This window comes from Arachis hypogaea, chromosome 5 (assembly GCF_003086295.3).
Source record: "Arachis hypogaea cultivar Tifrunner chromosome 5, arahy.Tifrunner.gnm2.J5K5, whole genome shotgun sequence".
Lineage (NCBI taxonomy): Eukaryota > Viridiplantae > Streptophyta > Magnoliopsida > Fabales > Fabaceae > Arachis > Arachis hypogaea.
The window spans coordinates 88,185,454-88,256,562 of NC_092040.1; the positions used below are offsets into that span (position 1 = coordinate 88,185,454).

At 37.3% G+C, this 71,109-nt stretch overlaps 6 protein-coding genes, 3 non-coding genes and 2 pseudogenes across 9 annotated transcripts; 8 read left to right on the forward strand and 3 right to left on the reverse strand.

Annotated features, from left to right (window-relative positions):
* The first annotated feature begins 9,617 nt into the window (after window positions 1-9,617).
* Window positions 9,618-14,182, forward strand: LOC112801765 (uncharacterized). Its single transcript, XM_025844674.2, has 8 exons — window positions 9,618-9,839; window positions 10,476-10,568; window positions 11,184-11,297; window positions 12,206-12,404; window positions 12,524-12,569; window positions 12,810-12,885; window positions 13,123-13,354; window positions 13,700-14,182. The coding sequence occupies exons 3-7, from the start codon at window positions 11,189-11,191 to the stop codon at window positions 13,350-13,352; spliced, it is 660 nt and encodes a 219-aa protein (XP_025700459.1). The 5' UTR covers window positions 9,618-9,839; window positions 10,476-10,568; window positions 11,184-11,188; the 3' UTR covers window positions 13,353-13,354; window positions 13,700-14,182.
* LOC112805070 (U1 spliceosomal RNA) lies at window positions 13,906-14,072 on the forward strand. The gene has a single exon (XR_003203681.1). It is a non-coding gene; the product is annotated as a U1 spliceosomal RNA (small nuclear RNA).
* Window positions 14,183-15,274: 1,092 nt separating the features above from the next.
* On the forward strand, window positions 15,275-18,284 carry LOC112803664 (peroxidase 47-like; annotated as a pseudogene).
* Window positions 15,454-15,614, forward strand: LOC112804720 (U1 spliceosomal RNA). The gene has a single exon (XR_003203337.1). It is a non-coding gene; the product is annotated as a U1 spliceosomal RNA (small nuclear RNA).
* A 1,951-nt stretch (window positions 18,285-20,235) lies between the features above and the next one.
* Window positions 20,236-23,997, forward strand: LOC112801769 (uncharacterized). Its single transcript, XM_025844679.3, has 6 exons — window positions 20,236-20,670; window positions 21,950-22,003; window positions 22,278-22,351; window positions 22,822-22,939; window positions 23,059-23,117; window positions 23,469-23,997. Exons 1-6 carry the CDS (start codon window positions 20,518-20,520, stop codon window positions 23,545-23,547), a joined length of 537 nt encoding a protein of 178 aa, XP_025700464.1. The 5' UTR covers window positions 20,236-20,517; the 3' UTR covers window positions 23,548-23,997.
* Window positions 23,998-24,190: 193 nt separating this feature from the next.
* Window positions 24,191-27,284, reverse strand: LOC112801766 (4,5-DOPA dioxygenase extradiol-like; annotated as a pseudogene).
* A 620-nt stretch (window positions 27,285-27,904) lies between these two features.
* LOC112801768 (extradiol ring-cleavage dioxygenase) lies at window positions 27,905-30,821 on the reverse strand. The gene is made up of 3 exons (XM_025844678.3): window positions 29,137-30,821; window positions 28,409-28,782; window positions 27,905-28,234 (listed from the first exon to the last, which is right to left on the reverse strand). Exons 1-3 carry the CDS (start codon window positions 29,371-29,373, stop codon window positions 28,027-28,029), a joined length of 819 nt encoding a protein of 272 aa, XP_025700463.1. The 5' UTR covers window positions 29,374-30,821; the 3' UTR covers window positions 27,905-28,026.
* Window positions 30,822-30,823: 2 nt separating this feature from the next.
* LOC112801767 (extradiol ring-cleavage dioxygenase) lies at window positions 30,824-32,822 on the reverse strand. Its single transcript, XM_025844677.3, has 3 exons — window positions 32,418-32,822; window positions 31,402-31,775; window positions 30,824-31,131 (listed from the first exon to the last, which is right to left on the reverse strand). The coding sequence occupies exons 1-3, from the start codon at window positions 32,655-32,657 to the stop codon at window positions 30,924-30,926; spliced, it is 822 nt and encodes a 273-aa protein (XP_025700462.1). The 5' UTR covers window positions 32,658-32,822; the 3' UTR covers window positions 30,824-30,923.
* A 5,661-nt stretch (window positions 32,823-38,483) lies between these two features.
* Window positions 38,484-39,248, forward strand: LOC112803665 (uncharacterized). The gene has a single exon (XM_025847147.1). It carries the CDS (start codon window positions 38,484-38,486, stop codon window positions 39,246-39,248), a length of 765 nt encoding a protein of 254 aa, XP_025702932.1.
* A 734-nt stretch (window positions 39,249-39,982) lies between these two features.
* LOC112803666 (putative F-box protein At1g67623) lies at window positions 39,983-40,594 on the forward strand. Its single transcript, XM_025847148.1, has one exon. The coding sequence runs from the start codon at window positions 39,983-39,985 to the stop codon at window positions 40,592-40,594; it is 612 nt and encodes a 203-aa protein (XP_025702933.1).
* A 14,147-nt stretch (window positions 40,595-54,741) lies between these two features.
* On the forward strand, window positions 54,742-54,849 carry LOC112804583 (small nucleolar RNA R71). Its single transcript, XR_003203193.1, has one exon. It is a non-coding gene; the product is annotated as a small nucleolar RNA R71 (small nucleolar RNA).
* Window positions 54,850-71,109: the final 16,260 nt, after the last annotated feature.

Genomic DNA, 71,109 nt, shown 5'->3' on the forward strand with positions numbered 1-71,109 from the left:
TGATGGGATGGTTAACCGGATAACTGAGGAGGAGGCAGTAGAGTTGAAATGGATGCCGTCTAATAAGAAAATTAAGGATGCAGTTTGGGATTGTGAGTCAACTAAGACACCAGGCAGTGATAGGTATAATATGAATTTCAGTCAGCTGTTTTACCTAGGAATGCGAATGTTACTTAGGTGGTTTTGGCGCCAAAGTTTGTCGACACTAAAGAAATCAAGGACCTTAGGCTGATTAGTATGGTGGGTTGTGTTTATAAGGTTATATCAAAGATCCTGGTTCAGAAGATACGGAAAATAATGCCAGGGTTGGTAGGAGAAACACGGAGTGCTTTTGTGCAGGGTAGAAAGATACATGATGGGGTTTTGATTGCATGTGAAATTGTGCAATGGTTGAAGTTAAAGAAAAAAAGCTCGGCAAGTATTAAACTAGACATCCAAAAGGCTTATGATCGAGTCAAGTGGAGTTTTGTAGATATTGTTTTGCAGAAGATGGGGTTTGGCCGTAGATGGAGGGCGTGGATAAAAGAGTGTGTGTGTTATGCATCTATGTCGGTCCTAATAAATAGCTCTCCTTCTAAGCCCTTCAAAATGGAAAGGGGTTTACAACAAGGGGATCCTCCTTCTTTCTTTCTATTTATGCTTGTTGTGGATGTTCTACATAGGATGATTAGAGAGGCAGTGCGAAATGAACGCATTACTCTGTTGTTGGTTGGAAGGGATAACATTGTGTTGTCACATTTGCAGTTTGTGGATGATACTATACTTGTTTGTCCTTCTGAAGAAGAGACGATCAGAAACTATAAGTGGTTGCTGTGCTGCTTTGAGATGATGTCAGGAATGAGTATTAATTTTGACAAGTCCAGCTTGATCCCCGTTAATTGTGAGCAGAGTTGGGCATGACAGATATGTCGAATGTTGGGGATGTAAAGAGACGTATTTACCTTTCAGATATCTTGGTATTTCTCTGGGAGCAAATCCAAGGCTGGTCAAGACATGAAAATCAGTGATTGACAAGGTAGAAGAAAACCTAAGTCTGTGGAAAACAAAGTCTCTGAATAAAGCGGTTAAGTTGGTTCTCATTAAATCTGTTCTTAATAGCCTGCCTATTTACTATCTCAGCTTGTATAAAATGGCGAAGGTAGTAGCAAAAAAAATAATATCCTTACAGAAAAAATTTTGTAGAGTAAGGAGGACGGGAGGGAGGGGATGCCTCTAGTGAAATGAAAAGTTGTACAGGACCCCAAAAGGCAGGAGGTTTGGGAGTTGGTAACGTAGTAATTTGGAATACAGCGCTCCTATTCAAGTGGTGGTGGAGATTTTTGAAAAAGGATTGTCCAATTTGAAAGAAAATTGTATGTTCCTGTAATAACATAAAATTTTCTAAGATGATTTGTGATCAGCCTATGCCTAAAAGAGGGGGTTCTTGGAAGGATATTTGTCAACTACAAATCAGGGAGCCACAAGTGAGAGAGAAGATGATGAGAGGCTTGGCTATAGAACTAGGGGATGTCAGGATAATCTGCTTTTGGGAGGATAGCTGGTTACCTTGTGGTGCTCTGAAAGTTATTTTTCCAAAACTTTTCTCGCTCTCAAATCTTCAAGGATCTATCATAGGGGATTGTGGGTTTTAGGATGGATTAGAATGGATTTGAAATTTTCAGTGGCGACGAGAGTTATTTCAATGGGAGTTGGAATTAATAAACCAGCTTCATGCGGTTCTACAATTAGTGAAACTGACAACTCAGAGAGAGGATAGAGTGGTCTAAAAATTTGATAAAAAGAATGTTTATTCTACTAACTCCTTTGTGCAGGTATTGCAGGTAGAGGTACTTCCGGCAGATATCACAAGTTATAGTTTCACTAGTACTATTTGGAGAGGATTCGTCCCACCAAGGGTTGAGTTGTTTACTTGGTTTGCACTGGTTGGTAGGGTAAATATAAGGAAAATACTGTGTAGATTAGGTGTTATTGGCCAGAATGATAACATGTGTATTTTATGTCACAAGTTTATTGAAACTGCTTTTCACTTGTTCATTAGTTGTGAGCTCACTTGGTAGGTGTGGTGGTTGTTCGCTCTTGGAAGGATATAGACTATTCCAAGTACGCTCAAGCAACACTATGAAAGTTGGACGGATATATCAGTGAGAAAGATGGAACGGAAGCGTGGTTGGTTGACTTTTTTGCGGTCACCTGAACAATTTGGCTAGAAAGAAATGATAGAATCTTCGAAAATTAAGGTTCAATTGTCGTGGACATTATTAAAAGATCCTTTACAAGTTACGATGAGTGGATTGGTGGTAAATTCTGTGGTTATTGATGACAATATTAAAGATGGCTAAGGATTATTATTTTTAGCGTTATGAATTTTTGTTTCTTTTATTTTGTTCCACTTTATTGTGTTAAACTCTTTTACTTCTAAAAAAAATAATTTTATTACAATATTAATTATTCACCAATAGAATTAGCTAGAAATATTCATTATAATACATTATTAAAATAAACCATTTTATACCAACAACAAAGTAAGACTAAATAGTTTTAATACTGTACGTAGTTATATATAATTTAAACTACGATAAATTATTTTAGGATTTTAAAATAATAATTATTTGAAAAATCAATAGTATATAACCATGCAGCTTTAATTTACCAAAAGCATAAAAATCTTAATTTTACATAAAAAAAACTTTTCACCTTGGTTTCTTTACTCTGAAAAGCCAAGATTTTTTACAAAAAAGCTTATCACAATACAATGTAATCTTATACATGTAATATTGAATTAATATTCAATTTGATTCTTAAAATTTGATATTAGACTTAAATTAATTTCTAAAATTATGATTGATTTAATTTAACTTTTAAAATTTATAATAACAATTTACATTAGTTTTTAAATTGATTTTTGTAAATGGTATATTAAATTTTACATATTAATTTACTAATTTTGATCACGTAAAATTTAGACGACTAATCTAAATTGTAATAAATTAATGTACTAAATTAATACGTTGTTAATAAAAATTAGCTCAAAAATAAATGTGAATTACCATTATAAGTTTTAAAATTCACTACAATAATATAGACTATTTTTTAGGATTATATGTGTAAAAAATATTAAAATTTGTCAAAAAATAAATTTTGACATTATTTTAACTATAGAAATATGTTAATAAAAGTTTTGTTAAAAATAGTATTTTTAACATATAAGTAATTGTAAAAAAATTGAGAATATATTTTTTGTGATATTTATTAACCGTCAAAAATATTATTTATTTTGATACTTATTGATCATAAAAAATTCTCAACAAAAATTTTCAACAACACGAGATAAGATCTTGAAATTGAAGAATAAACTGAAATTTTATGAAAAATGAGTAGTATAATCTCAAACTGAGAACAGTGCGATGCTAAAATTGACAGAGCTCAACAAAAAAGAGAAATAATGGAATAAGTTAAAAACAAATAACTAAAATGAGTATCAAAATTGAGAAATAATTTTTTACAGTTAAATTATTTATTAAAAAACATAAAAATATGATATTTATAAAAAATATATATTAATTTTTATATTTAATTATGACTATTAAAAAAAACATATTAAAATAGTTCTTTTTTTAGTAATTCAATTTAAATTCATTAAAATTTTAATAATTAAATTAGATCCGACTTTAATTTTTAAAAATTAAATTGAGTATTAACTCACGTAATATTAGTACTTAAATTAATTTGAAGAACAACCATAATCCCATTATCTATCTAATTTAACTACTAATTTTGAGGGCACAACTTTCAATCAAATGGGTCCCATCCTGATCCCTTTTCCAGTTACACCCATGGCATTTAATTTAATTTCTTAATGATCATATCATATTCACCTTGCATTATTATTATATATTCAATGCAACATTGACACGTATCTCACCATTGTTGCTTAATTGCTTTATATATAGCCCAAAGTTGCACCTCAAATTTGGTCATGTAATGTATCGTACACTTGGTTAATAAAAAAGACACAACCATGAAAGCATCACCGTCATCCATCCTAAGGTACCTCCCCTTTCGCCGGATTCAGCCGAAGGCGCCCGCTGCAGCAACTGTTGCACCATCACCGGTGCCAACACAATTCGACCAAGTACTCTCGACGGAGTTAGACACACTCGAGTTATCACTAGGCAATAGTACTACTAGTAGTGGTGAAATTGGTTTGGCACATTTTCTTGATGCAGCCATCACCACACAAAAAATTGCATTGGGTTCACTTTTGAAGAACACTTCTAATTTCGAAGATGACAAGGATCGTGTAGCTGCCGAAGATTATCTAGATAGCAACATTGAGATTCTTGATGCATTCAATCATCATGTTAAAAAATTAGGCCACATGAAGAACTATGTGGACTCATTGAAAATTGTTGCACATTTGATTGAAGTTGGGAGCGGAAGGCCGAATTGTGCGGCGACGGCGCGCGCATCGGAGCATTTAGATTCATGCCATGGCATGGAGAAGAGGTTCAAAGCAATGGAGAAGCATGGATCTAGCTTGAGTAGGAGAGTGTTGAAGAAAAGACTAATACGTAACCATGAAAGAATGTTGAATGATGTTTTGTTTAGTTCTAAGGCTATGGCCTTAATGGGGTGCAAGTTTCTTGAACTTGGACTTTCATTTGATTCATCAAAAATTAGGTCAATACCCTTGAATTTGATGAAGAAGTCTCACCCTAGAACAAGTTCTTTGTCATGGTTGAGATTTGTTCAAGAGTTTGATAAGATGGGGAAATATGCATATGGGTGTTTGTTGATGAATGAGTTGTTGGATGCATCAAAAGAATTGAAGGAGTTGATGAAGGGTAAAAAGGGAAATAAGATGTTAGTGGAATCTTGTGTTGAGAGAGTAAAGAGAAGGTGCAATGAATTGGAGGATTTCATTGAGATTATAGAGGGAAGAGTAAATGTTCTGCATAAAAGTTTGATTGATGTTAGAATGGCCTTGATGGGAATTCTATCTCATTAGGCCTATTGGAGTAGATGTAAAAAACTCACTAATAAAAGATGTACATGGAATTGTTCTAAGATATATTGAAAATATGAATTTCATAAGTAACCAACCCCCTTTCTAGTTTTAAGAAATAGAAGAAAGACATTATGTTCTATATTTAAGGATCACAATAACGAAATCGAATTAATGTTGGTTGCTCAGTAGTAGAGAATCAACTATGACGATATTCCTGTGACATTGCGCATAAAGAATTCGGATTCAAATGTTTTTAGAATTTGTTCTTGAAATCGTCTTTAGTTTCCTTAAAGAAAGAAACTAGTTTTTTTTAAAGAAAAAGTTTAACATAAGAAGTGGAACAAAGACAGTATTAAAAATACAAAACAATAAATAATAATCGAACCAACCGATCTAATCATAAAATTTTTCTGTCATTTTTGGTATTGCCATCAATAGTTAAAGAGGTCAGCACTTAACTACTCAGTGTAGTTTTGAACAAATAAGTTTATAATCTCCTTTGCTCCTTTTTTTTTATTCTGAAAAATTCTCTGGTTTCGTTCCAACCAAATGTTCCACATAATGGCACAAAAGCACATCATCTATATCTTGCGCTCTTTCTTGTTAATTGATACCTCAGTCCAACTCTAAAAATGCTCATTGATTGTACCCGAACATATCCATTGTAAACTAACATGAGATATCCAAGCACACTAAACCTGTTAAAAAAAATTACAGTAAAAAAACAAGTGGTAATCATTTTCATCGCCTATTTTACATAAGACACATAGAGAATCTTCTTGGTTAATAACCCTGAACCGACGCAATCTCTCCTTCGTATTAAGTAACCCAGCCACTCAATCCAAACCAAACAAATAACTCCACCCTAGGAGGGACAAGTCCTTTCCAAATTGACCTAGTAAAGGTATAACTTGATATATCCTCCGGAGCCATTTTTACCTGCAACACTGCATAAATGAGTTAGTAGAAAAAACACCTTGTTTATCATATTTTCACACAATTCTATCCTCTCTCCCAAGTGCAAGTTTGACTATTCTCAAAAGTATTGTGAAACTGGTTCACTAGATCCAACTCCCATTGGAACAATTTCCGCCTCCATTGGTAGTTCCATATCCAAGCTAACCCATCCCAAAATCCACAATCTCCTATCACTGATCCTCTTTAGTTTGAAATAGAGAAGAGCCTTGGAAATCGATCATTCAGAGACCCTCCAATAATCCAGACATCCTCCCAAAACCAAGTACGTCTCGCATCACCCATCTCCATAGCCAATCCAGTAATCATCTTCTGCCTAACTTCTTGATTCTTGAACTGTAGTTGACAAATGTCCTTCCACGGATCCCCCTACTCAGGTAATCTCCAAGAGGATAGAAGCTCATTTAGATTCAAGTTATTACAAGAGCAAACCACCTTCTTCCACAACGGACACTCTTCCTTAGAAAACCGCCACCACCACTTAAACAAAATGGCTGTATTGGATACCATAGCATTTCCAACTCCTAACCCGCCTAACCTTTTAAGAGCCTGCACGACTTCCCACTTCACCAAGGCCATAAAAGACCTCCCATCCTCCTTACTCCATAAAAATCTTCTTTATAAAAAAATCAGTTTCTCTGCAACAGCCTTTGACATCTTATATAGGTTCAAATAATAAACCGGAAGGCTATTCAACACATATTTAATAAGCACCAACTTACCAGCATTATTAAGCGCCTTGGCTTTCCAAAGACTAAGCTTCTCCTCTACTTTGTCTATTATTAGCTTCCATGTCTTAACCAACCTTGGGTTCGCACCTAATGAGATGGCCAGATATTTAACTGGAAGGGAGTCTTGCTTGTAGTCTAACACACTACACATACGTCGTACCCATTGCTCATCACAGTTAATAGGAATTAACCTCGACTTCTCAAAATTAATACTTAAACCTGACATCAACTCAAAGCACCGAAGCAACCTCTTGTAGTTCTTGATTGTCTCATCTTCAGGAGGGCAGAACAAAATAGTATCATCAGCGAACTGTAGATGCGACAACTCAATATAATCTCTTCTAACCAACAATGGTGATAAGCGTCCGTTCCTAACTGCTTCTTCAAGCATTCTACGTAAGACATCCACAACAAGTACAAAAAGGAACGGAGACAAAGGATCACCTTGTCGCAAGCCCCTTTCCATCTTGAACGGGTTAGAAGGCGAGCCGTTTATCAATACTGACATTGAGCACGAACTCACACACTCCAAAACCCACGCCCTCCATCTTTATCCAAATCCCATCTTCTGCAACACGAGGTCAACGAATTTTCACTTTACTCTGTCATATGCTTTCTGGAAGTCTAACTTTATCATTGCCGCTTCCGACTTCCTCATTTTGATCCAATGAACCGTTTCACATGCGATAAGCGCCCCATTATGAATCTTCCGACCCTTGATAAATGCGCTCTGCGTCTCACCCACTAATCCAGGCATAACAGCTCTCATCTTCCTCACTAGCATCTTCGAGATAACCTTATACACACACCCCACCATGCTAATCAGGCGTAAATCTTTGATTTCCTTAGCACCAGTAAACTTAAGGGCCAGTGCCACCCAAGTTACATTACCATCTATTGGCAACCTTGAAGATTGGAAGAAACTCAATACAGCTGTCGTGAATTCAAAGCCAATTTCGCCCCAACATTCTTTATAAAATTCATGTTGTAACCGTTATTTGCTGGAGTCTTGGACGATTCACAATCCTACATTACCTCTCTAATCTCCTCAAGTGTTGGCAATATCTCTAGAGCCATAGCATCCTCCTCGTCGATCCTTTCCACCAGTCCGTCTCTGAACCCCACCATCGGGGACTCCTCTTGATGATATAACTCCTTGTAAAAATCTCTTATGGCAATCTTAATCCTAACTTGATTCCTTATCAACCTCTCATTAATGACTAGAGCATCAATTCTATTATTCCTCATTCTCACTGAAACTAAGTTATGGAAATACCTCGTATTTTTATCCATGTGTCATTGCATGCCTAGACCTCGACTTCTGCTTCCAGTGTATTTCTTTCCGCACATATCACTTCTCGCAGCAAGTAACTAAGGCTCTCGTTCTAGCTTCTACTGTTCCATCATATGTCCCATTGTCAACCATGTCATCAATTTTTTTTAATTTCTTCTTCAAACTTCTTGATTTTCTTGTTCATGTCACCAAAGTTGTCTCTGCGCCATCTTCCCAAAGGACCTGTCAAAGCCTTTAATTTATCGATGAATTGTAGAACTCTCAACCCTCTCCATTTTTCTTTGACCATCCTTAGAAATCCTTCATGAGTAAACCATAAATCAAACTAGTTGCCAATGAACTATAGTTCAAATGATATAGTCTCTCTCTACTCATTTAATTGTGGTTCGAGTCTCTCTATTTTAAAAAAAAGACTAGTCACTTTTTTTTAACATAATTATATTTTAAAAATATTACATGTACAAATAAAAATTGACTACTAAATTAATTATCCCTACTATTAATTTATTATTCAAAATTTAGCATAAATTTTATTGTTATATTATACGGTGTACAAGATTCTATCCGGTTGGAATCTGATCAAATCGAACCAAATTTACGGATCTAACCATTAAGGGTGTGTGGCAACCACGTTGGAGAGGATAAAAGTGCGTTGAAATTTTTTGAATGCTGCTTCTTGATGTTTGGCAACCTTTTTCCTCTAAACGCAGAAGTGATTTTGCAATCTAAAAGCGTGTTTACTGGAAGCAAAAAAATTGTTGCTTCTACATTTACTTTAACCTGCATTAGCCTTTGATGATCGTTAATTCGTTATTGGTATTTTTGCAAAAGAATTTTTAGATTTGTTTCAAGTCATTTCAAACATTTTAAATTTTTTTTCAATTTTTAGTACTTTCTTTTATATTTTGATTTTTTTATTAAATTTGTTATTGTAATTTTATTATAATATAAATTATTGATCTTATTAAAAATGACAAAGTAAATAAAAAACTAACTATACATAATAATAGAATCATAAGTAATAAAATTTTACAGTCTAAAATAATACTAAATAAAAAAATACTGAGAATACTAAAAAAATTATAGAATATTTTTTTGTTTGACATTGTAAAATTTGTTATTATAATTCTTGTTTATTGTTTATTATTCTAATTTGTTATAATATGTATTATTGTTTCTGTTGAAAATGATAAATTAAATAAAAAATTAATCATAAATAATAATAAAAATATAATAAAAAATTAGAACCCAATACAATAAATAAAATAAAATTATTGAGAATACTCATAAAAATACTAAAATATATTATTTTATATATTATTTTTAATTTAATAAATAAATATTAATTTTTATTATAATAGTAAAAAATTATAATAAATTAAAATAAAATTTTATAAAAAATACTATATAAAAATATACTAAAAAAATATAAAAAGATTCAATATATTAAAAAATAATATTATAATTTAATATTATATTTTTTTAATAATTAACTAATTATTTATCTAAAAATAATTTTAATTAATATTATTTAAATAATTTTATTTTATCAAAATCAATTTTAGTATAGAATTACTAAATTGTATCTAAAATCAATTATACAAAATCGTTTTAATTCAAATTCAAGTTTGAGTAATTCTGATCCAAACAGACACTAAACTGAACTGGCCTGGTTCAGATAGTACTAACCCGGTCGCCTGAAGCCGTGAACTCTCTCACCTTCTTCTCGCTGTGAAGCTCTTACGCCATCTCGCCGAGCTCCGTTGCTGTCTCTGTTCGGTTGAGGGGTCACCGTTGGAACTTGGAAGCCGTCTTCTGCCACTTCCTGCAGGTGATAAAATCCTTCACTATTACCGTTGATTATATATTGATTTTGAATGGTTCGTGTGCAATTGATTCGGTTTTACTAATTTAAACACACTGAATTTTCGAGTGCAATTGAATGGTGTGTAATTGATTTGGTTTTACTCTTGTGATTACTGTAAAAACTATAAGCTAGTTCGTAAAGAAAAGGGGGAAAAAGATGAGTAGTCTTGGAGCAACAGTCAAGTTGTATAGGTGTAAGTGTGACCTCAAGGTCAATGGTTACTGATGCTTGTTAGTCTACCTACATTGCACCTTTTAAGTGCGACACTTTACCACAAGCTGAAAAAACGGTTTGTTCAGTTTCACTGATCTTCTGAGAGTATCTATTACCTTGCTTTGTGAATTGTGATTGTGATGGATGGAAACCTCATCAAATTGGACGATGCACTATCATATCATGCACACAACGATTTCTTTGACAAGTTAATGATGTTGCCACAAAAATCTTTCATGTTCTTGTTACTTTCCAGACTTATATTAAGAATCTTGAATTTTCCCGTTTAATCTGCATTCATGTTCTTATTGCTTTTGGTGTCTTCGTTACAATGTTTATCACTTTTATGATTCTGTATGACATCTTATCTTCTTTTAATGGCTTCAGGTGCAAGTTTCAGGCCCAGATTGAATACCTATAACTATGAATATTGATTCTTTCAAGCGGGATGTTGATGAATTAATTGCTGAATTCACTCAGGTATTATTAAGATCTTACCTGTGTGTTTACTAGTTGTGTAGGTTTGTTTGTAAAGTCAAGGTGCTTCCCATCCTTTTTTTCAATTAGATATTTTAGCCATAAATTTTTACTCTGCAATTCCCTGAGAGATTTTGAAGATTCGCAGAATGAATCAACTACTTTGGCTGACATGAGAGTATGGCTTTCTAAGAAGTTCTCCTACATTTATGAATCTAGTCTTTCTACCAACCTCACCTTCTTTATGCAATCACTCTATGCCCAATGTATAGGTGTGTGTTTAGATTCTAAGGTGACCGTTTTCAACAGATATACAAGCTTGTTACTTAAATTTAGAATTTTCAATCAATTGTGTTGGTAATTTTTATTTTCAATGGTTTTATTTTGTGCCAAAACTTTTATTAAAAAAAAAAAATTGTGCCAAAACCTGAAAGAAATTCCACAAGTGGAGGTCACAAATGTAAAAAGGCAGAGATGCAAACTTAAAGTAAAATTTATATATTTATAAAACTCCCACTATTGTGTGATGATTATGATATTTTCAAGCATAGAAACTTGCAGTTTATTAGCTTTATATCTTTATTTCAGTATACAACCTTTCTTCATGTTCCTGTGCAGGTTACATGTGTGGTACTGCTTCTTTATCACACAGATTGGGTGGCCTTTATTGCCTCTATTGTCTGTATGAGACTCAACCATTTAAACCTACTTTTAAGGTCTATCTATCCCTTGGTATGTTAATTTCTAAGCTTAAATGATTATGATTAATATACTTTTATGTGATTTGATGCAATTTGATTGGTCAAAGACTCAGTATTTTTTACATTTCAATGATCTATTTGTAATTTGTACAATTCAAATTCCAGTCTTGTAGCTTCTTCTATACTTATCAAGTTCCTTTTTTTTTTATTGATGTAGTGATTGAGAAAATTTGATTTATCCAAAACACTTTGATTGTCATTTTGTATTTACGTTTATGTGTGTGTGATTTCATAGGATTACAGTTTGTCATTTAGTACTCATAATCATAATGTGTCATATAACTCAGAATATTACAAATGCTCTTGCTCCAGCATCTTGTCTACTTCCTCAAAAGGGGAAAAAATTGCATAATGAAGAACTTAGCTATTCAATATAGGGCATTTATGCTTTCATGGTGTTATAGACCTAAACCTTTTTTCCTTTTTTTATCCTCATCAACTTTTATCATGGCCAATGACATGTTTGATTTGTGTTGATGAATATTAATGACGGTATTATGTGAAGTTGTCAACCTCTTCATTGTCTTTTATTGTTTGGAACCATACATGCCTCATGTAATCCATGTAAAACCCCCCTCTAGCAGGAAAAAAGCTTCTACCATTGTTATATGTTGTTAGCAGCATAGGCACATGCATATTTTAAGGCTGACGCTGGCTATTTAGATGATTGCTGCAATGATGTTGATGAGTGTTTCTTTAATAAAGCATGAGTGTTATCAGATTGGTCTATTACTGAATACTGAAACAGCCGTTTTTAATTTTTTATGTGTTGTGCGTTGTCCAACTTGATGCTTTGTACTTTTTGTTTTTCCTCTTTATTTTTTCTATTAATAATGGTTGACATTTAAAGAACATGCTTAAGCGTGTCCATTTACACAGGAGAGATAAAGAAACTCAGAACCCTTATGGTAGATGCAAAAACAAATGATATTAAAGTGGTACCTTCTTTGGTAAAAAGAATGCTGGATAGAAACATTCTCCTTTTTGGTGCTGTTGACTTAATGGCTGATTCTGTCACGGAGACAGTTAACCAACTCCAACAATTGCAGGATGCTCGTGTCAAACACGCATATGAAAAGTAAATAACCATATTGGACTGATGCTATATTTTCTCCTTTCCTTTTCATGTTATTATTCATGATAATGTGATTATAATAACAACCCTCACTGCTTTCATGTTTTCCCGGTTCATGACAGATTATTTCACAGCACACCAATTGACAGATATGTTCACATGGACCTTGTAAGTATCTGCATGCTTTGTGACTTGCAAAAATTATCCAATCTCGTTATTGTTTTACTATTAGATGCTCATTCAACATGAAATGGTGCTCTGTAAATTGTATAACATGCCTTTTTGTGCCAACTAACTCCTCCAACTTGAGTTGAGGTTTCGAGCGGAAGTAAAAGCACTCAAAAGAATTTAAAAGCTATTTGACTGCAGTGTATCCTTTTAACTTCCTTTCTTCTTTCAACTTGCCAGGGAATGGAAGTTGACCTTGGAAAGCTGCAGAAAATGTCATCGGAATATGCTGTGGCCAAGAATGTAGCCATTGCAGGTATTTTTCCCTTTTCTATAGGTTGAAGTTAATTGCTTATTCAAAAGCCAAGTGCTTGTTTATTTATAATATGACATTATGACTCTATTTGGTTTAAGAAGGTAACATGGCTACCTCATTCTTAGCCATTTTTCTTTCTGCGTCGATGTTCTCTATGACATTGTAATTTTGGTAACTTGTGATATGTTTATCTGATTTTGATTCTTTGCCTTTTGTTTTTTCCCCTCCCTGATAAAGAAGCAAGCAATATTTTAGATGTTACAGACATAAAGCACCTATCAGAAGATAAGGAACTGATAGGAGATGTTGTGAAAAAGATCGCTGATGACTGGAATGACCAGAAAGAAACATTTTATAAGCAAACCGGGTGCGGAGAGGATGAAATGTATGAGCAAGAGCTGCTACAACAACTTCTGAAAGACAACGATGACGACGAGGATAATGAAAAAGAGGGTAGTCAAGATTGAAGGTATACATTTGAGCTGGGGAATTCATAATGCTAATATGTTAGCCATTATTTTGGTATAGGGAGTTCAGGCTTTCCCAGGGGAAATATGGTCTTATAGGTCCATTTTTTTTTCTTTACCTCTATCCACTTTGTTATCAACAATGTGTTATCAACTACTTTCACACTTTCGGTTCTTGTTGTGTGTATTATGGTCTCTTCAACTTTCTTTCTTTTGCTGGATCGGCTTGTTTGTGGAACTAAATTAAGCAATCATAATTCTTATCCTTCTCGCTATCCTTGAAATAGCTTTGGTAAAGATAACATAGTCTTCCAACATCTGAATGTCTACATTTTTGGAATATGAAGTTTTCCTTTCCACGTTCTATTGCCGAGAATCACTACATCTGGAGACCAATAACCAGCTGTTCAATGGCTTCATTGAATGAAATATTCAAGTCTTACATTGAAAGCAAGAGGCAAGATGTCTGGAATTGAAGTCTTACATAGCGTGAAGATGAGTCTGAGAAGTCTGCAACACGACATGAAAGGGAAGACACTACAACAATTACAAGATACTTACCTGGACGGGTCAATGGGCAGTCAAAAAGACCTATGGCCTACGGCCTAGGCTGGTGACTTCCATTGCACTTTGGAAGGATATCCGTCTAAGGTCTACTTAAGTGGTGGAGCCTAGGTCATAATTTGTAGTAATAGGGATTTGCGTTTGCGCAGTCTCTGTGAAGTTTAATGTTTGTTTATGTAATTTAAATATTTTTTTAAACATTAAATTAGTGTAACTAAAGATTTTTTCGAATATTAAATTTATTAGGATTTTGTGCCTCATTAGTATAATTATCTACAGTGATTACAATTTATTTTTCCATTGAACTCACCTAAAGTCTTTTAATTTTTTGCATATAATAAATTTGTTTCTCAAGAAGCACCATTTTTTCTGATCCTATACGAATGAGTTAACAGTTCAGAGCTGTTTATTTTAGGGGTGTCAATGGATCGGATCCGATCCACATGTTCGCGGTGTTTATCCGAATCCGATTCGAAAATTGCGGATATGGATCCGATCCGCAAGACTTTCGGATCGGATCGTATCGGATCCGCACACTAATCGGATCGGATTGCGGATTTTGTGTTGGTATCCGCATATCCGATCCGCATATCCGCGTATCCGCAAAATTAAAGAAATAAATAAGTAAATATTCTTTTTATGTTTTATTTCAATTAATAATTATCATATATGTTATATTATTTTAATTTATTATTTAAAAAAAATATGTTAAATATTATTTTAAGAGTAAACATATTTTAAAGAATAGAAAAAATGAATTTTATTGATATTTTTTTAATAAAAATATGTTTTTAAAAATATTTTTATGTTTTGCGGATATATCCGATATCCGATTCGATCCGATCCGCAAATGTGCGGATCGGATCGGATCGGATCCAACCTTAAAAGCTGCGGATATTGGATCCGATCCGATGATTTTAATGCGGATCGGATCGAATTTTTGGCCATATCCAATTCGATCCGATCCGCAGACATCCCTAGTTTATTTTATCTCAAGAAATTGTTACCATCAGCAATGCCAAGTTTAAACTCAACGATAATTTAGTAATAGTTGTTTATTATTTCTTTATGTTCCAGAGGCTTCAAGAGTTAATACAACATCTTTTTTTCATCCATATCAACATAGATGCATTCTAATTGACAATAGTTATTGGACCTCTAATTTGATAATACCTGATGCTAGAAAGTTGAGAAAACGTAGAAAGAAAATTAAAACGACTCTCTCCTAATTAAATTTTTTGGAGAGTACACGAACTATTTTTGTACGGAGAGCAACACAAATGTTGATATTTTAATCATAAAAAAGGTTCGAAATCTGCCTAGAGTTTATGGTTTCACTTTCTTGGTTACAGTAAACTATGCTGATTATTGGTATTTGATTGTTTGGGAGACTCTAAATCTGTTATTCAACAGTGGAGGATTTGAGTAAAAGACTTGATGGAAGGAAGACAATTTACATTGAAGTACCAGATCGAAGGAATATCTCTGAGAAAGCTGCCATGCAGTATAAAATGAAAGGTACGACGACAATTGCAATATACTTACCTGGACGGGGTCAATGGGCGATCAATAAGGCCCATGGCCTAAGGCAGTGACCTCCATTGCACTTGGGAGGGGTGCTGCTCTAAGGTCTACCCAAGTGGTGGAGCCTACGTCATAATTTGTGGTAGCGGGAGCCTGCGTTCGCGCGGTTCCGGCCATTTTAGTTAAACCATTCATGCCAATTTTGTTAAACCATTCATGCTATCTATAGTTATGTGGATTTGGAAGTTGTGTTTAGCACGATTCATTTCAACATAAACATTTTTCTTGATTTATGTTGGATAAGTAACTATTGTCAAGGATGATTGATAACCAGTTGTTTGTTTGCAATCTTTACAGGTCTATTTAATTATTCTCCAATAATAAACATAACCTGAAAAATAAACACAACAAAACTTTATGGACCATAAAAGTTTATCATTACATTTCAAATTAGGTAGATGATATAGGAGGAAGAAAAAAAAAGCCAACGATTACATCCAATGTTCTTCATTTAACTAAGATCACAAAATTAAATATAACACAACAATACTCATTCTTATGGGAGTGGATTTTCCCACACTCTAACTGATAATATCAATCTTCTATTATATTATTTTTAAATTTCTCTCAATTTTTATGGACCATTTTCTGTCAACAAAAAAAATTGATGAGGATAGAAGGTAATTTGAAAAAATAATGACAAAATGGTATTATCATTATATTTAGTTATTTACACTAAAGCTTAGTTGAAATTTTGCTAGCATGTAACTTGTACGCCTAACACCAACAAAATCAAACTAATAATGGGACCAATTCTGAAGTGTTGTTGTAAATTGTAGAAGACAACTTTGGTTCTTACTTTTGGAGGATACAATCTCCCTAACATTCATCGATGTTGACAGGAGACTGCATCTAATAATTACATATGGTTTTCAGCTAATGGTTTCTTTGTTGCATATTTGCAGAGAGATTGGAAGAAAACTTGTGCTAATCAATCCCAAAAATACGGCCCTCAAGTACATTGCAATATACTAATTAAAAAATTCTATAATGATCAGTAGTGTCAAAGTTCAATTTTCCCTGATCAGTAGAGGCAGAGAATAGCAGCCGCCATAGTTGCTACATGAAATCCACAATGCAACACGATTCTCATTGTTTTAGGGAAGCTGCACTATAGCTCTGTAGTGCTGAATATAGCGCTACAGCATATAGGTAGAAATGTGCTACCTAACTTTCGATACTCTAAATTCCTTCTCATTCTTATTCCTTCTTATCCTCATTTCATTCGATCATACTAAAAGTATAGCCTGAACAACAATCAGGTCTTATCCTATACGCAAAGTTGGCTACATGGGTCATAATGCCGTAGTATCCTACTATGTTAAACCTTGTGTATTTCTTGAATTGCATTTGTTATGTACTACATGTGTATCAAATAGTAAGATATGCCTGGTTGACTAATGTTAACTCTCTTTATTCAATTTTTTAAAGGTATATCAGAATGGAGGTTTGCAAATTGGTAAGCATGTGTCTTTCTTACTCTTTCTTACTCTCTTTTTAGTTATGCTTTTTGGAATGCCTCAAGCCATGGTTTTGTGGTTCCAGAAAACTAAACCAAACATGTTAAAATACTATTTGATTTATGCTTAAAATTACCTGTCATATCCATTTAGTTTTCCTTTTGAGAGGCTATGAAATCATAGATGACATCAAAGAAGAACTTGAAAGACAATGCCTTGGAGTAGTTTCATGTGCTGATATTCTTGCTTTAGCAGATAGAGATGCAGTTTTCTTTGTAAGATCAACCTACTTATATATTTTTCTACTTACCATTAATTTTATACTAATATATATTATGAATGGCACAATGAGCAGGCAGGGGGGCCAGTTTATGACATACCAAAGGGAAGAAAAGATGGAACAAGGTCCAAAATTGAGGATACCATTAATCTGCCATCTCCCAACTTCAATGCTTCTGATCTCATCAAGATGTTTGCCCAACATGGCTTTTCAGCACAAGAGATGGTGGCTCTCTTTGGTAATTAATATACATATATGTCCCTATGCTTCTATTTCTATCTATACATGCTTCTTCATGAATAATGAATATCATAATTAAGTGAAACTTCACTTTTTGACAAAGGCTTCTAAATTCATAATTTACTAGCTTTCACCATGTCATTCCTTCTGTTACAGAATATCTATATATTAAACTATAAATGCATATAATTTTCAAATACAATAGTTGATAGAGATTACGCAACAAGGAAGCATTTTTAATAATGTTTTGCGGTTTTGAATCTTCAGGGGCTCACACAATAGGAGTAGCTAGGTGTTCTTCTTTCAAGAACAGGCTAACAAAAGTGGATCCAAATTTGAACTCAGAATTTGCAAAGACACTGTCCAGAACATGCAGTGCTGGTGACAATGCTGAGCAGCCCTTTGATGAAACAAGGAATGATTTCGACAACTTGTACTTCAACGCTTTGGTCTCCGGCAATGGGGTTCTCACATCCAATCAAACATTGTTCACTAGTCCAAGAACTAGGAATTTTGTCAACTCTTATGCACCAAAACCAAGCCTTATTCTTCTTGGATTTCCAACAAGCCATGGTCAAAATGAACTTGCTTGATATCAAAGAAGGTTCCAAGGGTCAAGTTAGAGATAACTGCCGCAAAATAAATTGAATTGGAGGATCTAGCTATGCCTTATTTAAAACAAATATATGATCTATGTATTTATATATCTATGGTTTGATAAATATTACATTAGCACTAATGAACATAATTGACAATTATTAACAGTTAATATAGAATTCAATAATTTCTCCAGAAATTTTGTAATTTCATTGAAATTGAATATGTTACATAGTTCTGAATAGTACATTGTTCCACCAAGATTGGTATCGACTATTTGGATACTTGGCTTATGTAGGTTATGCCTCCTTAAAAAACCCCTATGGACAAAACCCCTGGAGCTTGGGAAAAAATCCAATAGAGGAAAAAGAGTACATCAACCATGCATAATTCAAGGAATAATGAAGAAAGAGCTCAACAATTTTTATAACCTCATACAACTAAGCTCTAGAATAAAGAACACCCTTGGAGTCGGCAAGAAGAAGGTGATTGAGTTCCGGCGGAGGCCTATTCAAAAGAGAAAACGCAGAACTCGAAAAAGAACCTACTTTTGCCAGAAAATCAGCACACGAATTTGCTTCTCTCATGACATGGTAGATAGTGACATCCCACTCAAGAAGCATGAACTGATGAATTTCTTCCACAATGTCTGTGAATTCTGGGAAATCTCCGGCATTGTCGTGAATAATCTCGAGAGCCACCATGCAATCACTTTCACATTCCACCCTTCTGTACCCAAACTGCCACGCCAACCACAAACCATGGCGGATAGCTACTAGTTCCGCTGCAACGCTGCCGGCGAAACCAAGATAACTGACGAATCCAGCAATGCAGTTGCCATATTGATCTCTAAGCAAGCCACCACATCCGGCTCTTCCTGGATTTCCTCTTGAACTTCCATCGACGTTGAGTTTGATAGCCCCTTCAGACGGTGGAACCCAGCGAACTAGCATCCTTTGCATACAAACACAGTAAATTGTAAAACCAAACACAACTATATCTGATCTTCATTGCAATATTCAAAGATGCTATCAACAGATATTTACTTCGTTAATGTGATGATGCGATATGATGAACAAAGCTTGAACTAGACTTCAGTCGGTTGATAGTGTATGTAACGTATGCGAATGAAAGCTCTGTTCAGTTTTTGTATATAAAAATAGAATGTGACTAAATTTTTTTCAAGAAAAGGTTTCTAATAATTTATTGAACTATTGATTTTTAATTTACGAATCCTAACAACCTGCAAGTAATAATGATTTTCATATTTTGAAAGCAAGATTCGGATAAAATATTTTTTATTTTTAAATTTCTGGTATTTTCAAAATTTGACCTACATATAATATCTATCTAAATCCAAATATACTAAAACATTAATATATCAATATTTTTAACTAACATATATTTTGAATTTGCTACAAAAATAAAATTAACAATAATTTAAGTCTATAATATAAATGTCATGAAACATTAAAATAACTTCTTTAGTATACATAAATTCATTAAAAATATTATAATATATTGTTTTAAGTGAATAAAATAGGCTAAAATCTAATAATTATTTAAAATATTGTTACTTATCATCGTCTACATACATACATAAAATGTCACCTCTTATAAAAACTAAATCTAATTAAAGAAAAATTTAATAATGATTCCGTTAGAGACTCCAAAAATATTTTCAGAAAGAATTTCGTCAAAAAAATTTTATTTTATGCTCACTTTAGATTTAATCTATTTTTATTAAAAGTAAGATTTAATTTACTCAGGTAATTCAAACTAACTTTAACCAATTTTTTTATTGAGATAATTTAGTTTTAATTAAGAGTGGATTTAATTGAATTTTTATTGTTTCAGTTATGGATTAGATTACATTTTAACATTAAAAAAAACAACCCATTCTTAATTTTTTTTAATTCAAAACAATCCATTCTTAATTTTTTTTTAATTTAAAGATAAATAAGTCATTGACTAATTGAAAATATGTTCATATTGTAAAATACGATATACCTAAATCTTTTTGTCCAATAAATAAATTCTTCGAAAAAATTTAAATGTCATAATTTAAAAGGCAAAAGATGTTTTTATATTTTTAATTTATCAAAAATTTATTTGTCAAGAATTAAAAAACTTTTTTTTTTAATCATACTTCTTCTCGAAACAAATGTTTTGGGCTTAGTTATAGGCTTCGAACTCGGGTATCTCAGATTACTCCACACTCCAAAGTTTTCTCAAAGGGAAAAAAATACGATGAGGAGAGAAAGGTCTTCGTCCACATGAGCTTAGTTTCAGTGAAGTGGTGTGGTTGCGATGTCTCCATCGAACGAACCTCCGAAACGAATTTCTGAAAATTGAAGCAATTTAAAGTGCCTCAGCAACCGTGTGGTGTATTTTCCTTTTGTTTCTCGAGAAAGTGTGTTAGATAGAGGAAGAGAACACGATGGAAACGATGAACAGAGCCTTCGAGAAAGTGAAGATCATGGTAGGAATGGAAGTCGAAGACGAAGAGCAGCGAGCTACTGCATTGGACGACAGCAGCTCTTACGCATTCATGGACGAATTCAACCGCAACTGCACCTTGTCCACCAAACAGGTATTAATTTCGAGTTTCGATTCAACCGTTTTCTGTTGCTTGTTTTTTGTGTCTGAGATAAAACAACGTATTATGAGCTGAGAAAGGAAAATAGAAGGGAAAAAATCGAGTGAAATTTGATTATTCGATTTTCGAAATGTAAGTGTTAGCTAGATCTGTGCTTCAGTTGTGGCATTTTTGACATTGCGATCTCGTAGCGTGTGATTATGCATTTGTGTCATTTTCAACGTTCAAAGGATTTGATATTTTAGCTTAATTTTACTGTTGTTATATTTGGATGTGTGTGTAGTGTTGATTTAGTAGATAGATGCATGGAAATTGTGGATCTGAGTGTTGTTGGACGAGAAAGGTTGCTCTACTTAGGGGGTTAATCTCAGTGAGATTTCGGTTGGTCTTCAATGCTTTAATTATGAATGAGCTGGATGCAATATAGAGGTAGAGAATTGCATGGTCAGTGATGATTTAAGGAAGAAGATGTTGCTGTGTTTTTGTCCTTGGACGATATCATATTGGGAAATTAACCAAGTGACATGGCGACTGGGTACTTGAGATATCCTTTTTGTTCTAGAAATGTTATGTGTTGAATTTTGTGTTGTTAGAAGATAATTTATGCTGGAGTTTAGGTGATGCGTGAAAATTGTTGGCGGGTCGTTTGTAGAGAAATTATGAATATCTTCACCAAAATGCTTTGGGAAATATTTCTTAGGAAATCTATGAACTGGATGAGTCATGAATGCAGTACTTTTGTTATTGGTATGAATACTTATGAGTTATACAGGTTATATAAGAGTGGTATAGTATAACTTTGAGGCTTGTTTGTGTTGTAAGATGTGACTTTGTTACTAAGCAGAGATAATTTTGACGGATTGTGTTTCTAAGGTGATGAATATTATTGTTTGGGTCAAGAATTACATATACGGGACTTTTGAATAATGAACTTGTTTCCCATTCAGATTACTTTTATTGCGGGAGATTGGTTTGTTAGGACTTTATGCAATGTAGCACCAATTTTGTTGATTTTTCCCATTAGAACCACCGGAGTAGTGGATCTATTAACTCTATGGTTTAAGCTGATGTTTGACTTATCCTAATCCGTTGCTATTGTTTCTGTATTGTTTTAATTTTGTATTGAAACATGTCATTATGTGTCAACGAGTCAACCTCCTCTAGTTTTCCTCCTTACTGGAAATCCTTGTCATCTTAAAACCTTTGTTGTTTTCACTCGGTAAGCTTTCTATCTGTGAACTGTTGGACTAATAAGCTCTCTGTTTATGAGCAGAGGTTATATGGTTTTGCAATATGCTTTTCGGCTGGATTAACTTTTACACTATTGGTAAGTCTAGAAGCATGATTTTTCTTTCTAATTAGAATTTCTGCTATATATTAGCTTTTGGTTTAGTGCAAATTATTCTTCATAATGAAACCTTTTGTTGTATCCTTTTCTTTTTGAACTATAAAAGAATCTTATTATTAAAAAAAAAAAAAGAGAAGAATACAACTATGATTCTTTCGGTACTTTCTGTATAATCTTAGGTTTTTATCTCCAACTTATATTTGACTACATGGCTAGAAACTAATGTAGTGTCATTTATTTTACCATTGTACAGTCAATGCTTGTTTTTCTCAAACCAATCAAGTTTGCGGTAGCATTCACTCTTGGCAATTTGCTTTCACTTGGAAGGTATCGACTGTTTTGGAGCTGGATAATGACTGATTCAGTGATTCTTGACACCCCCCCCCTTTTTTTTTTCCCTCTCTTAGTGGTTTGACATTCATTATAATGTGCATCTAATCTGGTGTTGTTCTTGTATAGTTGCTGTAAGTAGCTAGATTGATCAGTGTTGAGGGATTGCTGGTCTTTTAGTGATAGTTTCCCCATACGTGCCTTGAATGTATACTCTGCCTTCTCTGATCATTTGAGGAATTGATGCCCATGTCCCTCTTTGTATTTATTACTAAATTAATTGTTTTCTTGTTACACCTTATTCTTTCATCTTAATCCATAAGTGTTTAACATTTTAAATTAACATTGACAATAATTTACAGCCAAAAAAGTCTGGATGGCTTTTGTTTATTTATGTTCTGTTAAATTTGGTGTAATAGTTGTTTTGATTTCTTCAAATGATAAGTTGGAGTCTTTTATGATGGCAGCACAGCCTTCCTCATTGGTCCTAAACGGCAATTCACAATGATGCTTGATCCTGTTCGTATCTATGCCACAGCCATATACATTGCAAGTATGATCATTGCTTTGTTCTGTGCTCTATATGTAAGTAAAAGTGCATCTCTTTAGATTCTTCTAATTTCAGCGCGGAAAAAACCAAAAGGAAAGGAAAAACGTTCTTTTTATTAAATGGCATTTCATCTTATTGGCTTTGCACTGAGCAGGTTCATAACAAGTTGCTAACACTTCTGGCAATTATTTTGGAGTTTGGAGCACTGATTTGGTATGTCATATTTTATAGTTTCCAAATGCCTTCCATGTAACTTATTTTTATATTTTCTTCTGTTTAAGCCCATTAAATACATGTGCTGTATGTGCGAGTCAATTGTGGGGAGAATTCTAGATAAGTTCAATTGGCACATATTCCATTAACTGAAGAAAAATTTTGTATGGACTAATGACAAACTTTCTGGTTTCTGGCACAAGCAAAAAAGAGATTCTGAAAATCTATGGAGTTAACAAAAGACCTGTTTGGCCATTTCAATTTATTGGATGCAATATGATTCAATTTATGGCCTCATCTTTGTTACACTCTTGTAAAACTGACTATATTTTCTGATATTTTGATTGACAGGTATAGCTTGAGCTACATCCCTTTTGCTAGATCCATGGTTTCTAAAATCATGGTTTCATGCTTCGATACTGAGTTTTAGATCTTACACTGAAGACACAATAGCCTTGTCAAATGAATCGCATTGAACCCCTTTCAATATATTTGTTATCCAAAGGAAAGGGATTTTGGCTGCTGAACTGAGAGTCTGAAATACAATGAATGGATTGGTGATTCTGAATTGCTTGCACCTCCATGGAGGATTAGGTTCCACTTGAAAGTAACAAGCAAAATCATGTGCATTTGTCGTGTATTGTGTATGGGCTAATATAAAGATTTCGTTTATCCCAACTTTGCCCTCTCCTGACTGTTTTATCCCCAATTTCATGTTCGAACTTGAGGGAAAACCATGTTTCAGTGTGCAACCTTTTATTCGAAAGTTAAAAAGGAGAGATGTATTTTAGAGGCCTCATATACCACAATTTTGTTCGTAATAGCTGACGCTTGAGAATCTTGAATATATGTTTTGCATTTTCATGCATGCATTACACAATTTCAAACCTTTTCTTTATATGCATGTTTCGGAGACTACTAGAAAGTCAATATTTTTAGTAGGAAGAAAATAGAGAATTGGCTAGTGTTGATTCAAATATAAGACATACAAAGGAAAAATATTATTGGTCATTTTACATTTCTCATATTAATTTTAATGTAGTTATTTTTGCTTAGAGTGAATCAAAATTAAATTTTAAATAATAACTCTCTGCAATTGATTGCATGGTATTAAGAGATCAGGTGTCTTTACATTACAATTTTGAAAAATGTAATATTAAAAACAAAGTATTAAATAAAATTGTAATTACTTAATGTTTATAAGAATTCAAAATACCCATTAAAGAAGCATAAGATTAATGGACAATGAACTACAGTTTGATTACTTGATATACACAATTGTAACAAAGAATATATTTTTTGCTATTATAAGACTAGAAATCCAGGAGATCCAACAAATATGAATGTTTCAAATGGTATCAGCAGCTGTAAAACTAAAAGAAGCATAAGACATAGAACCACCATCCCAACTGTCATGGATAACCTTGGCCTTTGCTTTTTCACCAGCAGCCCCCATTGCCACATGCAATGGGAAGAAATGATCCGGCCATGGATGAGCCATTTTTGCATATGGTGCCTTCTCTTCGTACTCATTTACATCCTCAAATCTGTGTTACAGCCATGGAATTGCAAAGCAAGGACTTATTATATTAACAGACATAAGATAGAAAAAAAAAAGTGTTGAGCTAGTTGAAAGGATTAGATACCTTCCATCAAGAAGAGAGGTTTTCAACCAGGACATGAATGCTGAAGCCCAGGGAGCTAGTAGTATTCCGAGGCGCGATTGCCCTGAGGTTATGGGTGGCACTCCCAGAGCCAATGATAAGAACACCTTCATCCTTGAGAGATGCCAATGCCTTCCCCATGTTGTAGTGGTAAGTTGCACCTCTGCCTGTTGAGACAGAGAGTTGGCACACTGGAATGTCTGCCTCCGGATACATCAAGAAGAGAGGCACCCAAGCGCCGTGGTCAAGCCCCCGCCTCCGGTCCTCCTTCACCCGGCTGAACCCGGCTGATGTTAGTAGTTCTTTCACCCTCTTAGCCAATTCTGGTGCCCCTGGTGCTGGATACTTGATCTGCTTTGCAACAGTTACTCAATATGACAGCTCTATTTGAGTTATTCTAACAAACTTTGCATTATGTTTTTATTTTTCGATATTTTTTATTTTCTTAATTTTGTAAATAGAAAGTAAAATAGAAAATAAAATTTTGTTTTTACTGATTTTTTTTGTTTTTATATATATTATACTCGCAACTAAAGAAAAACTCTATTTAAAATAAGAGTTTAAGTTAATGATGAACTATATCTTAAATAGTCATCTTCTTATTAGTTGTAACCATATTTAAGTGATGCTCTGAAATTATTTAAGAATTTCTTGATACTCACCTAAAAGTGCAGCAGAGAATATGTATTAATTAATCAACCTCCTAATCATGATTTTAAATTAAATTAGCATACAGCTTCCTTGCATTGTTTGTGCCAACTACCAATATGATGATCTCTAGGACATTTTTTATGGCATAGAATATTCAATGTATAAGCCTTGTAGTATACAATTTTACGTATTGTGGATTTGTGGTGATACAAAAACGTTAACACCTCAAAAAAACTACCAAAAATATTTAATCAGCACTCAGCAGTAGTAGGAAGTCGTTGGCGTGAAGTCGTGAACATATGATTATTATATCTAGGATAGGATATGAATTTGTCTGCGGGTATAGCAGGGTACGGATATACCTTATATATGTAGTGAAGAAGTGAGTGTTAAACTTACAATCTTCTTCTTATAAAAATTTGAAATTAAACTAGTTGATCATCATATTATTTATATTTTTATATTGGATTTCTTTAAGATTTTATTGTTTTTAATTTTAATTTGAATTTAATTTTTTATTTTTTTTATTAATACGTATAAAATTTGGAATGGTTGAATTTTATATTTGTTTAAATTTTTTTTATTTTTTGCGGGTAAAATCGAGTAGGTTAGGGTTTAGAATTTTAGGGTGTGGATATGACTAGAATTGAGAAATTTTCAACCTACGAATAAAATAAGGTATAATTTTAAAAAGTTTTCAATTCGCGAATAAAATTAGAATAGAGTACAAATCCTACACTACCCTATCCATTGTCAACCCTAACTATAAGAAGGTTAGCAAAAAAATCAAAGTCAGAAATGGAAGCGATAAAACAAGCACCAAGGAAGCATTTAATTTTATGTCTTTGTTTATGTTTATTTTTATTTATTTATTTTTATTATATCTTGATTTTTGCTTCACATCACATGCTACTATGCCAAAACGAACAAAGCGTGTTTTATTATTTTATTGTTTTTTGGCCAATTACTTTATATAACGTAATAATTTGCTTATTGATATTCTTATGCTTATGCAGACCAACTTTATGTAAGCTGTGTGCCAAGAAGTAGCTGGCACATTTTGACCAAATTCATTGAATTCTTTAGAATTTCATGTAATATTTGTGGGATTCCATTCACACAATTTTATTTACTGTTAGATAGAATATACGTTTTATTTGATCAATTTAAAAATATGTTGATATAATTGTTAAAAATATATTATATACAAAATAACACTAGTACCAAAATATTCATTCATCTTTCATTCTCATCATAAAAAAATCTTTCATAAGAAATAAGGAACTTAATTTCAACATGAATCATTGAAGTTATTAGAGAAGTAGTATGAAAATAAAATCAAACTCATCAAAACATGAAGAAGAGACTAACCTTGTACATGGCCCTTGGAAAACCATAGAAGTCATAAATGGTTTCGTGGCGGTCAACGATGTTGACCGTGGGAACATCGGTGTCCCAGTGGCCGGAGATGATGAGGATGGAAGAGGGTGTTTGGGGACAAACCTCCTTCCATGACTTCAAGAACCTCCATGCAGGGATTGACTCATCTATGGCAAGTTCTGGTGATCCATGTGATATGTAGAATGTTTCTCTCATTCTCATCAACCCCATAACATTATTATTGCCGTTATTCTCTTCCACTTCTTCTATTGTTGTATCATTGGAATCACCACTTTCTTTATTCATAATTTCTTTCTTTGGTGTAGAATTACTAGAAGTGTAACACAATCTAAAGATCTTGTTCATTGAAAATACAAGCTATCTAGAAAGAGATAATAAGCAAAAGAATGAAGGAATTATGTATATATGTATATATAAATATATGCGCTTTGTAATTGTATTCATATCTTATATACTTATAGCTTAAATCCTCAGCGTTTTTGCTTTTGACATTTGACCAATAATTTTCTTAGTGATTCTATTGGCCATCATTGATGTTGTGACGACTCTTTCTAGGGAGTAATTTTCAATATGGACCGGCCATCCATCATTATAGACAAATTAATTCATGTAAGGAAAAGTATAATAAAAAAATCTACATGCACATCACAGTTCAGTTATCAAAATCAATATATATATATATATATATATATATATATATATATATATATATTAATTTACATATTTTTAATTAAATTAATTCAACATATTATAGTAGTATAATAAATATTTTTTATAAAATATTAGTTACATATTTAAAATGTATAAAAAAAGTTATGTGTCTTTTAAAATTCAGCTTTTGATCCCTTTTTTTATTTATTATTATTTAATTAATTTGAATACTCACTCTTATGTACTAGTTGTTCATAAAGAAAAATACATGTCAAAATATCAACAACAGTACTTAATAAGGAGGAGAAAACAAATAAAAAGATTTCTTTATCAAACTGGCATGAAATAACGTTAACAAAAACGAAATCTTATACCACTACGTAATTACTGTATAAATTAAATTACATAAAACAAAAAATATTAGCGACAACAATAACATTTTATTCTATTAGGTAGGATTATTTCATGGATTAAAATACACAATTTATTACACATTAAAAAATTAAATCACACATACATAAGTCAGTTCCCAAGCAACACTATTAAGAAGAGCAAGAGCCAGGAACTTCATTAAACTGGTAAGATGAATAAGAGAGACATCCCATTTCAATATTACTGTGAACAACTTTGGCCGTCGGATTCCCACCGGCGGCACCAATGGCGACATGGAGCGGATAAAAGTGCTCCGGCGACGGATGAGCCTTTTTCGGCTGCGGTGCTTTCTTATCCCAATGGTTTATATCATCGTATCTAAAAATATCAAAATTTAGAAAATTCATAATTCAATGTATCTAGACATAATTTGCATCAAGATACCTTCAACAATGAATGTAACAAATTTCCAAAAGTAAGTTGATATGTCAAATTATATTCTGATTTTAAGCTATCAACTTCACATGTAAACAATTGCATAGAAAATAGTACCTTCGTTGAAGAAGAGTTGTTTTCAACCAATCATCAAATTCCTGAGCCCATGGAAAGACACCAGTGCTTCCATCTCTAACTAACTCTCTCAAATTATGAACTGCACTTCCAGAACCAATTATAAGAACGCCTTCATCTTTAAGAGAGGACAATGCTTTTCCCATGTTATAGTGATGACTTCCATCCTTATGAGATTGAACAGATAACTGACATACCGGAATGCTGGCTTCCGGGTACATCAACATCAATGGAACCCAAGCACCATGATCTAGCCCCCTCCTTCTGTCTTCTTCCACCGCGCTGAAGCCGGATTTTTGAAGTAGATCTCTTACCTTTCTTGCAAGTTGTGGAGCTCCTGGTGCTGGATACTTAATCTATATGGCAAGAGAAGATTAAGATCAATTCATGGCTAACCAAGAACTATGGCCAAAAATTGTTCTACTTTGTAGTATCTTTCAAAAGGAGCCAAAAACATAACATGGTTAAGATTAAGAGCTAAGATTCCCCATCACAAAAAGATACCAAATTTTCAATCATTTCTGAAAAAAGAACAAATGAGTATTCTAAATCTGTTCAAGACTTAAAAGATTGTTTGGTCTTTCCCACCGACATCTAGAGACTATATAACCAAGACTTTGACTAATCCGATTCGAACAAGTTCAATCTAATGAAACTTTGCATAAGAAGGATGACAAAGAAGGAAATGAATGAATCTAAAGGAAAGAAACCTGGTAGAGAGGTTTAGGGAATCCATAAAAGTCATGAATGGTGTCATTCCTCTCAACAATGTTGACAGATGGAACACGAGTGTCCCAATGAGCAGAGATGATGAGAATGGCAGAGGGAGTCTGAGGGAAGATGTTCTTCCATGATTTGAGCACCTTTCTTATCTCAATTGAATCATCAATGGCCAACATGGGTGATCCATGAGATATATAGAAAGTTTCCTTCAAACTCAAAGCCATGATTGATGATGGCTCTCTTCTTCTTTCTTCTTTGTTGGTTGGTTGGTTAGATGATGCAAGGTTCAACTTATAATAATGAGAGAATCTTCAGAGGCCATTCCAGAGAATACAAAGATTTTATAAAAAAATAGAAAAATTTAAATAATTAAAAGTAATTTGAATCGTAATATTATGTGATCTAATAAAAATTTTAAAGTTGATTAACTCATTTAAAATTATAATATAAAAAAATTTTAAGAATTAAAATATGTATTTTTAGCTACTTTTATTTAAAACTCTTGCTGTGTATCTAAAATACTACATGATATGATTCTAGTAACAACAGTAAAAGTGTAGAACACCAAAACAGGAAAAATGTTGACTTCTTTGTTATTTTTTAGTTTTTACCATTTAAATATAAAAGTAATAACAAATAAGTTAATTGTCAATATATCATATGATAAATACAAAAGAAAAAATAGACCCATTTTGATGACACACCACTCAAAATCAAATCTACAAATTCAAGCATATTTTTCTAGCTTGGTTTAACATTGAAAAACAGACTAGACCAAATTAAAACTCTTATAATCTAATACTGTGAAAAAGGAAAAACATAACAAACTCAAGTTTTCTTTAAAAAAAAAGAAAAATTAAATGATAAATTACATTGCGATTCTGAAAGATAAAATGATAATACATATCATATCCCTCAATATATATTAGTAATTATTTTTGCAAGTCTTTTCTAAAGGATACTAAATTACTTATTAGGAAAAGAAAAGTATATCACACATTTACTCAAAATATACACATCTTATCCTCATAAGTTATAACAGCTCTACACAATCAAGTTTCAGGTTTAACAAATTTGATGCTTTCTTGGGGATTCAATTCCATGCAGTATAGGAGACATAACTTACAAAGGCCAAACAACATGAAAAATGAATACTAATTTCAGATGCCAGATTCTGCATAAAAATGTTTTATCTGTACAAGTAGCTTTGTGGTTACCTCTGATCTAGGAATACATGTGGTTTCCACATAAATAAACAAATAAATAAATAAATAAGAAAAAAGAAGTGGCCTGCTATGAACTTCTGCATGATCTGTTATAGGCAAAAGCATCAAGTTTCAAGCCATGCTCTAGCAGAGAAGAAAAGAGTTCTGGTGCATCACACAGTTTTTCAGCACTGCACATTAATTTGAACAGAGACTATTACAGGAAACAACATTGTTATCATTTTCATCCAAGAGATACATATGCATACATCAATGATCTTCTTCATTTGGTTTTTATACGACAGCAGATAATTCACAGCTAAAATATAAGGATGAATCTTTCAGACCCTGATTTTAATCCATTAAGATTTAAAGAGTATGCTACAACAAGCATCACTGCAATTCCTCATGTGAAATAGAATAGAGTTAATTACCCTTTTAAAGAATACTGAACCAATCATCATCCCAATTCAAAAAGGGAAATCATTAAATATCTTTTATTAAAACAGTTCGTTATACATCAATTTTTCTCACTATATTATCAACAACTGAACAGCATTTCCAAAGTATTAAGCAGAACACGAGTCGGAAACTTCAGTAAACTGGAAAGAGGCATAGGAGAGAGATCCTAATTCGATATTGCTGTGGATAACTTTGGCCTTTGGATTTCCACCAGCTGCACCAATGGCAACATGAAGTGGATAAAAGTGATCTGGCCATGGATGAGCCTTCTTCGCGTGCGGTGCTTTCTTATCCCAATTGTTTACATCCTCATATCTACAAAAGCAAGTGAAAAGCCTTCAGAACCAATCCATCAGGAACCAACATTCAATGCTTGCTAGCTTTAAAATGTTTTTCCTCCATTCATGATATCTGCCACTTTGTCAAATTTGGTCTCTCAAGATATATTTGAGTTATGAATATATCAAATTTCCAAAGTGAGAGGTGTTACGAAATGGAGAGGTTATTAGACTACTGCGGATAACATCCTTAATAAGATCAACCAAGCAATTAGCAAACATGAACATCAAAGCATAAATAAGTTACCTTCCTTCAAGAAGAGCCCTTTTCAACCAATTATCGAATTCCAGAGCCCAGGGAACAGCAGTGTTGCCGGAATGAACTCTAAGCTCTCTCAGATTGTGAACAGCACTTCCAGAACCAATTATAAGCACACCTTCATCTTTAAGAGGTGTCAATGCCTTTCCCATGTTATAGTGATGAGTCCCATCCTTATCAGATTGAACAGACAATTGACATACCGGGATATCAGCTTCAGGGTACATCAACATGAGTGGAACCCAAGCACCGTGATCAAGCCCTCTCCTTCTGTCTTCGTCGACACAGCCAAAACCGGATTTTTGAAGTAGTTCCTTCACCCTCCTTGCCAACTCTGGAGCCCCAGGTGCTGGATACTTAAGCTGTATGGCAAATTAAGCATATAAGCAATGAAGAGATTAAGATCATCATCCATGGATAACCGAGAACCATGCCAAATGATGACAAGCATTGGCATCATATGAAATGCCAAAAGCTGAACTTCGGAGACATAATTGTGTCAACAAAGTCATTGGCAAATCTTCAAGAAGAAATCATTTCTAGTATCTTAAAGCTATAGTGCTAAATCCTAAACAATTGCATGTGAGTTTTCATAAATATATCAAATTATCTAATGATTCTCAATTATCAACTTCACATAAAAATAACTACACATGAGTCTCCGCCATAAAAGAATCGGACAAATTCAAATGCAAGAAATAGGAATTACCACTAACTCATGCACTTGGTTAAGATTTTTGGACCTATCGCAGGAATTTGACTAATCCGATTCAAATAACCAACAGAGTTTTTCATAGCTAAGTAAGTTTTTGTCCAAAGAACTAATCTGCAGCAGACCTGAGCTCCATACACAAGGCAGGATTTGAACCACGATATTTGCTTAAGCGTGTAAACTAATCACTCAACCAATCCAATCCAAGTTGATTACAGCTAAGTAAGATGATAAACTAATTAAACAACTATATTCCCCTAAAAAAACAATAAGATAAGAAAGAGTGCGAAACCTGGTACATGGGTTTAGGGAAGCCATAAAAGTCATAAATGGTTTCGTTTCTCTGAACAACGTTGACGGAGGGAACTGCTGTGTCCCAATGACCGGAGATAACAAGAATGGCAGAAGGTTTCTGAGGGAAAATCCGCTTCCATGATTTGAGAACCTGCCTTATCTCAATCGAATCGTCAATGGCCAACGTTGGTGATCCATGTGATATGTAGAAAGTGTCCTTCAAACTCATCAAAGCCATTACCTTCTTTATAATTTCTAATCAATGAATCAAAACTATGAATATCTCTTCTTTCTGGATTCTTCTCTATCAATCTTTCTTTGTTCGATTTTGAATATATATGACTTTGTGATGACTGTGTCTTATATATACAGAAATCGTTTATGGTTAATGACGTTAGGTTCCAACCACTTTCCGTCCCCGTCGTTGAATTTCAACACACGTTCACGGAAATTAATTATTTTAGATTAAAATATTATTAAATATATATAATTTAAGAAGCAACCCGTGAATAAAATTAGTATGAACTATGAAGGCATAGCGGTAACTTTTAGTTAATAATTTTTTTAAAATACTTGTTATGAATAAAAATAATGCAATTACATATTCTTTAAAAATCGTCTATTATTTAATTTTAAAAAATAAAATTAAAAAAATAAATAACTTTTCATAAAAAATAAATAATTTCTTATAAAAATAAATATTTAAATAAAAAATTTGACTAAAAACAAATTTTAAAAGATAACTAATTTTTTTGAATAAAAATAAAAAATATTTGTAAAAAAATTTAAATTTTAATAAATTTAACATCATTAGAAATCCAAAATCTTTTTTCTTCTTACTAAAACTTTTCTGTGGGGGAAAATAGTTATTTCAACTACTAAAAAGTAAGTTGATAACTAACAGTTAAGCTAATTTATTCAAATTGTCTTTTCATAATAGCATTTTAGATTTTGATAAAATGACAATTTGAATGCTTCACTATCAAATTATATTTTAAGAAAATTTTTAAGTGTACTATCGTATTAGTATTATAGTAATTTTTAATTATTGATCTTAATTATATATATTATATATATTTTTTATAACTAATAAAATATCGGTATAACGATACATTTAAAAAAATTTTATATTTTATTGTTAAGATAACAATATCAATATAAAACTTTTGGTGTCTAAAATAAGTAATTTACATAGGATCTTCTTTATATACCATGTTTGGAGAGGACCCCGGATTAGGGGTGCGTCATTGATTACGTGTGCGTTGGAGTCAAATGTCCTTCATAGCGGTAGGTAACAATTTTGGATAGTCCCATTCCATCTTTTTTGTTTTCAGAATTTGTTTTTAATATTGGGACAAATATGATGTATAGCTGCGTTATAAGAGTGTAGAAAGCTTAATCAAGATGTAACGGCTGTAATTAACAAATCCAACGGTCTGACTTAAAAAGAGTAATCGGACATTTTGATTAGAAATATCACTGATGTATATCGGATCGTTTGATTTATACACTGTATGCCACACGTCATACATGCATGCATCCTTAGCCCTTGTTTGTATACTATGGCTGCTTACCCCATCTCTTTCACGGGTACAGATTCGGTGTGCCGAAATTCTTTAGTACACCAGTGCACATGATGTTTATGTTTGGCTGATCGGTGCGTCATTTGAGGGTGGCCGTCGGATCTCTCTGCTTTTTCAATTCAACGGTAGAGATTGCTCTTTCTCTCTCCTCTTATGATTGGTTAGTGGGTATCATGTGTCAGAGGGATTAGTTTGCAAAATTCACTTTGTAGCTGGCTATTTTTGTTAGATTCAAAAATTATTTAGGTTTATGTAGAATTAGTTTATCATGTTTTAAGAATTAAATTAATGGCACTTAGTGATTCTGTTTAACGCTAAATCAGAGATGATGGAGGAGGGCTGGGAGGGAAGGAAAAGCGCCGTGGACGTCATTTGACGCATACAAGTTAAGCTGCGATGTCTACGTATCCGTCACTGACAAGTCAATGGAGTTGCAGGAAGCTTTCTCCCGCGGAGTCACACTGCAAAGTTGCCTGCTCTACGAAGTGCGGCCTCTGTCGCGGCTCGTTGGTTCGGAGGATGAAGATCTGCATAGTGTCCTGGCCGGAGCTGCATAGTGTTTCGGCTAGATTATGGCTTTGCCGGAGACGACCAACAATGAAGGATCGAAGCGGCATGGGGACGGTGGGCGAGAGGATGACGAAGGAGATGGCGGATTGTGTTACGGGTCGGGCGGGTTAGGTTAGAACAAAGTTGGTTGAAGTTGGGTCAATCCTGATGGGCCTCTGTAGTATATTTTTTTTTCCTTGAGATGCACATTTTTGTTCAGAGACCAATGATGGGCTCAAGTGGTGGGTTATTAATGATTTTGTTAAAAATGGATGGCTGGTCTGGTATGGTCCAAAAAATAAAAAAAACTTACATGGCTGAAGAAAGAAGAGGAACACCCAGTACTTCCGTCGGAGGTGGAATTGACATGGGCGGAGCGAGGAGTTTTGCCTTCGATGAAGAGGAGAGGAGCTTCGAGTGGGGTCGGGTATTAGGGGTTGGGTTTCTAGGCGAGTTCGGGTTTTCGTTTTTGGGTCGAGTCAGTTTCTCTGGCCCAATACCAGATAAAAAAATGTTATTTTCCAGGATGACCAAACCAAAAAAAAAAATAATTTAAAAACCGTAAATATACAAAATAATAAGTGTAATTATGAACAACTTACCTGCTTCCATCGACTACATCAATCCGTGCATCCATCAACAGGACAAGGCTGACAATACGAAGGGATTTTTCACTGACCCACTCAAATGGAATGATTGATAAGATTAGGTTAAGGCTATAATTTAAATTTTGAATTCATTCGGTGGTTATAGCTTTTTTTAGAAATCCGTTTATTGCCCTTGGTAATTGCACCCACATTAATTCCCAATTAATGTCCAGTCTAATAAGGTTTAAGGGTTATTTATTAAAAAGATAAAAAAATTTTAAAAGGCGGGAGGTGTTTCGCCAGATTAACGCGCGTACGTTTACGTTTTTCACTACCCCCAAAAAAAAGCGCGTACTTTTCAAAGAAGGGAATCACACTGAGGTACGTACTTGTTTAAAGCAGTCCCTTCGTATTCTTTATTGATCCAAGCATTTTAGTTGGAAACAGGTTTATCCTTTATAAAGGAACGGAATTTGGCATAACATAACGATACGCTAAATGAAAATAATTCTGAATGTTTATTCCGGTAGTGTAAAACCGATTTGCAAGGATAACTCGATAGACAGGTCTTTCATAACGCACCCGTAAATAGTTGCCGAAATGTTCTGGAATCATGAGTTGGAAACGTTAAATGCTAACGGCTCGAGACAATTCCGTAATTTTGTTTAAACCGCTCAAACGACTTGTTTTATTTGGGTGAATTACAGGCAGAGGGACTGAGTTATGAGTAACAACAAACAATTCACGATAAGCAGAGAACGAACCGATGAAAGTAGATATAATAATCGCTACAGAATTTTAATTAGCTTTTCATAAGATCAAAAGGACGACGAAACAAACAAACCAGATAGATCATTTAAGGCTTTGGTCATCGACAAAAAACCAAAACAACATAAAGATGTCACCCATGTGAACCAGTTCAAATACCTCCGTCACTGTCTTCATCCTGCTCCGGTCGAATGCCTGCCTGGCGGGACAAAGATTTCTCCTTGGCTTTCAAAACATCCACGACACTGTTTGCCAGGAGTCGCCAATTTGAGCTTTCTACCATCATTTCGGTTGCTTTGTCATACAGTCGTCGACCGGCCGCGTCATATTGTTGCAAGGTCCTGCGAAGCAACTTTTCCTCCCGTCGCCGTGCCTTCTTCTCTTCCTCCAGTTGATCTTCCTTTTGCTTCAATTTGACCATTAAGTCTACGTTCTTGGCATCGACCTGGAAGAGTTCCTCTGCCGCTTTTTCAATCTTAGCCTCCCATAACTCTTCCCTCCTGACAAGTTCGGCCTCAACGAGGTCAAAATCCGCGGACTGTTCATTTGTACGGAAGATGTTGATCAGATTAGACATCGGCTCTTCCGTGAGGTCGACGGGACTAACGGTGCGGTCGGTGACGGTCTCCTTCGACATTTTCTCAGAAGTACACAGTGGAGAGAGCAGTGGAGGGTGGCAGAAATAAGAAAGAGGATAAGGATAGACGGAGAGGTGAGAGAAGGAGTTACGGCAGAGAAGAACTGGGAAAGAAGCATTGGGAGGTAGGGTTTGTCATTAAGGGGCACGTATATATATACCGTGTAAATTGGGAAGCTTCGTCGAATAAACGAGTAATTAATGTACTTGGTTTATTTTTGGGAAAATAAACGATTTATATTTAAAAACTAGTTCGATGAAAAAAATTGGTGTAATCCTTTAATATTGGAAATTATGGTGTTTTACAAAATTATGGGGACTATAGAGTTCACAGAGTGCGAATTGTCAGATTAATGTTTTTTTTAATTTATAAAGACAATACACAGACTGCGTATTGATACAAAACAGCCCAAAAAATTGTTAACTCAATGGCGAGTCGCCGAAATGCGTGTTTTGTGTATTTATGGGAAATTATTTCAATTTAAATCAACTCAAATTATTACTAACAATACAGGAGATGAGAAGATATTGATAGTTAACCGCATCTAGATTAAACGAAATTATACTGACTAGAAGCATAGAATATTAATCTACTGTAACAATGGCATTCAAAATGGAAATGACTCAAAATTTGGTTGTTGACGTGTAGTCGTTATTGGCGAGGAAGGATAAACTGATTAACAATTCAATATTAACGGATTTTCGAAATCGAACCGATGAAAGTAGATATAATAATCGCTGCCAAGTTTTAATTAGCATTTCAAAAGATCAAAAGGGCGACCTAACAAACAAACTAAATAGATCGTTCAGGGCTTCAGGCTTCGACAGAAACCAACACAACATAGAGATGTCACACATGTGCACCAGGTCAAATTCCTCCGTCCCTGTGTTCACTCTGCTCCGGTTGAACGCGTAATGGAGGGGACAAAGATTTCTCCTTGACCTCCAAAACATCGACGACCCTTTGTGCCAGGTCACGCCACTTTGAGCTTTCGGCCATCATTTCGTTTGCTTTGTCATACATTCGGCAAACGGTCGCTTCACACTGTTGCTGCTCCATGCGCAGAAACTTTTCCTCCAGACGCCTTGCCTTCTCCTCTTCCTCCAGTTGATCCTCCTTCTTGTTCAACTTGACCATTAACTTCAAGTTCTCGGACCTGACCCTGAAGAGTTGCTGTGATATTGTTTCAACGCTAGCCTCCCAAATTTCCTCCCTCCTGACAAGTTCGGCTTGAACGAAGTCACATACTAGGAACTTTTCATCTGTACGGACGATGTCGATCAGTTTGGACATGGGCTGTTCGTTGAGGTAGACGGGACTGGCGGCGTTGTCGTTGATGGTCTCCTTCGACATTTTCTCGGTAGTACACAACGGAGAGAGCAGTGGAGGGTGGCAGAAATAAGGAGGTGGATAAGGATAGACGGAGAGGTGAGAGAAGGAGATACGGTAGAGAAGAATTGGGAAATAAGCATTGAGAGGGATAGGGTTTGTCATTAACGTGCACGTATACCTATATAGTGTAGGCCTATAGTGTAAAGTGAGAAGCTGCTTCGAATACTTTTTTTCCATAGAAAATGTGTAATTAATGTACGTCGTTTTTTTTAAAAAATAAAATATTTATATTTAATGAAAAAGAAGGGATAACAAATTTAATGTAGTTTTAAATTTAAATTTAAAGTTATTTTTCAGCGTTCAGGCTTTAAACCTACGTTTAAGATGTCTTCGATTCCTGTGCCAAACCAAAAAACGAAGCATCGGTTACAGTAGGCGTAAATGAAGGCGTGCGTGGCATGGTTCCTGACTTATCTGGTGAGCCGTTTTGCAGTATATAAGTTCACTATCCAGTTTTCCTTCATCGCGTCTGGTGATCCATACTAACGACGGTTCTCCTGTAAACTTCCCCTTCCACCACCTATTCAATAAATTTAAATCAAATAGGATGAGATCTAGTGCAACCACCGAGAAAGGCAGAATAGGAGAGAAGGCCGGATATGGGAGAAGGAAAGGGAAAGGGAAAGGGAAAGGGGTCCCACCACGCGTCTGTCCGCTGACTCTTCTGCCTCGCGAAATATGGGAGAGAATTGCATCAAGGGTTGCGTCGTCCTCGATCCAGGATCTGTTTAACATGCAGGCGACCTGCAAGGTATTTTTGGACACAGGCCGCTCATCTGCGGTGTACAAGGTGGCCTCCATGGCAGAGATACCCGTTGTGTTTGGTTATGACTTGGAGGACCGTCCTGAGGATGGGTTCCTTTATGTAAGCGCGCGCGCAGGAAATTCGGGCGCTATATTCCGTATAGGGATGAGAGAATTCTGCTGGATGGGCCGACACGTCGCTGGGGTCGACACCCTGCTTGAGGCCGCCGATGCGGGTGATGTCCAAGCCCGCTACATGTGTGCGATGCTGCTGCTGACGCCAGGTGTTGGGGACGGGGCGGACGCTGGAAGGGGGGTTGAAATGTATGAGAACATGCTGGATACTGGAAAAATCGAAATGTGCAGAGAACTCTTCGGGCAGTTGTTCGCAAATCCGCTGATTGGGGTGCACCCGTCGGATCCAAGGAAGCCCGTCGTCTGCCAGTCAAGCGTCTGCCCGACCCGCGGGACCATGGGTGCCACCAACGATTCCTCGACTGTGTCCTGCGTCCACTGCCTTGCCGAGTTCGAGGTGTTGCATTTCTTTAGTCTATTTACTTTCAGATGAAGTTTCGCTGTAACCAAAGTTGAATGTATTTCATTGTTAATGAGTCGGGTGTTTGGGTTGGGTGGCCTTGTAAATCCCCGCTTTCGTGGACCAGATAAGTGACATATTCGAACCGATGCATATCACCGTGTTCAAACATTTAAACGGTCACACACATAACCTTCGATAGAAGCACTATTTCATAACTTCATTAGCTAATAGGCCAAGCCGAATAAATAAAAAAAAACGCGCCATAAAAGTTCAATATTAGCGTTGGGACTAAACAGTACAATAGTAATCCTAAACATACATTGCAGGGGAGGGGAGGGGTCGGTTTATGGTGTCTCCATCCCGTTGTTGCACTGACCCATAAGACCTGGGACTTCACCTGTCCAGCAAAACGTCGGCCATCTGCCGTATGATTTAATTACGATAAATGCTTCTTTAATCAATGTAATTATTATTCTATATGAACGCATCGGTAAACGAAAACATCTAGGGAAACGTATGCGGTACTGAACCACAGGCAACCCCCCTCCCCCTACCCCCCGAACGGCAGTATATTAAAAGCAAAATGCCACAAGGGCATCAACAAATTCGTCCATCCTCCTTTTGTAATCTCCAATAATCCATCCTCGAAGTCCCTCCAAATGGCTGGAAGTTCCCAAAAGGACAAAACGAAACTGGAGGTATCCATTCAGCACCAGTGTCTGCCGAATCTTCTTCCTCTCAAAATATGGTCGAGTATTGCCACGATGGTTGCATCGAATTCGATTGAGGATCTGTTCAACATGCAGGCGAGTTGCAGGTTATTTGCATCTGCATGCAATTCCGATGCCGTGTACAGGCACGCCTTGGTGTCGGTGTTGCCGATCGCTTGCTTCCTCGACTACTCCGGGATGCCTGCAATGACATTTCTGCGTCGATGCGCCAGAGCGCAGAATCCGGCCGCTATGCTCCGCGTTGGGATGTCTCATTTATTCTGGTGTGGCCACCGGAGAGGTGGTATGCGGACCCTGATTGAGGCAGCAGAGTTGGGCGATGTGGAGGCCTGCTACATCTCTGCGATGCTGCTTCTGTCGCTTGGTGACAAAACAGATGATGAGGTCCGCCGTGGATTCGAACTTTTTTGCGTCGTTCGTGAGTCCGGCACAGTCGAAAGGTGCAGGGAGGTCTTCACGCAGGTGGTCGCCGGCCCGTGGTCCGATATACCCCCGGCGAACCCAGAAGAGCCTGTGTCATGCCGTTCCGGTAGTTGCCGTACCCGTGGGACCATTGGTGATGCCAGCGATCTGTCCAGTGTGGCGTGTGTGCAATGCCTGGCCGAATACGAGGTGCGGAAGTTCTTGGGGACTTATTGCGTTTAAGTAGTTTTGTAAACCCCGACGATGGAGATGCCGATCATGCTAATTGCTATGCGTACTGATGGTGTATTTTACCTTATTTTTGAAATTTTTTTTTGTTAAAGAACAGTCTTTTCGATCAATTATCATGTGGTGTACACAGACGACGCAATTAAGTTGTATCTTGGCCATAACTTAGTCTGAATAATTCTTTCTTCTTGACTGGGATATGATCTGGACCTTGCACTGTTGAAGTGACGTTTGAATGGACATAAGACTGTAGAGTTAATCAACATTTTCCACCATCGGAAGGATTTTATCTAGGGCTGGGTATTGAGACCGCGACAGGGAATTTATGCAAAATTGGTAACTTGGATAGGCAATAGGGATTGACCGAAATGGGTCATGTAAAAAAAGGGTACGGGATAAATTTTTTATGAGCAATGATGATATTTGACGATGGTGTATAAAATCTGTACAGAGGTTGAACAACGATCATGTGGGTATGCTCAACTTGAACCACGGGATTGTATGCGCATAATATAACAGGGCCAGAGATTCAACAACTGTCCTTTAATGAACAAAATTTGCTTCAACATTTTAAGGAGTTTTTTATTATGTAAACACACTAAATGTATGTTAAGGGTTTTTAAAAGACGTATTTTGTATGATATAAAAAAAGGACACCATGTCTGTATTAATTTGTTTTTATTAGGTATTAGCATTTGGCTTCGTCGTAACGTAAATCCCTAATTGTGTTTCAACAAGCTAAGAACACAGAGAAAAGTATGCATAATTATATTATCCGGGTTTAAGTTCCACTGCAGAAGATCAAAAGGGCGACAGAACAAACATAGGAAATAACAGGATCATACAGGCCTCGGCGGAAACAAAACATTCAGATATCTTGCATGTGCAGCAGGTCAAATTACTCCGGGCCCGTCTTCATTTTTCCCGGTTGGATGACCACCCCGATGGAGCAAAAAGTTATGTTTTTTCTCCAAATCATTGATCCTGCGTTCCAGATCACGCCACGGTAGAGCCTCCACCTGTTCCCGTTCACGGCGCTTGGCAAGTTCTGCCTTTAATTCCTTTTCTGTGGCATCCAACTGATGAAGGAGCACATCATTTTTTCGCTGCTCTATTTTCAAATCCCTTTTAAGCCGTTGCCTTAGCTGTACCCCTTCCTCCAGTTCATTCTTCTTTGCCTCGAAAATGAACTTGGCGGCCATCATCTCCACTTTCGCCTGCCTCAGTTCTGCGCCGGTCGTTACGAGTGCAGCCTTCAACCTCTCCTCCCTCCTGACCAGTGCTGCTTCAACGAGGTCATAATCTGCGGACTTTTCATCTACGTGGATGATGTCGATAAGTGCGTCGATCGAGAGATCCGCTAGGTCGTCTGGACTAATGGCGTGGTCGGTGACCGGTTCCTCCGACATTTTCTTGGGGGAAGAGGACGACATATGGTAGTAATAACGGAGAAGGGTGGACAGAGAGTTGAGAGGAGGAGTTACGGCATGGAAGAAGTGAAGAATGGTTGGTACTTAGCAGGGTTAGGGTTTGTCAATAACGGCCACGTATATTTATATTTATATATTATATTATGATGTAGGAAGAAAGTTGTTTGGTTTCTTTTTTTTCCGTAACTAATGTGTCCACGTGTCAATAATGGGGTTTTATTTTCAGTAAAATAAAACATTAAATTATACTACTTCGATGGATAAAATAAAGAAAGAAAAGATAACATTTATTCAGCGAGTAATTAAGGTAGGCAACTAAAGCTGACATAAATATAACACAAATTTCGAACCATTTTTTAAAAAATTAAAAAGATATAATAATAGCGCAAAACGTTTCTTTAGTGGCCGTGTGTCGTTTTGGTACCATAATCCCTGGCCCAAGTTGATTGCAAAATGGCTGGAGGTGCCGTGCCCGAAGATCTTAGTTAGTTTGACTTGGTAACGCTCAATGGTGTAAATTGGTTTAGGGGTTTTCCCTCGCCTGGATGCTCAGAAGTGGAAAAGTAGAGGTGTACTGTCACGCGGACCCCACGTTCAGGATTAAGCGTGTACTTCAAGCCGAAGTAAGTTCAGAAGCAGGTGTGCAGGGATACCATAGTCAGGGGTAGGGGTAGGGGTATGAGTGAGGATTGCCACGAAGGTTGCATCGAATTCGATTCATGATCTGCTCAACATGCAGGCGAGCTGCAAACTTTTTCTGGATGCAGCGAGTTCCGAAGCTGTGTACCAACACGTGACGATGCGTGTTATACCGTTGATGAGCGGATAATTTATACGCTTTTTGGCATTGTTTTTAGATAGTTTTTAGTAAGTTTAAGCTACTTTTAGGGATGTTTTCATTAGTTTTTATGTTAAATTCACATTTCTGGACTTTACTATGAGTTTGTGTGTTTTTCTGTGATTTCAGGTAAATTCTGGCTGAAATTGAGGGACTTGAGCAAAACTCTGAAGAAGGCTGACAAAAGGACTGCTGATGCTGTTGGAATCTGACCTCCCTGCACTCGAAATGGATTTTCTGGAGCTACAGAACTCCAATTGGTGCGCTCTCAACGGCGTTGGAAAGTAGACATCCAGGGCTTTCTAGCAATATATAATAGTCCATACTTTATTCGAAGATTGACGACGTAACTTGGCGTTGAACGCCACGTTCATGCTGCTGTCTGGAGTTAAACGCCAGAAAAATGTCATGATCCGGAGTTGAACGCCCAAAACACGTCATAACTCGGAGTTCAACTCCAAGAGAAGCCTCAGCTCGTGAATTGATCAAGCTCAGCCCAAACATACACCAAGTGGGCCCCGGAAGTGGATTTATGCATCAATTACTTACTCATGTAAACCCTAGGAGCTAGTTCATTATAAATAGAACATTTAACTATTGTATTAGATGTCTTTTGACCACGTTTCATCTTTGGTCTCAGTTTTGTATTATTCTTCATCTTAGGAGGCCATTGAGCACGTTTCAGGGGGCTGACCATTCGGCCATGCCTGAACCTTTTACTTATGTATTTTCAATGGTGGAGTTTCTGCACACCATAGATTAAGGGTGTGGAGCTCTGCTGTACCTCAAGTATTAATGCAATTCTATTGTCTTTTATTCAAATCCCTCTTATTCTTATTCCAAGATATTCATTCGTACCCAAGAACATGATGAATGTGATGATAAGTAACCCTCATTATCATTCTCACTTATGAACGCACGTGATTGACAACCACTTCCGTTCTACATGCAACAAGAGCTTGAATGTGTATCTCTTAGATTCCCCAACAGAATCTTCGTGGTATAAGTTAGATAGATGGCGGCATTCATGAGGATCTGGAAAGTCTAAACCTTGTCTGTGGTATTCCGAGTAGGACTCTATGATTGAATGACTGTGACGAGCTTCAAACTCCTGAAGGCTGGGCGTGATGACAAGCGCAAAAGAATCAAGGGATTCTATTCCAACCTGATTGAGAACCGACAGATGATTAGCCGTGCTGTGATAGAGCATAGGAACGTTTTCACTGAGAGGATGGGATGTAGCCATTGACAACGGTGATGCCCTACATACAGCTTGCCATGGAAAGGAGTAAGAAGGATTGAGTTGAAGCAGTGGGAGAGCAGGCGTCCTTGAGCCATACAGTACCTTCATTCGCTTATCTGAAATTCTCACCAATGAATCTGCATAAGTATTCTATCCCTTTTTATTTTCTGTTTATTATTTATTTTAAGAAAATCCATAATCAATTGGTTTAATCTGCCTAACTGAGATTTACAAGGTGACCATAGCTTGCTTCATACCAACAATCTCTGTGGGATCGACCCTTACTCACGTAAGGTTTATTACTTGGACGACCCAGTACACTTGCTGGTTAGTTGAACGGAGTTGTGAATTCAACTGGTGCCACAATAATAATTTCATACAACTTAAAGAATAGTGATCACAATTTCGTCCACCAAGTTTTTGGCGCCGTTGCCGGGGATTGTTCGAGTATGAACAACTGACGGTTCATCTTGTTGCTCAGATTAGGTAATTTTCTTTTCAAAAATCTTTTTCAAAATTTTTCTTTTCTTTTTCGTTTTTTTCTAAAAATGTTTTTTCGAAAAAAATTAAAATAAAAATACAAAAAAATTCATAAAATCATAAAAATCAAAAATATTTTGTGTTCTTGTTTGAGTCTTGCGTCAATTTTTAAGTTTGGTGTTAATTGCATGCTTTTAAAATTTTTCTTGCATTTTTTTCGAAAATCTCATGCATTCATATTGTTCTTCATGATCTTCAAGTTGTTCTTGACAAGTCTTCTTGTTTGATCTTGATGATTTCTTGTTTTGTGTTGTTTGTTGTTTTTCATGTGCATTTTTGCATTCATATTTTTCATGCATTAAAGATTTCTAAGTTTGGTGTCTTGCATGTTTTCTTTGCATCAAAAATTTTTCAAAATTATGTTCTTGATGTTCATCATGATCTTCAAAGTGTTCTTGGTGTTCATCTTGACATTCATAGCATTCTTGCATGCATTCATTGTTTTGATCTAAAAATTTCATGCATTGAGTATTTTTGTTGTTTTTCTCTCTCATAATTAAAAATTCAAAAATCAAAAAAATATCTTTTCCTTATTTTCCTCCAAATTTTCGAAATTTTGGGTTGACTTGGTCAAAAATTTTTAAAATTAGTTGTTTCTTACAAGTCAAGTCAAAATTTCAATTTTAAAAATCTTATCTTTTCAAAATCTTTTTCAAAAATCATATCTTTTTCATTTTTTATATAATTTTCGAAAATTAAAAAAAAAATCTTTTTCAAAATATTTTCAAAATCTTTTTCTTATCTTTATATCATATTTTCGAAAATTAGCTAACAATTAATGTGATTGGTTCAAAAATTTGAAGTTTGTTACTTTCTTGTTAAGAAAGGTTCAATCTTTAAGTTCTAGAATCTTATCTTGTAGTTTCTTGTTAGTTGAGTCTTTTTAATAAATTAAATCTTTTTCAAAATATCTTTTCATTAAAATTTTTATCTTATCTTTTTATCTTTTATCTTATCTTTTTCAAAAATTTTATCTTTTTCAAAATTTGATTTTAAAATATCTTATCTAACTTCTTATCTTATCTTTTTCAAAATTTGATTTCAAATCTTTTTTCAATCAACTAACTAACTTTTTGTTTGTTTCTTATCTTTTTCAAAACCACCTAACTACTTTTCCCTCTCTAATTTTCGAAAATTCTCCCTCTCTTTTTCAAAAAATTCTTTTTGTTTTAAATTTTAATTTTAATTATATTTTGTCTTTGATTTTCGAAAATTACTAACCTCTTTTTCAAAAATTATTTTCGAAATCTTCCTTCTCTTTTCTTCTTCTATTTAATTATTTAATTACTAACACTTCTCTTCACCTCTCCTCATCCAAAAATTCGAATCCATCCTTCTTCTTTCTTATACCCCTTTCTTCTTCTACTAACATAAGAGAATCTCTATACTGTGACATAGAGGATTCCTCTTTCTTTTCTTGTTTTCTTCTCTTTCATATGAGCAGGAACAGGGAAAATGGCACTCTTGTTGAAGTTGATCCAGAACCTGAAAGGACTCTGAAGAGAAAATTAAGAGAAGCTAAATTACAACAATCCAGAAATAACCTTTCAGAAATTTTCGAACAAGAGAAGGAGATGGCAGCCGAAAATAATAATAATAATAATGCAAGGAGAATGCTTGGTGACTTCACAAAGCCAACATCCAAGTTTGATGGAAGAAGTATCTCCATTCCTGCCATTGGAGCCAATAACTTTGAGCTGAAACCTCAGTTAGTTGCCTTGATGCAACAAAACTGCAAGTTTTATGGACTTCCATCTGAAGATCCTTATCAGTTTTTAACTGAGTTCTTGCAGATCTGTGAGACTGTAAAGACGAATGGAGTTGATCCTGAAGTCTACAGACTCATGCTTTTCCCTTTTGCTGTAAGAGACAGAGCTAGAATATGGTTGGATTCACAACCTAAGGATAGCCTGGACTCCTGGGATAAGCTGGTCACTGCCTTCTTGGATAAATTCTTTCCTCCTCAAAGGCTGAGCAAGCTGAGAGTGGATGTTCAAACCTTCATGGTGAATCCCTCTATGAGGCTTGGGAAAGATACAAGCAGCTGACCAAAAGATGTCCATCTGACATGTTTTCAGAATGGACCCTATTAGATATATTCTATTATGGTCTCTCTGAATTTTCGAAAATGTCATTGGACCATTCTGCAGGTGGATCTATTCACCTGAAGAAAACGCCTGAAGAGGCTCAAGAACTCATTGACATAGTTGCAAACAACCAGTTCATGTACACCTCTGAGAGGAACTCCGTGAATAATGGGATACCTCAGAAGAAAGGAGTTCTTGAAATTGAAGCTCTGAATGCCATACAGGCTCAGAACAAAATGTTGACTCAACAGGTTAACATTATCTCTCAAAATCTGAATGGATTGCAACATGCATCCAACAGCACTAGAGAGGCAGCTTCTGAAGAAGCTTATGATCCTGAGAACCCTGCCATGGCAGAGGTTAATTATATGGGTGAACCTTATGGAAACACCTATAATCCATCATGGAGAAATCATCCAAATTTCTCTTGGAAGGATCAACAAAAGCCTCAACAAGGCTTTAACAATGGTGGACGCAATAGGCTAGGCAATAGCAAGCCATATCCATCATCTTCTCAGCAACAGACAGAGAATTCAGAACAAAACACTTCTAATTTAGCCAATATTGTCTCTAATCTGTCAAAGGCCACTTTCAGTTTCATGAATGAAACAAGATCCTCCATTAGAAATTTGGAGGCACAAGTGGGCCAGCTGAGTAAGAAAGTCATTGAAACTCCTCCCAGTATTCTCCCAAGCAATACAGAAGAAAATCCAAAAGGAGAGTGCAAGGCCATTGATTTGATCAAAGTGGCCGAATGCACTAGGGAGGAGGAGGACGAAAATCCTAGTGAGGAAGACCTCCTGGGACGTCCTTCAAGCAAGAAGGAGTTTCCTATTAAGGATCCAGAGGAATCTGAGGCTCATCTAGAGACCATAGAGATTCCATTAAATCTCCTTCTGCCATTCATGAGCTCTGAAGACTATTCTTCCTCTGAAGAGGATGAAGATGTGACTGGAGAGCAAGTTGCTCAATATTTAGGAGCTATCATGAAGCTGAATGCCAAGCTGTTTGGTAATGAGACTTGGGAAAGTGAACCTCCCTTGCTCATTAGTGAACTAGATACTTGGATTCAGAAAACTTTACCTCAAAAGAAACAAGATCCTGGCAAGTTCTTAATACCTTGTACCATTGGCACCATGAGCTTTGAAAAAGCTCTATGTGATCTGGGGTCAGGGATAAATCTTATGCCACTCTCTGTAATGGAGAAGCTGGGGATCATTGAGGTACAACCTGCCTTGTTCTCATTGCAATTGGCAGATAAGTCATTGAGACAAGCTTATGGAATAGTAGAGGACGTGCTAGTAAAGGTTGAAGGCCTTTACATCCCTGCTGATTTCATAATCCTAGACACTAGGAAGGAAGATGATGAATGCATCATCCTAGGAAGACCTTTCCTAGCCACAGCAGGAGCTGTGATAGATGTCAACAGAGGAGAATTAGTCCTTCAATTGAATGGGGACTACCTTGTGTTTAAAGCACATGGCCATCCCTCTGTGACAAAAGAGAGTAAGCAGGAAGAGCTTCTCTCAGTTCAGAGTCAAGAAGAGCCCACACAGTCAAACTCTAAGTTTGGTGTTGTGAGGCCACAACCAAACTCTAAGTTTGGTGTTCAGACCCCATATCCAAACTCTAAGTTTGGTGTTGGGACTACACTAATGGTGCGCGAAATTGTGAACTATACTTTTTCACAACTCTCATAATCCCCGGTAATGGCTCCAAGAACTTGGTGGCTCAATACCATGGCATTACACAACTTCGCACAACTAACCAGCAAGTGCACTGGGTCGTCCAAGTAATAAACCTTACGTGAGTAAGGGTCGATCCCACGGAGATTGTTAGTATTGAAGCAAGCTATGGTCATCTTGTAAATCTTAGTCAGGCAAACTCAAATGGTAATGATGGTGATAAACGAAAATAACATAAAGGTAAAGATAGAGATACTTATGTAATTCATTGGTAGGAACTTCAGATAAGCGTATGAAGATGCCTTCCCTTCCGTCTCTCTGCTTTCCTACTGCCTTCATCCAATCCTTCTTCCTCCTTTCCATGGCAAACTCGTGTAGGGTCTCACTGTTGTCAGCAGCTACCTCCCATCCTCGCAGTGAAAGCTAATGCACACACTCTGTCACAGTGCTGCCAATCACCGGTGTGGTTCCCTCCCCTACTGGAATAGAATCCAGTGATTCTTTTGCGTCTGTCACTAACGCCCAGTAAGTTATAGGTTTGAAGCACGTCACAGTCATTCAGTCATTGAATCCTACTCAGAATACCACAGACAAGGTTAGACCTTCCGGATTCTCTTGAATGCCGCCATCAGTTCTTGCCTATACCACGAAGACTCTGATCTCACGGAATGGTTGGCTCGTTTGTCAGGCGAGCACTCGGTTGTCAGGCGATCAACCATGCATCGTACAATCAGGAATCCAAGAGATATTCACTAGAGCCTCGAATGCTAGTAGAACAAGAGTGGTTGTCAGTCACTTTGTTCATGGGTGAGAATGGTGATGGGCGTCAATCATCACCTTCATCAAGTTGAAGAACAAGTGATATCTTGGATAAAGAACAAGCGGAATTGAATGGAAGAACAATAGTAATTGCATTAATACTCGAGGTACAGCAGAGCTCCACACCTTAATCTATGGTGTGTAGAAACTCCACCGTTGAAAATACATAAGCATAAGGTCTAGGCATGGCCGAATGGCCAGCCTCCCAAGGATCTAAGATAGCATACAATGAAGATAGCTACCAAAGTCTACTTAAGATCTAAAAGTGATCAAAAGCTCTCTAATACAATAGTAAAAGGTTCTACTTATAAGAAACTAGTAGCCTAAGGTGTACAGAAATGAGTAAATGACATAAAAATCCTCTTCCGGGCCCACTTGGTGTGTGCTTGGGCTGAGCAATGAAGCAAATTTCGTGTAGAGACTCTTCTTGGAGTTAAACGCCAGCTTTGGTGCCAGTTTGGGCGTTTAACTCCCATTTGGGTGCCAGTTCCAGCGTTTAACGCTGGGATTTCTTGAGGTGACTTTGAACGCCGGTTTGGGCCATCAAATCTTGGGAAAAGTATGGACTATCATATATTGCTGGAAAGCCCAGGATGTCTACTTTCCAACGCCGTTGAGAGCGCGCCAATTGGGCTTCTGTAGCTCCAGAAAATCCGCTTCGAGTGCAGGGAGGTCAGAATCCAACAGCATCTGCAGTCCTTTTTGGTCTCTGAATCAGATTTTTGCTCAGGTCCCTCAATTTCAGCCAGAAAATACCTGAAATCACAGAAAAACACACAAACTCATAGTAAAGTCCATAAAAGTGAATTCTAACTAAAAACTAATAAAAATATACTAAAAACTAACTAGATTATATCAAAAACATACTAAAAACAATGCCAAAAAGTATACAAATTATCCGCTCATCACAACACCAAACTTAAATTGTTGCTTGTCCCCAAGCAACTGAAAATCAAATAAGATAAAAAAAGAAGAGAATATGCAATGAATTCCAAAAACATCTGTGAGGATCAGTATTAATTAGATGAGCGGGGTTTTTAACTTTTTGCCTCTGAACAGTTTTGGCATCTCAATCTATCCTTTGAAATTCAGAATGATTGGCTTCTTTAGGAACTCAGAGTCCAGATAGTGCTAATGATTCTCTTAGTAAGATATGATGATTCTTGAACATAGCTATTTATTGAGTCTTGGCTGTGGCCCAAAGCACTCTGTCTTCCAGTATTACCACCGGATACATAAATGCCACAGACACATAATTGGGTGAACCTTTTCAGATTGTGACTTAGCTTTGCTAAAGTCCCCAATTAGAGGTGTCCAGGGTTCTTAAGCACACTCTTATTTGCCTTGGATCACAACTCTTATTTCTCTAAAATATTTTTTTTTTCGTTTCCTTTTTTTCTTTTTTTTTTCGGTTTTTTTTTTTTGAAAATGCTTTTTCTTGCTTCAAGAATCATTTTATTGATTTTTCAGATCCTCAGTAACATGTCTCCTTTTTCATCATTCTTTCAAGAGCCAATATTCATGAACCACAAATTCAAGATACATATGCACTGTTTAAGCATACATTCAGAGAACAAAGGTATTACCACCACATCAAAATAATTAAACTATTATAAAATTCACAATTCATGCAATTCTTCCTTTTTCAATTAAGCACATTTTTAAGAAAGGTGATGGATTCATAGGACATTCATAACTTTAAGGCATAGACACTAAGACACTAATGATCATAAGACACAAACATGGATAAACATAAGCATAAAATTCGAAAAACAGAAGAACAAATAACAAGGAAATCAAAGAACGGGTCCACCTTAGTGATGGCGGCTCTTTCTTGCTCTTGAAGATCCTATGGAGTGCTTGAGCTCCTCAATGTCTCTTCCTTGTCTTTGTTGCTCCTCCCTCATGATTCTTTGATCTTCTCTAATCTCATGAAGGATGATGGAGTGTTCTTGATGCTCCACTCTTAATTGTCCCATGTTGGAACTCAACTCTCCTAGGGAGGTGTTTAGTTGCTCCCAATAGTTTTGTGGAGGAAAGTTCATCCCTTGAGGAATCTCAGGGATCTCATGATGAGTGGGATCTCTTGTGTACTCCATCCTTTTCTTGGTGATGGGTTTGTCCTCATCAATGGGGATGTCTCCCTCTATGTCAACTCCAACTGAATAACAGAGGTGACAAATGAGATGAGGGAAGGCTAACCTTGCCAAGGTGGAGGTCTTGTCCGCCACTTTATAGAGTTCTTGGGCTATAACCTCATGAAATTCTATTTCTTCTCCAATCATGATGCCATGGATCATGATGGCCCGGTCTAGGGTAACTTCGGACCGGTTGCTAGTGGGAATGATTGAGCGTTGTATGAACTCTAACCATCCTCTAGCCACGGGCTTGAGGTCATGCCTTCTCAATTGGACCGGCTTTCCTCTTGAATCTTGCTTCCATTGTGCGCCCTCTTCACATATGACTGTGAGGACTTGGTTCAACCTTTGATCAAAGTTGACCCTTCTAGTGTAAGGATGCTCATCTCCTTGCATCATAGGCAAGTTGAACGCCACCCTCACACTCTCCGGACTAAAATCCAAGTATTTCCCCCGAACCATAGTAAGATAATTCTTTGGATTCGGGTTCACACTTTGGTCATGGTTCTTGGTGATCCATGCATTGGCATAGAACTCTTGAACCATCAAGATTCTGACTTGTTGAATGGGGTTGGTAAGAACTTCCCAACCTCTTCTTCGGATCTCATGGCGGATCTCCGGATATTCACCCTTTTTGAGTGAAAAGGGGACCTCGGGGATCACCTTCTTCAAGGCCACAACTTCATAGAAATGGTCTTGATGCACCCTTGAGAGGAATCTATCCATCTCCCATGACTCGGAGGTGGAAGCCTTTGCCTTCCCTTTCCTCTTTTTAGAGGTTTCTCCGGCCTTGGATGCCATAATGGTTATGGAAAACCGAAAAAGCAACGCTTTTACCACACCAAACTTAAAATGTTTGCTCGTCCTCGAGCAAAAGAAGAAACAAGAGAGTAGAAGAAGAAGAAATGAAGAAGAGGGAGATGGTGGTGTATTCGGCCAAAGAGGGGGAGAAGTGGTGTTTAGGTTGTGTGAAAATGAAGGGTTGAAGAGGGGTATATATAGGAGAGAGGGGGGTGAATGGTTCGGCCATTATGGGTGGGTTTGGGAGGGAAAGTGGTTTGAATTTGAAGGGTGAGGTTGGTGGGGATTTATGAAGGATGGATGTGAGTGGTGGAGAGATAGATGGGATTTGATAGGTGAAGGGTTTTTGGGGAAGAGGTGTTGAGGTGATTGGTGAATGGGGGAAGAAGAGAGAGAGTGATGGTAGGGTCCTGTGGGGTCCACAGATCCTGTGGTGTCAAGGAAAAGGCATCCTTGCACCAAATGGCATCAAAATCCACGTTTTGAGCCATTTCTGGCGTTAAACGCCGGGCTGGTGCCCATTCCTGGCGTTTAACGCCAGGTTCTTGCCCTTTACTGGCGTTTAACGCCAGTCTGGTGCCCCTTTCTGGCGTTAAACGCCCAGATGGGTGCCAGACTGGGCGTTAAACGCCCAACTGCTAGGCTGACTGGCGTTTAAACGCCAGCAGCATCTTCCTCCAGGGTGTGCTGTTTTTCTTCCTGTTTTTCATTTTGTTTTTGCTTTTTTCATTGTTTTTGTGGCTTCTTATGATCATCAACCTACAAAAAAGATAAAATAACAAAAGAAAATAATTAATTATAAAACATTGGGTTGCCTCCCAACAAGCGCTTCTTTAATGTCATTAGCTTGACAGAGGACTCTCATGGAGCCTCAGAAATGCTTAGAACCGTGTTGGACCCTCCCAACACCAAACTTAGAGTTTGAATGTGGGGGTTCAACACCAAACTTAGAGTTTGGTTGTGGCCTCCCAACACCAAACTTAGAGTTTGACTGTGGGGGCTCTGTTTGGCTCTGTTTTGAGAGAAGCTCTTTATGCTTCCTCTCCATGATGACAGAGGGATATCCTTGGGCTTTAAACACCAAGGATTCTTCATTCACTTGAATGATCAATTCTCCTCTATCAACATCAATCACAGCCTTTGCTGTGGCTAGGAAGGGTCTGCCAAGGATGATGGATTCATCCATGCACTTCCCAGTCTCTAGGACTATGAAATCAGCAGGGATGTAATGGTCTTCAATCTTCACCAAAACATCCTCTACAAGTCCATAAGCTTGTTTTCTTGAGTTGTCTGCCATCTCTAGTGAGATTTTTGCAGCTTGTACCTCAAAGATCCCTAATTTCTCCATTACAGAGAGGGGCATGAGGTTTACACTTGACCCTAAGTCACACAAGGCCTTCTTGAAGGTCATGGTGCCTATGGTACAAGGTATGGAAAACTTCCCAGGATCCTGCCTCTTTTGAGGTAGTTTTTGCTTAGACAAGTCATCCAGTTCTTTGGTGAGCAAAGGGGGTTCATCCTCCCAAGTCTCATTTCCAAATAACTTGTCATTTAGCTTCATGATTGCTCCAAGGTATTTAGCAACTTGCTCTTCAGTGACATATTCATCCTCCTCAGAAGAAGAATACTCATCAGAGCTCATGAATGGCAGAAGTAAGTCCAATGGAATCTCTATGGTCTCATCTTGAGCCTCAGATTCCCAAGGTTCCTCATTGGGGAACTCAGTGGAGGTCAGTGGACGTCCATTGAGGTCTTCCTCAGTGGCGTTCACTGCCTCTTCTTCCTCCCAGAATTCGGCCATGTTGATGGCCTTGCACTCTCCTTTTGGATTTTCTTCTGTATTGCTTGGGAGAGTACTTGGAGGGAGTTCAGTAATTTTCTTGCTCAGCTGACCCACTTGTCCTTCCAAATTTCTGATGGAGGACCTAGTTTCAGTCATGAAACTTTGAGTGGTTTTGATTAGATCAGAGACCATGGTTGCTAAGTCAGAGGTATTCTGCTTAGAACTCTCTGTCTGTTGCTGAGAAGATGATGGAAAAGGCTTGCTATTGCTAAACCTGTTTCTTCCACCATTATTGTTATTGAAACCTTGTTGAGGTCTCTGTTGATCCTTCCATGAAAGATTTGGATGATTCCTCCATGAAGGATTATAGGTGTTTCCATAGGGTTCTCCCATGTAATTCACCTCTTCTATTGAAGGGTTCTCAGGATCATAAGCTTCTTCCTCAGATGAAGCTTCCTTAGTACTGCTTGGTGCATTTTGCATTCCAGACAGACTTTGAGAAATCATATTGACTTGTTGAGTCAATATTTTGTTCTGAGCTAATATGGCATTCAGAGTGTCAATCCCAAGAACTCCTTTCTTCTGACTAGTCCCATTGTTCACAGGATTTCTTTCAGAAGTGTACATGAATTGGTTATTTGCAACCATTTCAATCAGTTCTTGAGCTTCAGTAGGCGTCTTCTTCAAATGAAGAGATCCTCCAGAAGAGCTATCCAAAGACATCTTGGACAGTTCAGAGAGACCATCATAGAAAATACCTATGATGCTCCATTCAGAAAGCATATCAGTGGGACACTTTCTGATCAATTGTTTGTATCTTTCCCAAGCTTCATAGAGGGATTCTCCTTCCTTCTGTCTGAAGGTTTGGACTTCCACTCTAAGCTTACTCAATTTTTGAGGTGGAAAGAACTTTGCCAAGAAGGCATTGACTAGCTTTTCCCAAGAGTCCAGGCTTTCTTTAGGTTGAGAGTCCAACCATGTTCTAGCCCTGTCTCTTACAGCAAAAGGGAATAGCATCAGTCTACAGACCTCAGGGTCTACCCCATTAGTCTTGACTGTGTCACAGATTTGCAAGAATTCAGCTAAAAACTGATGAGGATCTTCCATTGGAAGTCCATGAAACTTGCAATTTTGTTGCATTAGAGAAACTAATTGAGGCTTAAGCTCAAAGTTGTTTGCTCCAATGGCAGGGATAGAGATGCTTCTCCCATAGAAGTCGGGAGTAGGTGCAGTAAAGTCACCAAGCACCTTCCTTGCATTGTTGGCATTGTTGTTGTTTGCGGCTGCCATGTGTTCTTCTTCCTTGAAGAATTCGTCCAGGTGCTCTAAAGAGAGTTGTGCCTTGGCTTCTCTTAGCTTTCTCTTCAAGGTCCTTTCAGGTTCAGGATCAGCCTCAACAAGAATGCCTTTGTCTTTGCTCCTGCTCATAAGAAAGAGAAGGGAACAAGAAAATGTGGAATCCTCTATGTCACAGTATAGAGATTCCTTTAGGTGTCAGAGGAAAAGAAGAGTAGAAGACAGAAGTGTAAAATTCGAACTTATCAGAGAGAATGGAGTTCGAATTTTACATTAAAGGATAGTGTTAGTCCATAAGTAGAAGGATATGAGAAGGAGGGAAGTGATTTTTGAAAATTAAGTAGAAAATTTGAAAACATTTTTGAAAAACAATACTTAATTTTCGAAAATGGAAATGGAAAAGAAATAAAGTGATTTTTGAAAAAGATTTTGAAATTGGAAATAAAAAAGGTTTGATTGAAAGCTTAATTTGAAAAAGATGTGATTAAAAAGATATGATTGATTAAAAAAAATGTGATTAAGAAGATATGATTTGAAAACATTTTTAAAAGATATGTTTTGAAAACAATTTGAAAAAGATTTGATTTGAAAATTAAAAACTTGACTAACAAGAAAAGATATGATTCAATCATTAAACCTTTCTCAACAGAAAAGGCAGCATACTTGAAATGTTGAATCAAACCATTAATTGATAGTAAGTATCTTTAAAAATAGAATGAAATTGATTTTGAATAAGATTTGATTGAAAATTTGATTTGAAAAAGATTTGATTTTGAAAAGATTTTGAAAACTTAGAAAAAATCTGATTTGAAAACAAAATCTTCCTCCCTTAGCCATCCTGGCGTTAAACGCCCAGAATGGTATACATTCTGGCGTTTAACGCCCAAAATACTACCTTTTTGGGCGTTAAACGCCCAACCAGGTACCCTGGCTGGCGTTTAAACGCCAGTCTGTCCTTCTTCACTGGGCGTTTTGAACGCCCAGCTTTTTCTGTACAATTCCTCTGCTGTATGTTCTGAATCTTCAATTCCTTGTATAATTGACTTGAAAAGACACAAATTAAAAATATTTTTGGATTTTTAATAATAAGGACAAACCAAAATGCAACAAGAATCAAATAACAATGCATGCAAGACACCAAACTTAGCAGTTTGTATACTATTGACACTAACAAAATGAAAATGCATATGAGACACACAAAACAATCAAGTCAATAGAATTCAAAGACCAGAGCAAGTAAATCATCAAGAACATCTTGAAGATCACCAAAATACATGAATGCATGCTGTTGACACCAAACTTATGATGAGACTCTAGACTCAAACAAGAAATATTTTTGGATTTTATGATTTTTTTTTTTTGTGTTTTTCGAAAATCAATTGGAAAAAGGTATCAAAATTCTTAATGAGAATTCCAGGAATCAGTGCAATGTTAGTCTAAGACTCCGGTCCAGGAATTAGACATGGCTTCTCAGCCAGCCAAGCTTTCAAAGAAAGCTTCGGTCCAAAACACTAGACATGGCCAGAGGCCAGCCAAGCCTTAGCAATCATTGCTCCAAAAGCAAAATTGATGAAAATCAATAAGCTCTTGTGGTGATAAGTTGAAACCTCGGTCCAATCAGATTAGACATGGCTTCTCAGCCAGCCAGATTTCAACAAATCATCATGAAACTCTAGAACTCATCTTCAAGAATTTCGAAAAAAAAAATACCTAATCTAAGCAACAAGATGAACCGTCAGTTGTCCAGCCTAAACAATCCCGGGCAATAACACCAAAACTTGATGTTGTTGCCGGATCTTGGCACTGATGTTACCAAAGCTTGCTCAAAACTTGAACAATCCCCGGCAACGGCGCCAAAAACTTGGTGCGCGAAATTGTGAACTATACTTTTTCACAACTCTCATAATCCCCGGTAATGGCTCCAAGAACTTGGTGGCTCAATACCATGGCATTACACAACTTCGCACAACTAACCAGCAAGTGCACTGGGTCGTCCAAGTAATAAACCTTACGTGAGTAAGGGTCGATCCCACGGAGATTGTTAGTATTGAAGCAAGCTATGGTCATCTTGTAAATCTTAGTCAGGCAAACTCAAATGGTAATGATGGTGATAAACGAAAATAACATAAAGGTAAAGATAGAGATACTTATGTAATTCATTGGTAGGAACTTCAGATAAGCGTATGAAGATGCCTTCCCTTCCGTCTCTCTGCTTTCCTACTGCCTTCATCCAATCCTTCTTCCTCCTTTCCATGGCAAACTCGTGTAGGGTCTCACTGTTGTCAGCAGCTACCTCCCATCCTCGCAGTGAAAGCTAATGCACACACTCTGTCACAGTGCTGCCAATCACCGGTGTGGTTCCCTCCCCTACTGGAATAGAATCCAGTGATTCTTTTGCGTCTGTCACTAACGCCCAGTAAGTTATAGGTTTGAAGCACGTCACAGTCATTCAGTCATTGAATCCTACTCAGAATACCACAGACAAGGTTAGACCTTCCGGATTCTCTTGAATGCCGCCATCAGTTCTTGCCTATACCACGAAGACTCTGATCTCACGGAATGGTTGGCTCGTTTGTCAGGCGAGCACTCGGTTGTCAGGCGATCAACCATGCATCGTACAATCAGGAATCCAAGAGATATTCACTAGAGCCTCGAATGCTAGTAGAACAAGAGTGGTTGTCAGTCACTTTGTTCATGGGTGAGAATGGTGATGGGCGTCAATCATCACCTTCATCAAGTTGAAGAACAAGTGATATCTTGGATAAAGAACAAGCGGAATTGAATGGAAGAACAATAGTAATTGCATTAATACTCGAGGTACAGCAGAGCTCCACACCTTAATCTATGGTGTGTAGAAACTCCACCGTTGAAAATACATAAGCATAAGGTCTAGGCATGGCCGAATGGCCAGCCTCCCAAGGATCTAAGATAGCATACAATGAAGATAGCTACCAAAGTCTACTTAAGATCTAAAAGTGATCAAAAGCTCTCTAATACAATAGTAAAAGGTTCTACTTATAAGAAACTAGTAGCCTAAGGTGTACAGAAATGAGTAAATGACATAAAAATCCTCTTCCGGGCCCACTTGGTGTGTGCTTGGGCTGAGCAATGAAGCAAATTTCGTGTAGAGACTCTTCTTGGAGTTAAACGCCAGCTTTGGTGCCAGTTTGGGCGTTTAACTCCCATTTGGGTGCCAGTTCCAGCGTTTAACGCTGGGATTTCTTGAGGTGACTTTGAACGCCGGTTTGGACCATCAAATCTTGGGCAAAGTATGGACTATCATATATTGCTGGAAAGCCCAGGATGTCTACTTTCCAACGCCGTTGAGAGCGCGCCAATTGGGCTTCTGTAGCTCCAGAAAATCCGCTTCGAGTGCAGGGAGGTCAGAATCCAACAGCATCTGCAGTCCTTTTTGGTCTCTGAATCAGATTTTTGCTCAGGTCCCTCAATTTCAGCCAGAAAATACCTGAAATCACAGAAAAACACACAAACTCATAGTAAAGTCCAGAAAAGTGAATTCTAACTAAAAACTAATAAAAATATACTAAAAACTAACTAGATTATATCAAAAACATACTAAAAACAATGCCAAAAAGTATACAAATTATCCGCTCATCAACTAACATTGACCTGATCACCTTATGGCTCCATGAGAGCCACTGTCAAGCTATTGACATTAAAGAAGCGCTTGTTGGGAGGCAACCCAATTTTATTTATCTAATTTTTATTTTATTTTGTTCTATTGTTATTTTGTGTTTTATTAGGTACATGATCATGAGGAGTCACGAAAAAATAAAAAAAAAAAATTAAAAATAGAGTCAAAAACAGAAGAAAAAATTTTTCACCCTGGAGGTAGCGCAGACTGGCGTTCAACGCCAGTAAGATGCATCTGGCTGGCGTTCAACGCCAGAACAGAGCACCATTCTGGCGCTGAACGCCAGAAACAAGCAACATCCTGGCGCTGAACGCCAGGAATGTGCCTGGAGGAGACAAGCTGGCGTTAAACGCCAGCAACAAGCATGAAACTGGCGTTCAACGCCAGAAACATGCATTACATGGGCGTTGAACGCCCAGAACGTGCACCAATGGGCGTTTGAACGCCAGAATGATGCACGAAGGCAATTTACATGCCTATATGGTGAAGGAATGGTATTTCTTTTCACCTCAGGATCTGTGGACCCCACAGGATCCCCACCTACCATATCCCCACCTTTTCTTTTAATCCTAATCACACTCTCTTAATCCTAATCTCATTTCACTCTTTCCCATGTCACACTTCCCAAAAACCTTCACCAATCACTTCAATTCCTCTTCCCAATTACCCCATTCACCATTCACATCAACCCACTCTTCCCCATAAACCCCACCTACCTTCATAAAATTCAAATTCAATTTCCCACCCATTCCCACCCAAAATGGCCGAACACCCACCCTCCCCTCTCCCTATAAATACCCTTCCATTCTACTTCATTTTCACGCAAAACAACCCCTTCTTCTCCCACATAGCCGAACCTACTTCTTCCCCTCTCTACCATATTCTCTTCTTCTTCTTCTACTCTTCTTTTCTTTCTTGCTCGAGGGCGAGCAAATATTTAAGTTTGGTGTGGTAAAAGCATAAGCTTTTTGTTTTTCCATTACCATCAATGGCACCAAAGGCCGGAGTATCCTCTAGAAAAGGAAAAGGGAAGACAAAAGCTTCCACCTCCGAGTCATGGGAGAAGGAAAGATTCATCTCCAAGAGCCATCAAGACCACTTCTATGATGTTGTGGCAAAGAAGAAGGTGATCCCCGAGGTCCCTTTCAAGCTCAAAAAGAATGAGTATCCGGAAATCCGACATGAAATCCAAAGAAGAGGTTGGGAAGTCCTAACCAACCCCATGCAACAAGTCGAAATATTGATGGTTCAAGAGTTCTATGCCAATGCATGGATCACTAGAAACCATGATCAAAGTATGAACCCGAATCCAAAGAACTATCTCACAATGGTTCGGGGGAAATACTTAGATTTTAGTCCGGAAAATGTGAGGTTGGCATTTCACTTGCCCATGATGCAAGAAGATGAATACCCCTACACTAGAAGGGTCAACTTTAATCAAAGGTTGGACCAAGTCCTAATGGACATATGTGTGGAAGGAGCTCAGTGGAGGATAGACTCCAAAGGCAAGCCAGTTCAACTAAGAAGACTGGATCTCAAGCCTGTGGCTAGAGGATGGTTGGAGTTCATTCAACGCTCTATCATTCCTACTAGCAACCGATCTGAAGTTACTGTGGATCGGGCCATCATGATCCACAGCATCATGATTGGAGAAGAAGTGGAAGTTCATGAGGTCATCTCCAATGAACTCTACAAAATAGCCGACAAGTCCTCACCCATGGCACGGCTAGCCTTCCCTCACCTTATTTGCCATCTATGTTACTCAGCTGGAGTTATCATAGAAGGAGATGTCTCCATTGAAGAAGACAAGCCCATCACCAAGAAAAGGATGGAGCAAGCAAGAGAAGCTCCTCACGGCCCTCAAGAAGTGCATGAGGAAGCTCATCATCAACAAATTCCTGAGATGCCTCAAGGAATGCACTTTCCTCCCAACAACTACTGGGAGCAACTCAATACCTCCTTAGAAGATTTGAGCCATAATGTTGAACAATTAAGGGTGGAACATCATGAACACTCCATCATTCTCCAAGAAATAAGAGAAGATCAAAGAGCAATGAGGGAGGAGCAACAAAGGCAAGGAAGGGACATAGAAGAGCTTAAGAACATCATTGGTCCTTCAAGAAGAAGACGCCACTAAAGGTGGATTCATTCCTTGTTCTTTATTTCTTTCTGTTTTCGGTTTTTAAGTATTGTGTTTATTTATGTTTTGTGTCTTTATTTCATGATCATTAGTATGTAACCATGCCTTAAAGGTATGAATAAAATCCATTAGTCCTTCACCTCTCTTAAATGAAAAATGTTTTAATTCAAAAGAACAAGAAGTACATGAATTTCGAATTTATCCTTGAATTTAATTTAATTATATTGATGTGGTGACAATACTTTTTGTTTTCTGAATGAATGATTGAACAGTTGGTGCACGAAATTACAATAACACTTTTGTAATCCCGCACAACTAACCAGCAAGTGCACTGGGTCGTCCAAGTAATACCTTGCGTGAGCAAGGGTCGATCCCACGGAGATTGTCGGCTTGAAGCAAGCTATGGTTATCTTGTAAATCTTAGTCAGGATATCAGAAATTATCAGGATTGATTGTGAAAAGCAAAAGAACATGAAATGATTACTTGTTTTGCAGTAATGGAGAATAGGTTGAGGTTTGGAGATGCTCCATCTTCTGAATCTCTGCTTTCCTACTGTCTTCTTCTTCAGTCACGCAAGTCTCCTTCCATGGCAAGCTGTATGTAGGGTTTCACCATTGTCAGTGGCTACCTCCCATCCTCTCATTGGAACGATTCCTAATGCCCTGTCACGGCACGGCATTCCATCTGTCGGTTCTCAATCAGACCGGAATAGAATCCAGTGATTCTTTTGGCGTCTGTCACTAACGCCCCGCCTTCAGGAGATTGAAGCACGTCACAGTCATTCAGTCATTGAATCCTACTCAGAATACCACAGACAAGGTTTAGACCTTCCGGATTCTCTTGAATGCCGCCATCAGTCTAGCTTATACCACGAAGATTCCGATTAAAGAATCCAAGAGATAACTACTTAATCTAAGGTAGAACGGAGGTGGTTGTCAGTCACACGTTCATGGTTGAGAATGATGATGATTGTCACGGATCATCACATTCATCCGGATTAAGAACAAGTATTATCTTGGAATGGAAGAAAGCATGATTGAATGAGAAACAGTGGTAATTGCATTAATCCATCAAGACACAGCAGAGCTCCTCACCCCCAACCATGGGGTTTAGAGACTCATGCTGTGGAAAACGTGTACAATGTCATAAGGTTATCAAAAAGTTGCATAAGGTTCTGATACAATGTCAAAAGATCCTATAAATAGTAAACTAGTGTCCTAAGGTTTACAGGAATGAGTAAATGACAGAAAAATCCACTTCCGGGTCCACTTGGTGTGTGCTTGGGCTGAGCAATGAAGGAATTTCGTGTAGAGACCTTTTCTGGAGTTAAACGCCAGTTCTCATGCCAGTTTGGGCGTTTAACTCCAAATTTTATGCTAGTTCCGGCGTTTAACGCTGGAATTTCTGTAGGTGACTTTGAGCGCCGGTTTGGGCCATCAAATCTTGGGCAAAGTATAGACTATTATATATTGCTGGAAAGCCCAGGATGTCTACTTTCCAACGCCGTTGAGAGCGCGCCAATTGGGCTTCTGTAGCTCCAGAAAATCCGCTTCGAGTGCAGGGAGGTCAGAATCCAACAGCATCTGCAGTCCTTTTTGGTCTCGGAATCAGATTTTTGCTCAGGACCCTCAATTTCAGCCAGAAAATACCTGAAATCACAGAAAAACACACAAACTCATAGTAAAGTCCAGAAAAGTGAATTTTAACTAAAAACTAATAAAAATATACTAAAAACTAACTAAATCATACTAAAAACATACTAAAAACAATGCCAAAAAGCATACAAATTATCCGCTCATCACAACACCAAACTTAAATTGTTGCTTGTCCCCAAGCAACTGAAAATCAAAATAGGATAAAAAGAAGAGAATATACTATAGACTCCAAAATATCAAGGAAACATAGCTCCAATTAGATGAGCGGGACTAGTAGCTTTTTGCCTCCGAACAGCTTTGGCATCTCACTCTATCCCTTGAAGTTCAGAATGATTGGCATCTATAAGAACTCAGAACTCAGATAGTGTTATTGATTCTCTTAGTTAAGCATAATGATTCTTGAACATAGCTAGTGTATGAGTCTTGGCTGTGACCCAAAGCACTCTGTCTTCCAGTATTACCACCGGATACATACATGCCACAGACACATAATTGGGTGAACCTTCTCAGATTGTGACTCAGCTTTGCTAAAGTTCCCAATTAGAGGTGTCCAAGGTTCTTAAGCACACTCTTGTTGCCTTGGATCACAACTTTATTTCTTTTCTTTCTTTTTTTTTTCGAATTTTTTTTTTGTATCCACTGCTTTTTCTTGCTTCAAGAATCACTCTAATGATTTTTAGATCCTCAATAACAGTTCTCTTTCTCCTCATTCTTTCAAGAGCCAACGATTTGTTTTAACATTCTCAAAACAACAAATTCAAGAAACATATGCACTGTTCAAGCATTCATTCAGAAAGCAAAAAGTATTGTCACCACATCAAACTAATTCAACTAGTTTCAATGATGAATTTCGAAATCCTGTACTTCTTTTTCTTTTGTGATTAAAGCACTTTTCATTTAAGAGAGGTGATGGATTCATAGGACATTCATATCTTTAAGGCATAAAAGTTCAATTTTATTAATTATGAATTAAAACATGACTCAAAAATAGATATAGAATGAGACTAGAAAAACGAAAAATAAAAACAAAATAAAAGAAAACAAGAAACGAAAAACATAGGCTCCTAATGATAGAGGTTTTCACAGAGTTAGGACTCAACAACCTTGATTTTGAGAAGTGGATGCTCCCTCAGCTTGAGAGGAGAGCTTTTGGCGTTTCAACTCTTGTATTTCACGCCCCTGCTTCTCTTGCTCCTTCCATTGTCTTCTTGGTGATTGGATGTTCAATGGATATGAGTTCATCTTCTTCTATCTTCACCCCAGCCTCTTTACAGAGCAAGGAGATCAAGCTTGGGTAAGCCAATTTGGTTACAGTGGAATTCCTATTTGCAATTGTATAGATCTCACAGGCAATCACATGATGAACCTCCACTTCTTTTCCAAGCATGATGCAATGAATCATCACTGCTCTTTTGATGGTGACCTCAGAACGGTTGCTAGTGGGCATTATGGAACGCCCAATGAAGTCTAGCCAACCTCTTGCAATTGGCTTGAGGTCTCCCCTCTTGAGTTGGTTTGGGACACCCTTTGAATTGGTTATCCACTTAGTCCCAGGGAGGCATATGTCCTCTAGAACCTGATCCAACCCTTTATCTACTCTCACCATCCTCCTATTGAAGGAGTCAGGATCATCTTGTAGTTGAGGTAGTTTGAAGATTTCTCTTATTTTGTCCAGATGGAAGTACATAACTTTCCCTCTGACCATAGTTCTGTGGGTATGGTAAGCGGTTCCAGTCATTCTTTGCTTATCTGTTAGCCACAGATTTGAGTAGAATTCCTGAACCATGTTCCTTCCAACCTTTGTCTCAGGATTGGTCAGAACTTCCCAACCTCTGTTTCGAATTTGCTCTTGGATCTCCGGATATTCATCTTCTTTCAGATCAAATTTAACTTCCGGGATCACTGACCTCAGACCCATTATTTTGTGATAATGGTCTTCATGTTCTTTGGTTAAGAACTTCTCTTCATTCCAAAGATTCTTTGGATTAGTCTCTTTCTTTCCTCTTGAGTTGGTTTGTTTTCCCTTGGGAGCCATGATCTTGATAAATCTTGGCTTAGTGATCACGGAAAAGCACACCAAACTTAGAGGTTTTGCTTGTCCCCAAGCAAAAAGAGAAGAAAGAAGAGAAGAGAGAGAGAGAGAGAGGAAGAGGAAATTCGAATGGTGTGAGGAATGAGGGGTGAGAGAACGTTTATTTATAGAGTGGGGGGGAGAGATTTTCGAAAAAATTAAGAATTTGAAAAGAGATTTGAGGAGATATGGAAAGAAAGTGAGAAAAGGGTGAGTTTTTGAAGAAGATTTGGGATTAATTTGAAATAGATTTGAAGAATGGTTTTGATTTGTGAAGATTTGAAAGTGAATGATGAAAGGTTGAAGTGCATTTATGTAGAAGAGTATGGGTAAAAAGAGGAAAGTTTGAAAAAAATTGAGTTGAAAACAAAAGTGTGGTCCCCCCACCTTTCTGGCGTTAAACGCCCAGAATGGCACCCATTCTGGCGTTTAACGCCCACTTGGCACCCCTTTTGGGCGTTTAACGCCCAGCCAGGTACCCTGGCTGGCGTTAAACGCCAGAAAGCCTTCCTCACTGGGCGTTTTTCTGAACGCCCAGTGATGCTGCACACCTGGCGTTAAACGCCCAGAATGGTGCCCATTCTGGCGTTTAACGCCCAAAATGGCACCATTCCTGGCGTTAAACGCCCAGAATGGTACCCATTCTGGCGTTTAACGCCCAAAATGCACCTTACTGGCGTTTTTTCGCCAGTAAGCTCATTTTCTCTGCTTTTTGAGCTGAATCCTTCTGTAACTCTGTGAATTCCTTCATTTTTGATATTTGCCTCTGTAGGAACTAATCATATAACCTCCTAATAACTGGGTTGCCTCCCAGCAAGCGCTTCTTTACTGTCTTTAGCTGGACTTTTCACTGAGAATCACTCAAGTCTCAGTTTTGAGCATTCCTGCTCAAAATTTCCTTCAAGATAGTGCTTGATTCTCTGTCCATTAACAATGAACTTCTTGTCAGAATCAGTATCCTGAAGCTCAACATATCCATATGGTGACACTCCTGTAATCACATACGGACCCCTCCAACGGGATTTAAGTTTTCCTGGAAACAGTTTGAGCCTAGAGTTGAAGAGCAGAACTTTTTGTCCTGGCTCAAAGACTCTGGTTGACAATTTCTTGTCATGCCATTTCTTTGCCTTTTCCTTATAAATTTTTGCATTTTCAAAGGCATTGATTCTGAACTCCTCTAGCTCATTTAGCTGGAGCAGTCTTTTTTCACCAGCTAACTGTGCATCTATGTTTAGGAATCTGGTTGCCCAGTAGGCTTTATGTTCCAGTTCCACAGGCAAATGGCAGGCCTTCCCATACACCAGTTGGTATGGAGAGGTTCCTATAGGAGTCTTGAATGCTGTTCTGTATGCCCACAGAGCATCATCCAAGCTTTTTGCCCAATCCTTTCTTCTGGCCATCACAGTCCGTTCCAAGATTCTCTTCAGCTCTCTGTTAGAGACCTCAGCTTGCCCATTTGTCTGTGGATGATACGGAGTTGCCACTTTATGGCTAATTCCATATCTAACCATAGCAAGGTGTAGCTGTTTATTGCAGAAATGAGTGCCCCCATCACTGATTAGCACTCTGGGAACGCCAAATCTGCTGAAAATGTTTTTCTGGAGGAATTTCAGTACGGTCTTAGTATCATTGGTGGGTGTAGCAATCGCTTCTACCCACTTAGATACATAGTCCACTGCCACCAGAATGTAAGTGTTTGAGTATGATGGTGGGAATGGCCCCATGAAGTCAATTCCCCATACATCAAACAACTCTATCTCTAATATCCCTTGTTGAGGCATGGCATATCCATGAGGCAGGTTACCAGCTCTTTGGCAACTGTCACAGTTACGCACAAACTCTCGGGAATCTTTATAGAGAGTAGGCCAGTAGAAGCCACATTGGAGGACTTTAGTGGCTGTTCGCTCACTTCCAAAATGTCCTCCATACTGTGATCCATGGCAGTGCCATAGGATCCTTTGTGCTTCTTCTCTGGGTACACACCTGCGGATCACTCCGTCAGCACATCTCTTAAAGAGATATGGTTCATCCCAGAGGTAATACTTGGCATCTGAAATTAATTTCTTTCTCTGCATGTAACTGTACTCCTTGGGTATGAACCTCACAGCTTTAAAATTTGCAATATCTGCAAACCATGGAGCTTCCTGAATGGCAAATAGTTGCTCATCTGGGAAAGTCTCTGAGATCTCAGTAGAAGGGAGGGACGCCCCAGCTACTGGTTCTATTCGGGACAGATGATCTGCTACTTGGTTCTCTGTCCCTTTTCTGTCTCTTATTTCTATATCAAACTCTTGCAGAAGCAACACCCATCTAATGAGCCTGGGTTTTGAATCCTGCTTTGTGAGTAGATATTTAAGAGCAGCATGGTCAGTGTACACAACCACTTTGGATCCCACTAGATAGGATCTAAACTTGTCAATGGCATAAACCACTGCAAGTAACTCTTTTTCTGTTGTTGTGTAGTTCTTCTGTGCGTCATTTAGAACACGGCTGGCATAGTAAATGACGTGCAGAAGCTTGTTATGCCTCTGTCCCAACACTGCACCAATGGCATGGTCACTGGCATCACACATTAGTTCAAATGGTAATGTCCAATCTGGTGCAGAGATGACTGGTGCTGTGACCAGCTTAGCTTTCAGGGTCTCAAATGCCTGCAGACACTGTGTGTCAAACACAAATGGTGTGTCAGCAGCTAACAGGTTACTCAGAGGCTTTGCAATTTTTGAAAAATCCTTTATAAACCTTCTGTAAAATCCTGCATGCCCCAGAAAGCTTCTGATTGCCTTAACATTGGCAGGTGGTGGTAATTTTTCAATTACTTCTACCTTTGCCTTATCCACCTCTATTCCCTTGCTTGAAATTTTGTGCCCAAGGACAATTCCTTCAGTCACCATGAAGTGACATTTCTCCCAGTTTAAAACCAGGTTAGTCTCTTAGCACCTTTTCAAGACAAGTGCTAGGTGATTAAGACAGGAGCTAAAAGTGTCTCCATATACTGAGAAGTCATCCATGAAGACTTCCAGAAATTTCTCTACCATATCTGAGAAGATAGAGAGCATGCACCTCTGAAAGGTTGCAGGTGCATTGCACAGACCAAAAGGCATTCTCCTATAGGCAAACACGCCTGAAGGGCAGGTGAATGCTGTTTTCTCTTGGTCCTGAGGGTCTACTGCAATTTGGTTGTAGCCTGAATAGCCATCCAAAAAGCAGTAATAATCATGGCCAGCTAGTCTTTCTAGCATTTGGTCTATGAATGGTAAAGGAAAATGATCCTTTCTGGTGGCTGTATTGAGCCTTCTGTAGTCAATACACATGCGCCACCCTGTGACTGTCCTTGTAGGAACCAGTTCATTTTTTTCATTATGAACCACTGTCATGCCTCCCTTTTTGGGAACAACTTGGACAGGGCTCACCCAGGGGCTATCAGAAATAGGATAAATAATCCCAGCCTCTAGTAATTTAGTGACCTCTTTCTGCACCACCTCCTTCATGGCAGGATTTAGCCTTCTCTGTGGTTGGACCACTGGTTTGGCATTATCCTCCAACAGGATCTTGTGCATGCATCTAGCTGGGCTAATGCCCTTAAGATCACTTATGGACCACCCAAGAGCTGTCTTGTGTGTCCTTAGCACTTGAATCAGTGCTTCCTCTTCCTGTGGATTTAAAGCAGAGCTTATAATCACCGGAAAAGTGTCACCCTCTCCCAGAAATGCATATTTCAGGGATGATGGTAGTGGTTTGAGTTCAGGCTTGGGAGGCTTATCCTCCTCTTGAGGAATTTTCGAAAATTCCTTTGCCTCCTCTAGTTCTTCTTGATCAGGTTGAGTATCTTTGAAGATGTCCTCAAGCTCTGATTCTAGGCTTTCAGCCATATTGATCTCTTCTACCAGAGAGTCAATAATGTCAGCGCCAATGCAGTCAATTGGTGTGTCTGGATGCTGCATAGCTTTTACAGCATTCAACTTGAACTCATCCTCATTGACTCTCAAGGTTACTTCCCCTTTTTGTACATCAATGAGAGTTCGTCCAGTTGCTAGGAAGGGTCTTCCTAGAATGAGAGTTGCACTCTTGTGCTCCTCCATTTCCAGCACCACAAAGTCAGTTGGAAAGGCAAATGGCCCAACCTTGACAATCATGTCCTCAATTATGCCTGATGGATATTTAATGGAGCCATCAGCAAGTTGGAGGCATATCCGGGTTGGTTTGACTTCTCCAGTCAACCCAAGCTTTTTGATAGTGGATGCAGGTATTAGATTGATGCTTGCCCCAAGATCACATAGGGCTGTCTTGGTGCAAGCACCTTCTAATGTGCATGGAATCATAAAGCTTCCTGGATCTTGAAGCTTTTCTGGTAAGCTTTTTAATATGACTGCACTGCATTCTTCAGTGAGAAACACTTTTTCAGTTTCTCTCCAATCCTTCTTATGACTTAAGATCTCTTTCATGAACTTAGCATAAGAAGGTATTTGCTCAAGTGCCTCTGCAAACGGAATCTTTATTTCAAGAGTCCTTAAATAGTCTGCAAAGCGGGCAAATTGCTTATCCTGTTCCGCTTGGCGGAGTTTTTGAGGATAAGGCATTTTGGCTTTATATTCTTCAACCTTAGATGCTGCAGGTTTATTCCTTACAGAAGTGGTTGAAGAAGCCTTGTTAGAGGGATTACTGTCAGCACTCTCAGGTGTCTGATCCCCCCTTGGCGTCTGGACGCCAGGAATGGGTGAAGTTTGGGCGTTAAACGCCAACTTCTCTCCCTTTTCTGGCGTTTGAACGCCAGAACTGGGCAAGGAATGGGCGTTTAACGCCAGCCTTCCTTCCCTTTCTGGCGTTTGAACGCCAATAGTACTCCTCTCTGGGCTCTTTCTGTCCTCAGAGGGATTTTGCACAGTGGTTTGGTTGTCCTCTGTCAATTGTTCCTTGTTTGGTTTTTTACTCTTTTGAGCAGTGTTATTCAGGGTCTTCCCACTCCTCAATTGAACTGCTTGACATTCCTCTGTTATCTGTTTAGATATTTGCTGTTTTGCTTGATTCAACTGCAGTTCTATGCTCTTGTTAGCAACCTTAGTTTCATAGAGCATCTCTTTAAAGTCTGCTAACTGTTCTGTCATCAGAAGCAATTGTTGATTAAGCTCTGTTATCTGTTCTTGAGGACTAGGGTCAGTGACTACTGCCATGACTTCCTCTTTTGGAGAGAACTCATTGCTAGAGTACAAATATTGGTTTCTAGCAACAGTGTCTATAAGCTCTTGAGCTTCTTCAATTGTCTTCCTCATGTGTATAGATCCACCAGCTGAGTGGTCTAAAGACATCTGAGCTTTTTCTGTAAGCCCATAGTAGAAAATGTCTAACTGTACCCACTCTGAAAACATTTCAGAGGGACATTTTCTTAACATACCTCTATACCTCTCCCAGGCATTGTAAAGGGATTCATTATCCTCTTGTTTAAAGCCTTGGATGTCCAGCCTTAGCTGTGTCATCCTTTTTGGAGGGTAAAAATGATTCAGGAATTTGTCTGACAACTGTTTCCATGTCTTTATGCTTGCTGTAGGTTGGTTATTCAACCACCTTTTAGCTTGATCTTTTACAGCAAATGGAAATAGTAGTAGTCTGTAGACATCCTGATCAACCTCTTTATCATGTACTGTGTCAGCAATTTGTAAAAATTGTGCCAGAAACTCAGTAGGTTCTTCCTGTGGAAGACCGGAATACTGGCAATTTTGCTGCACTATGATAATGAGTTGAGGATTTAGTTCAAAGCTGCTTGCTTTGATGGGAGGTGTACAGATGCTACTCCCATATGCAGCTGTAATGGGGTTAGCATATGACCCCAGAGTCCTTTTGGACTGATTAATCCCACTTAAGTCCATGATGGACAGAAGGGAAATGATAATGATTGCAAAGAGATAAATTTTGTTTTTTTTTTTTGAATTATTAAACGAAAAAAAAATAAAATAAAATAAGGAAATTAAGATAAAAAATTCGAAAATCAAAAAGAGAATAAGATCAAAGCAAATTGAAAACTAAATCAATTAGTTAATTAAAAAGATTTTGAAAACAGCAATTAAAAAGATATGATTGAAAAATTTTTATGAAAAAGATTTGATTTTTTAAAAAGAGGAAAGAGAAAAACACAAAAAGACACCAAACTTAAAATTTTAGAAAATCAAACACAAAGTTTTCGAAAATTTTTAAGGGAAAAACACAAAGAGGACACCAAACTTAGAATTTTTATAAATCAAAAAGGGACTAAGAACATGCAAAATCGAAAATTAAAAGAAAAACAAAAGCATACAATTGACACCAAACTTAGAATATGAAACTAGACTCAAC

Coding starts and splice junctions, on each gene's coding strand:
- LOC112803666 (XM_025847148.1), top strand. CDS start 39,983: ATGGTTGCATCGAATTCGATTGAGGATCTGTTCAACATGCAGGCGAGT.
- LOC112801767 (XM_025844677.3), bottom strand. CDS start 32,657: ATGGCTTTGATGAGTTTGAAGGACACTTTCTACATATCACATGGATCA. Junction 31,776..32,417: donor TCCCTAAACCCATGTACCAG/GTTTCGCACTCT, acceptor TTTGCCATACAG/CTTAAGTATCCAGCACCTGG. Junction 31,132..31,401: donor AGGGCTCTTCTTGAAGGAAG/GTAACTTATTTA, acceptor TTGCTTTTGTAG/ATATGAGGATGTAAACAATT.
- LOC112803665 (XM_025847147.1), top strand. CDS start 38,484: ATGAGATCTAGTGCAACCACCGAGAAAGGCAGAATAGGAGAGAAGGCC.
- LOC112801765 (XM_025844674.2), top strand. CDS start 11,189: ATGTGTGGTACTGCTTCTTTATCACACAGATTGGGTGGCCTTTATTGC. Junction 12,405..12,523: donor GTCAAACACGCATATGAAAA/GTAAATAACCAT, acceptor GGTTCATGACAG/ATTATTTCACAGCACACCAA. Junction 12,570..12,809: donor GATATGTTCACATGGACCTT/GTAAGTATCTGC, acceptor TCAACTTGCCAG/GGAATGGAAGTTGACCTTGG.
- LOC112801769 (XM_025844679.3), top strand. CDS start 20,518: ATGGAAACGATGAACAGAGCCTTCGAGAAAGTGAAGATCATGGTAGGA. Junction 22,940..23,058: donor CTTTGTTCTGTGCTCTATAT/GTAAGTAAAAGT, acceptor TGCACTGAGCAG/GTTCATAACAAGTTGCTAAC. Junction 23,118..23,468: donor GAGTTTGGAGCACTGATTTG/GTATGTCATATT, acceptor TTTGATTGACAG/GTATAGCTTGAGCTACATCC.
- LOC112801768 (XM_025844678.3), bottom strand. CDS start 29,373: ATGGCTTTGAGTTTGAAGGAAACTTTCTATATATCTCATGGATCACCC. Junction 28,783..29,136: donor TCCCTAAACCTCTCTACCAG/GTTTCTTTCCTT, acceptor CTTGCCATATAG/ATTAAGTATCCAGCACCAGG. Junction 28,235..28,408: donor ACAACTCTTCTTCAACGAAG/GTACTATTTTCT, acceptor TGATATTTTTAG/ATACGATGATATAAACCATT.